The sequence below is a fragment of the Uloborus diversus genome, chromosome 4, assembly GCF_026930045.1.
Source record: "Uloborus diversus isolate 005 chromosome 4, Udiv.v.3.1, whole genome shotgun sequence".
NCBI lineage: Eukaryota > Metazoa > Arthropoda > Arachnida > Araneae > Uloboridae > Uloborus > Uloborus diversus.
In genome coordinates, this window is record NC_072734.1 from 48,582,577 (window position 1) to 48,654,665 (window position 72,089).

At 32.7% G+C, this 72,089-nt stretch overlaps 1 protein-coding gene across 1 annotated transcript; it reads right to left on the reverse strand.

Annotated features, from left to right (window-relative positions):
• Window positions 1–645: 645 nt before the first annotated feature.
• On the reverse strand, window positions 646–28,517 carry LOC129220386 (glycerol-3-phosphate phosphatase-like). Its single transcript, XM_054854799.1, has 8 exons — window positions 28,334–28,517; window positions 26,813–26,880; window positions 23,291–23,383; window positions 20,091–20,228; window positions 15,046–15,105; window positions 12,927–13,074; window positions 2,810–2,954; window positions 646–1,003 (listed from the first exon to the last, which is right to left on the reverse strand). Exons 1-8 carry the CDS (start codon window positions 28,431–28,433, stop codon window positions 820–822), a joined length of 936 nt encoding a protein of 311 aa, XP_054710774.1. The 5' UTR covers window positions 28,434–28,517; the 3' UTR covers window positions 646–819.
• Window positions 28,518–72,089: the final 43,572 nt, after the last annotated feature.

A 72,089-nucleotide genomic window follows, 5' to 3' on the forward strand; every position in this document is an offset into this window, starting at 1 on the left:
AGTTGCATCGGTTTAAGACAGAAAAGTCATAGATTGTCAAGGCTTGTAAAGCATCAGCGGGGCATCTAGTGGGGCCATGTTTTAACTTACTCGAATGCAGTTAAGAATGGGAGTGGCAAAAGAACATGTGTGCTAGTCCTCAATGAAAGATACAAAATGAGATTGAAAATAACCATCTACACAAAGTTGCTTAAGCGATAGAATTGCATAGTAGACAAATCAAGTACAGTGAAATCTGTAAGTTGGCCACTTATGGTGCAGTACTTTAATGCTCAACTTAGACAGCTGGTCAACTTATAGGGGCTTATGTACATGAAATGGGACAAGTTCTGAACCTCACAAAGTTGGTCAACATTACAAGTTTTACTGTATTATAAAAATGGATGCAATCCAATATTTGAACAGAAAAAAAAAACATGCCCTGGAGTGTAAAAGTGTAATAACGGCCAAAATGTTTGCTGTTGTGCCACCTTTAAACTAGAGAGTACTGATGTAAAAAGCAAAATTTTTGTTTTTGCTCAGAAAATATCGAAATAACACTTTTCTAGTAATTTGTAGCAGATTTCTCTGTTTGGTGCTTTTCGGCACACGAGTGAGACTCCTGAAATCCTAAAATAAACTCCAATAATGACTACCTAGAAAGATTGTTTATTAACTCACATTTTTGTATATTTATTTAAAAACAAACATATTACAGGCAATCAGTTAAACTATTCGTTACTGTAATGAAATAATTTTAAAATATTCTATATAATACTGTAAATAAATACATTTTATCACAAATCTAATTCCTTTTCTTTTTTTTAAAATTAAACTTTACTAAACTTTTATAAACTGCTGCAAATCACCCAGACATGTTAGGTAGTAATCTGGAATAAGCAATTGATCTGTCTCTTGACTACCTTTTTCATATTCATGTACATCTTCTAAACTGTTGATTCCAGTCAAGACCAGCAAAGTCTTAATACCATGTTTAGTTCCAAACATTATGTCTGTATTCAACCTGGAGGAGATAAACAATATCAAAATAATTAACATAAAAAAATTGTTTTTTAAAGCTGAATCAATAGTATGCATTATGTCTCAGATCCCCAATCCTATATATGCCCCTAAGCACCTTTGTGCCCACCAATTTATGTGTGACCGCTGCCTTTGACGGTAGTAAAAATCTTGCTTATTTTTTATTATAAAAATAGTTTTATTCTTTTGTTATGCTATAAAATGTAGAAATGTCCACGCTGGAAAAAATCCCAAAGCGAAATCTTATGAAAAACATTTTCAACTGTTTAATATTATTGAGGGTATGGACATCCTTTCTTTTTCAATTATTTTACTCACTATCTGAACTATCTACATGCATTTCAGAACTTGTTCAAGTGAGGACAGAAGAACTGGGAATAACTTTTGATCTTCAAAATATTATTATAATACAATTAATTGTATCAGGGGAGAAGCTTTGGAAAGCAATTGACAGAAATACACTTCCATTCTCGAAAAGTACAGCACATAAAAAATAGATGAACACAAGGTTAATTGCCTATGAACAAGAATATTATCATAATTTCTAATCACGTAGCAATGTCAAATGAAATTAAATGAAAATTTTTTTTACTGATTTTGAGATTTCTATTTTTATAAAGAATTTTTAATTTATAGATTTTCTAGGCATTGTTTAATAATTATTTATTTCCCACATGAGTATTAGCAAAAAGTTTTATATGTTGAATTACATTGTTCAACTCTTAATTCACCTTGAGAAAATAAATGGTGCTCACCTTCCGACCAGTATTCTCAAATGTTTTCTTGGGTACAAAAAGGTTGGGGAACCCAGCATTACAGTATGAATTATTGTGCAAAAAAAAACAACAACATTGGGACACATATTCTTGTCTATCTAAGCTAGCTATGAAATCCAACAAATGTTGGTTGCACAAATGCTGGAGCGTAACACACAACTTGATTTTGTTTATAAGATTTCAAAAGCAAAACAATGATCATTTGGTTGAGTACAATAGGCTTAAAGGCAGAAGCCCCAATAGAATATCCTGTGACAAACCATTATTTCAGGCCTTATGAGACCTAAAAACCATAAATTAAGTACAGAGACTATCCAAAGCATACCTAAAACTTTGAATAAAACTCCAGAATTATAAATAAATATGAAGATTAGAATTCTAAACAAGAGTGAACTATTGAAAAAAGAATGAATTGTAAAGTAATTTTTAAATACAAACAAGAAAAGAATAAGAAGAACCAACGATGCCCGTAAGTGCATTAACAGGATTTGTCAGTTTATTGGTCATGTATTTAAGAGTCCTAATAGGCAATATAGTATCAAACTATAATTGAAAGCCTAAAGAAAATGAAAATTAGCAAAAAAAAACCTCTGGAAAAGGCTGAGAACATTACACATAACTTTTTGAGTTTTGAACCTAACCTTCTGAAGTAAACATATATCGCACACCCAGTACTCCACTGCCACATCTGAAAAAACTACTTTTCAAGAAAAATCAATTTAAATGTAATGCACCTTAGCTTACATTTTTTTTAACACACTGACATCTCAAAAATAAGGTTAAAAATTTTTTTTTTCATTTGAGGCTGCCTTATTTTAATAGAACTAATAAAAATGCACCAAGACGTGTATACAACTCAAAAGCGACAATTTTTGACTTGTGGCCGTGTTGTATTAGGTGTAAAGTAGATTAAGGTTTGAATTGAGTCATTGAGTGCAGAATAATTTTGAGAGAAACACAAGTCAACATAAAAGTTATAATAAATTAATAACAGAAAGCCAAACAAATATTACCTGTCACCAATCATTACACATTTATTGACATCAATGTCAGGATGCATTTCTTTGATGCAATCAAACATATATTTGTGAGGTTTTCCCAATGAAACTGCAGTTCTTCCACTAACAGTTTCTACTGCAGCAACAAATGTCCCAGCACCTAGAATTTTAAAGCACCTATTTAAATAACTGTGGGATTATGAAATTAATTGTAAACATAAAATAAAACACATAAATCCACATGTAACTAATACCAAAATTTTGGTGCGAAATTAAAAAAAACAATTTTGGTCTACTTTCATGCCTGAACAGCGGAAAATAAAAATAATGTGGTGCAAAAGTTTAAGCCCAATGCAAGTATTTTTATAGAAAGAAAATTAGTCAATAGAACTCTATCAAATTTCTATTATAGATAGATAGTATGATGATAAATTAATCGATTATTTCAGAAAGGGCATAATTCCAACTAAAGCAACTTTTCAGGAATCAATAAAAAGTGATTATTTCATTCAGAAATTATCTAAATTCAAGGAAAATTTTTATGACTAATCTAGTCACAAGTAGGATCATTACCTCACCTTAAATTGCATTTCATTTAGTCACTGAAATTAATTTTTTTTTTTAAATTAGGACTTACAATTCTGTTGAACTTATAATATCTAGGGAATATATTCTGCAATAAATATCCTGAAAGACTAGTTTACAGTGATGAAAATAAAAATCAAGTGAAACAGATTTGTTTCAAACTGATTTATGATAGTAAAAAATAATATAACAAAGCGACAGAAATAATTAGTTATGTCCGTATTCATAAATTCATTATCTTAAGAAAATACATTGTGCATTTTCCACTTTCTCTCATCTTGATTTAGTGAAATAATAAAGGCTGGAAAATAAAATAAAAAAAAATTACAAAACTAACAAATTGAGATAAAAAGCAAAACTTTTACATGTGAGTAAAACTATATTCATATTCATCAAATACATCCTCCATGGAAATCTTTTTTTCTATCCTTCTCGTCTAGTTTTGTGTACTAAGTTCGATGTACATATTAGTATGACTATGTTGAAAATTGCAATGAATAATCATCTGGATATTTTTGCTATTTCTTCCAACAATATGAAAATTTTCCCTTTACATTCAATATTGGCAAAGGTAGTTCAGTGGACAAACGTTACTTTGCAATATTCTCTTGAAAATCATCTATGAAATAGCTAGTCTGAAACCGTTCCTTTGATGTTCTATCAAATATTTAAACATAAATGTCGATAATTGAAAACATTTGTCGCCCAGGTGAATCTTCATCTAAATTCTCAATTTGGGAGATAAGTCCTCTGAAAAAATTAAGGGCACCTGTTTTAGCAAATACAGATTTCATTGTTTTCAACAGATTTGATATAGTTTCTGGATTTCACTTATAAGAGACTAGCTTACACCTCGGCGTTGCCCGGGTGCTCTTCAATGCAACTTATCTTTTAGATTTTTAAATCACTAAATTCTATTTACACTGCCTTCTAAGCTCAAATGCTCAAAAGACATTAAATAGCACAGAAAACCAAGCATTTGCGGTAAAAGTTACATCAACTAAAAGCGGAAAAGTATGAGGCTTGTTTGGGCTCTGTCGTATCCACTGGCACGTTGTCGGCAGTTGAATTAGACAAGCGCTGCATGAACTGTCTTACCGCAATGACAAGTGATTGTCTTTTGTACATCTTGTGAAAGAACTTTTTACGTGATGCTTTGAATAAGAAAAGCGTTGTGCTGCCTTTGAAGGGTTTGCCTACCCTAAGACATCAAAAAATGCAATAGTACTCTACACATACATTTTATTCAGAAAAAAAAATCATGCAATATCTCCCTCGAAAGAGTCGTGAGCTTTCTAAAAAGTAAAAGTCAATGGTTTTCATCAGGCACAAATGCGTGCAAATTAGTCTTTAGGGACACAGTTACGATATTTTCAGATTAATTCAAAATTATCCTTAACGCCCCAAAAGCTAACAGATAATTCACCATGTTTTTATATCAAGGTATCAAGTGTTAGGTAGGCTCATTTCAATACATTTTGTAAGTGTTTCCATGCAAACACATTCCGTAGAAAAAGTTGGCTTAGTAAAAATACCTTTACAAAATGTGTCTGCTTACACTTTCCATGGCAATTTAATGGCATGTAATGGAGTAAAATTGGATAAGTGTGATTTGCATAAAAAAATGCAAGTCAGCTACCTTTAATTTTCTTATATATGTGTGTCAAATTAATATTTTTGTAGGTAAAAAAAGACAGTTGGACAGTAATGTCACTATCTTTCAATGATTTGGGAATTGTCTAGATTTAAACTCAATTTCAGATTTTTAAAACACAATACTTGCTGTAAATGTTATTCATGTTATCTCACACTGCTGCAGGTAGTTAGTGCACCTATGTGAATTTGTTGCTCCTTTGAGAGCATCGAAATTTTAATTTCTAGAGGCACAGTTGTCATGAAGGGAGGGAATGGGTTCACTGAATATTAGTTGCCATAAATATTTACAATTGTTATTTAAAAAAACGTAAAGCATTAAAAGTTGAAGTAAGTGGATGCATTTATGGAACGAAATACTTAAAAACCGTCAATTGAACTACGTTATAAAGAAAGCAGTAGGCGTGTACATTTTGGTTACTATCTGAGTTACTTAAAAAAATATATATATATTTGCTGGTCATAAAAAAAAAAACATTTGTTTGTACTTACAACTGTATAATAGACAATTTTTTTGTTTATATTTTCCAAAAGCTTGTTGCACATTTTTTTTTTCCTTTATCCACAGCTTAAAAGCAAAGGAAATGTATTTTCACGGATTGAAACATAGTCAAAAAATAGAAAAGTTAAATTTATACATTAGAAAATTTTGAATTATTTAACTAAAAACTTGCTCCTAAGCAATGTTTTTAGTCCCCTTCCCAGCAGCAAGAAGAAATCCATTTTTCAGTGTACCCAACCTTGAGCAAGTAATATAAAGCTGTCCATATAGATCTCAAGTACATTAAATACCTTATCGACTGCCCTTATGACTTTTTGATTGGGATAGAGAACGCAACTTTCACTGGAGATATGATACGTTAAAAATTTAAGAAGATCCATTGGGATTAGTGGTATCTAATCCCAATTAGTGGTATCTAATACCAGGGGTCTGTCCAGGATTTTTCACAGGGTCCGTTTTTTGTGAAAAAACAAATAATTTTGTGAAAAATGAATTAATTTTGTGAAAAATCAAAAAATTTCGCAAAAAAAAAAAAAAAAAAAAAAAATTTGTTAAAACGAAATTTTAGAATTTAGAGATGGCATAAAATGCATCAATTAAACTTAAAGTTGAGTGTTTACCTCTTCTATGTCGAAAAAATCATTCTGGAGTGTTTTTCTGATATTTGCCGGGGGGGGGGGGGGCATCGCTCTTTCAAGTATATATATTTATCTACCATTCTACATTATGTTAAATTATACTAGAAATATTTCTGTACAGTATTTAAAATAATTGTAACAAAAATATAAATAAATAAAATAAAATTCAGAATAGGGTTCAGCATTCAACTTTTTGACCCAAGACACTCTTAAAAAGCACAGAATTTCATTTAAAACTTATAAATTCCGTGATTTTAACAAAATTAAAAAGATATTTCAATTGTTTTTACCTCTTAACAAAGCGTAATAATCATCAAAAATTCGAAAAATTGGATTCCCATAGCGGATGCAAAGAGATCGCAATTCTCAAAGTGAAAGGCATCAAAAGCATAAAAACGGCTTGTAAAAGAAATATTTTTGATAAAATTATTTTAAAATTGCATTTTAGAGTCCTATGATAAACATATCATTAATATCTGTGGACACAGTTGACCCAAAAAATAAGTAAATAAATAAATAAATAAAATAAACCATCTATTCAGCATTTTAATTTTTGACTCATAACAGAAAATGGAATTTTGCTTTAAAAACTTGAAATGAGAGTTCTAACAGAAATAAAGAGACTTTTCAGTTATTTGAATCCTAATAAAGCGAAGTTAGCCTGAAAAAAGAACAAAATATGATTCTCATTATTGGATGTTAAAAAATTGCATTTTTCAAAATGTAGACATCTAAAGAAAAAAAAATGGTAATTAAAAGAGTTTATTTAAAGTTAATCATCCTTGTGTGTGTGTCAGCATCGAAAAATCAAAACCCATATAATTTTCTCCCAAAATAACAACTAAACATCGCACTGCACCGTAAAAACGCAAATATTAACAAGCTGGCAAAATGATGAGAATATTTTCTAATCAAGTCATTATAAAGGTTCAACGCCAGACGCTAAGTGGTGATAATTTTGAAGTTGGTAACCCTATCTGAAGCGATCATATTTTTTTCCTCACCCTTACTATCCCTTTGCAGTTCTAAGTTTATTTCGCAGATATATATTAATTTACTGAATATATATTATTATTGTTCATTAAATCATCAGCGGGGATAAAAGTGCTTACCAATGCCTTTTCAGAAAAGTTTACAACAACACCGCTGCTAATTAGCTGTGGTAAAACAAACAACCATTGTATTTATTTGGCAGTAGTAATTATTTATCGCTTGCAGGAGCATCGCAAGAGTGCCGATTTTTTTTTTTTTTCAAAATTAACCGATTTTGTATAAGCTGATCAATCTAATTTGACTTTTAAAAAGGTTTCAAAAATTATCTGTTTATACACAGAAATATGCGTTAGTTTGCTTTCAGATTTGCTCTTTCAATAAACAATTTGTGACATCCGATCTTGTTTATCAGAATTTTGTGAAGGGTCCGTTTTGTTTGATCGGGATTTTGTGAAAGGTCCGTTTTGTTTGATCGGGATTCTGTGAAAGGTCCGTTTTGGTTTATCGGGATTTTGTGAAAGGTCCGTTTTGGTTGATCGGATTTTTGTGAAGGGTCCGTTAACGGACTCAAATATCCTCTGGCCAGACCCCTGAATACATAACGTTTAACTTTTACCTTCTCTGTCAAGAGAGGTGCTTTGATTACATTGTTAATTACCTATTCTTTTCTCACAATTATTGTTCAGTGATGATAAAAATACTTCGTGGTAGTATAAACTACCAATATTTTTTATTGTTTACAATGTGTATTATTGCTCGAGCGTGAAGATATTATAAAATTTAATACGATTAAAAAATATGTTAATATAGGATATATAGCAATTTTATTCAGTTTCATACAGTTGAAATTCAAATTAATATTTCTTTGCATTTTTTCAAACTTGAAACTCCAACCCTCCCAAGAACTATGTAATTTCCGCTGTGTTAAATTTTCGTGTGGTTTTGCATTTCAAAAGGTTCACAGCCTTTTATTTTACCTCATATTGGCAATCCTAGTATAGTATTTTATATACATGTAAGAAAAGCCATGACCATCCCCCTTCCTCTTGAAAGATGAGTTCCAGCTGCGCTATTATGCATAACTGATTATTTTGCAATTTATTTGCTTTGTTAGTATTTTTCCCCCATGTTCTTTGATAACCTGGAACAACTTCTGCTAAACTTAGTTGAACCGGATTATGTAAAGACCCAACGTAAATCATAGAAAAGTATAATGATCATATGCATATTGGTTTGTAAAGGGTGTCCCAAAATTAACGCAAGATTTGAATTTGCCACCATTTTTCCATAAATTGTTGGCAGCCATGAAAAAAGAACAATTTGACAATTGAGAGTTTAGGGTTAGTAAAAATGAGGTGTTATTGTACCATACAGCTAGAGAGAGTGAAACATTTCAATTACTGCATAAGGCATTTCCTCGTTGCGTACTCTCTCATTTCGGTGATCAGAACTGGCACCCTAGATCATGTGATTTAACATTTTAAAATTTCTTCTTATGGGGTTATTTGAATTCAAAGGTCTATGTCAACAAGCCCACAACCACCCGTGCATTACCGTGTTGCGATACCGAGCGCCAATAACAGTAACTGCTTGACCAGCCTCAACTTTCATTATTTTTGAAACAATTGTTCAATAATGAAAGCGCATTATTGTATCGTATAACGCTCCATTTTTGATTACCCTAAACTCTCAGCAGTCAAATTGTTCTTTTTTCAGGGTTGCCAACCATTTATTGCAAAAATGGCGGCAAATTCAAATCTTGCGTTAATTTTGGGACACCCTTTATAAGAATTATATACTAATTTTCTGTTACAATGATGAACCTGATATCTTTTTAATAATAGTTAAGTACCCTCATTTTCATCCTTAAAGTTTTGAACTTGTTCAAGAGACGCTTTGTGTTGATTGTATTTAAAGTATTTCCTGGTGGTTAAAAGTTGCCAACCACTTTCATTTGTTTGAAAGCAAGGTTCACAAATTTGACGAACCTTGTTAATCTTTGAAGAAATGTCATTCAGGGCAGTTTTTTACAGGCTTTTCATTCAGACCAAATTCATAACCATACAAAAATTCGTTTGTGTAGAAAATAGCACCTTTTTGACTTAAAATACAAATTTAGACCTCTTTGGATCTTTTTAAAATTCCAAAAACCTCCCTATGTGAACTCCTGAGCATCACTTTACCCCTGCGCCAATTTTTGAAGAAATCTGATGCAAACTGTAGATTTGTGTAAGGAACACACACACAAACATACATCCGTTTTTATACACATAGATGTAAAGAAAGCCTTGACCACATCCTTCCCATTTGAAAGATAAGTTCTGAATCTGCTATTGTACATTACTATGATTATTTTCCAATTTATTTGCTTTATTAGTATTTTTACTCCTGTGCTTTGACAGCCTGGAGTGACCTCTATGAAACCGAATTAAGTTATCGGTTCTAGTTGAACTGAACTACTTAAAGATTCGACGTAAATCAAGGAACAGTATCAAGAAAATTTATATATTGCAAATTGGTTTCATAAGGATCATAGAATATTAAATTTCTGTTGAAAGGATGAAATAGATGTGATTTTAATAAAAGTGGTCTAATGCTGAAACGGTCGAAGACTTTACGTCAATCTTCAGTAAATTACCGCCCATTTGCCAGGGCTAAAGCAGAAATACATGAAATACACCGCCAGCTCAGTCATTTTCAGCCGAGGACTGCAGTTTCGTGTTTATTAGCACTCATCAGCCCGGCATAGGAAAGTGACTGAGCTGGAGATGGAAAACCTCTTAAGGAAGCCAAGAGTGCCAAACAAACATCAATATTGAATGCAATATTACTCATGCAACTTTACTCATGCTTGTATGTTCTCTGCTATTAACGGGAAAAACACTGATAAAAAATTACATGCAAACTGTTGTGGATTTTATAATTAAACAATATTTAAAAATTATAATTAAATGGTAACATTCAAATTAAGTAGAACCATGAGTAGCATCAATGGACCCTTGGGGCTTCGTAGGCTGCAGTTTTAAGAAACGATGTACAGCATCATTTCTTATAGCTACGGTTTTCTCGCCAAGCATGCTTTAGTCGCTAAACGGCATTAATGCCCATCGTTCAGGATACGTTTTGTGTTGATTGCAGATTGCATTTAAAATAGCTCCTGGTGGTTATATGTTGATAACCGTTTTCATTTGCTTTGAACCAAGGTTCACAAATGTAACGATTAAAGTTAATCTTTGAAGAAACTTCATCTAGGGCAGTTTTGTAAGGGATTTTCATTTAGACTAAATTCATAATTATGCAAAAATTTGTTTGGGCAGAAAAGAGTAATTTTATGACTCAAAATATAAAATTAACCAATTTGGGTCTTTTTAAAATTTCAAAAAATTGCCTGTATGAACTCCTGAGTAACAATTTACCTTTGCGCCAAATTTGGAAGAAATCCGACCAAAACTGGATTTGTGTAAGGAACATACACACACACATACCCACACACACACTCACAAGCATACATCCATTTTTATACATATAGGTTGGATTTCCCTTGGCTATAATCTGTCATATCTGTTTAACATTCCTTTACTGTCCCAAAATCTTGATTGCAAAAGACAAACAAATGTCCCCTCAGAGGAAAGTCATCAGCAATCTTGTTAAATTTCTTCAGTGATGTTTCTAGAAAAAGTCTCCTGCAGTGTTCTTCCTATCTTGATCAGCATTTATCTCACTGAAAGCATACAGTTTTTTTTTTAGTTCCTAGAGTGCTGTTAATAAAACCCCAGAGAAATTAGCGCACTTCAATCCGATTCTGTGATTTCAAATCCCTCACTAACCCCCCTAACTGACAAACCTACCATTACCGAAATTATGCTAGATCAAAGGAGTTATTTGTTTTTAATTTATTATGCCAAAAAATCTAGTTTTTCTATGATCTTGCCAATACGTCTTACTATTTCATCCTTCTCCTTTAGTGCAGAAAGGGCAGTTTGGGACTTATGCCTTTTCTGCACTAAACGAAAAATGTGACCCCTAAATAAAGTGCTTTGTTGTACAAGGATTGTCTTCCTTGCTATACTACTCGATGTCTCTACATACAAACGTAGGAAAACCACTGCTAACAATTTTGAAAAAAATTTCGACTTATGCCATTTCTGCAATAATCGATTCAAATATGTATCAGAGGTTTTGAAAAAATTAATCATAATGAAAATCAGAAATTACAAAAAACATTTTTTGATGTTGCAAAAGTTTCTGCACAAACCAGATCGTATGAAAATATCTTTTAAAACATGATTGGTGACAAAAAGAGAAGACTTTTTTCTTGGACTATAAAGTGTAAAGATTGCTCAACAAATAATTAAAATGACAAAATCTCTGTAATTCTGGTCTGAAGAACATAAGAAAGTTTAGAAGCTGAACGCTCAAAGTGAACTTTACCATTCTATTAGCATGTCTTGAGGAAATATTCGAAGAGCATATGCTGCAGGCAACAAGATGGTAGCTAGCTTATAACATGTTTAGCTTTTGGATTTATGAAGAACACCTCTTTTTGCTTCCTAAATTACACACAGAATGAAAAAAAAAATGCTAACAAACTCTGGATTGGGATTTGCTGTCATTTGGTGAACCAATAGGTGCTCCCAATTAGATCATTCATCAAGACAATGCCATTGATACACACTTCTTATTTTTCAAAAGAATGGCTTACATCTCAGAATATCCCTATGTTGAACTGGTCAGCACTCAACTGAGATCTCAGTTCGATAGAGAACATGTAGAAATCCTCTTATGTGACTTCTACAAGAATGGAAGGAAGCATTATTCAGTGTAAGAGCTCAACTCGGTGATTAAGAGAGCCTACCTACGCCACACTCCCTCCTAAAACCTTCCATAATTTTGCATTATCAATTGAAAACTCCATCAATTGCGCCACAAGAAACATTAACAGTTCCATTAAAATTCAAAATAACCCAAATAAAGTTGTAAAGAAAGTCATGGAAGTACAAAAAAATTAAGTGTATTAAAATGTTAGACATTCTATTAGGGTAACGGCACCAGTAATAGACATGCTTAAGACATTGCTCTCGGATTAACTCAATTTTCTAAGCCTTTCAATGTATTTAGACCTTTTAATCTATTTTTCTCTCATGCAACTACTCCTCATCTAACGTTTGACTGCTTCTGGATCCTCTGAAATAGTTAATTCTATTAGCTAATAGTTAATTTCGAAAAAATGTCCGACCCCTCAGTAACTGACATCGAAAATTCTTATTATACCCAGCAATAGATAGGATGAGGAAAAGATGAGTAATGAAAAAAAATTCCCCTTTTCTCTTCGAAATGTGCAACAGTTCTTTTAGATCTGAAACCTTATTAAATTCAAATGAGCATGAAACACCGCCAGACCTTGTGGTGACTGTTTATAACCTTCCACCACTGCCTTGTAAATGCCAATTGGCTCATAAAATTCACTCTGATAACACTAGATGGTTGTACCATATTCACAGGTTGCAGCAACATCAGTTTTACCCGCCTGAAATTCTTATTAATTAAATTAAAATTTACCGACTGTCTGTTACTGGTGCCGTTACCCTCGGTATTGATTTGTTAGCAGTAAAATTTCTAACAGAGATACAGAGCAAAATATTGAAAACCTGAGCTAAATAACCCTGTTTCACGATAATGAAAAGAGATATATAAGAAATCATTTACACAAGATTTATTTATGTCAGTATTTGATAATATACCAAAATCAAAATATATTTACCAGGTATTGTTAGATTTCTTTCAGTAGGAAACTGTTCATCTCTATTAGTCGCAATAAATAATGTTTCAGGATCTCTCAAATAACTGGCAGCTTTTGTTAGCTTTGGGTAGCTTATATAATGATCAAATCCAACAACTACTGCTCCAACCTATAGGAAATTCTAGAAGTATAATTTAATCATATTATTTACATTTGAAAACATATGTTTTACAGCTTATAAATTATAAAAACTAAATTTACAATTAAAATGTACTGATGAAATCAATAAATGAACTAAAATGACACCACTTTGAAAATACAACAAATACCCTCCTGGTAACCACTTCTTCAAGTTACAAAAGAAAAAAAAAAGAAGTGCAGAGAAGCATTTAGTGTTTAGTTGGCTAACTAAAACACTGAATGCTAACTTGAACTAAAGATCCTCATTTACAGTTCTTTATCAAAGTCATTAAATTTTCATAAGATTTAAGCAGGGGGTTGCAGAAAGTGGGAGGGAATAGTACTCATAACTCCCCATAAAGCACTAGGATTTTATATATCAGTGTCTGACAAACCGTAGGCACCAGGCTGTACGAGCAACTAAAAACAATACTTTGGATACTAGGTCTTTCATATGCCCTATGTTATGCATAATTTTTCTCCAAATTCAGAAAAAATTTGCCTGAAGCCTAAAAATTTTTCTTTACTCCTAAGGTTGTACAATTATTGATAGTCTTTGATATATATGTGTGTGTGTCTGAACATGAATGAGTATAAAGATCACTCCCCATGAAACATTTCTCGCTATACCATTGTCTTAAAGGTGTGATCAAGAGACTGCGTTACTATCAACTTGTGTTCTAAATTGCTTCAAAATGCACCCTAAAGTGCTTGAAAATACACCTCAAAAAATTATATGTAACATTAAAATGTTTCAGTATGAAATGTTTTCAGCAGATCAAATTATTGTTGTTTACATAATGTTTGGAGACAAAATGTGATGAATAATGTCATTGTAATTAGCAATGTTACAAGTTTACTGATAGATGAACTGCCTGTTAGGCTGTTGGTTAGTATTGAATCACTTCAAAAAAGGCAATATAATTTCAATTTTGAAACAATTTCTTTCCCTAGGTCACTTTTTTTTTGGGGGGGGGGGGTGGACTGAGTTCCACAAGAGGACCCCAACTTTGGCCTCAAAAGGGCGCAAAAAAAAAAAAAAAAAGCACAAAAAAAAGGTGCAAAAAAAGAAAATGCGCAAAAAAAAAAAGAGTAAAAAAGGTACAAAGAAAAAAAGAAAGAGAAAAAAAATGATATCACACAAGTTTATAGTTTTAAAGAATAGAAAAGAAAGTAAAGTGAAGTTGCACAGGCTTGTTAGCGAAAAAAAAGTAAAAAAAATAATAATTAAATAAAAAAAAGGTTTTTAGGCTTGAGGGTGCAAGAGCGCATAGGCGTGAGGTGCTAATGGGCCAGCTAGTCAGTGCGTCCCTGCGGGGGGGGGGGGGGGGGGGGGGAGAAGATTAAAAACAATCTGATAAAAATTTTCATGACAGTTGCTTTAATTACAATGATTATCATGCTAAAACACAATGCAATTTTTTTTTTCATATCCATAACCTTTTTTTATTTGTGAGCTGTCAATTATCATGAAAAAGGTTTCTTCAAAATACATTTGCACACACACACATTAATATGCATAATTATGTACCATGTAACTGAAAGGGGGTTTAAAAGATAAGCAATCTTGAAAAAGTATAAATACTCCAAAGGCAGAAAAGGATAAAAATGAAATGGATAAAATTGTTTACTGAAAAATAAAGTAATAACTATATTTAACAAAAAAACTAATTTAGAATTTTACTACATTACAATAGAAACATGTTAATCAACAATTTTTTTATAAAAAGCAAGAAAAAATATTAACTGAACTAGAAATGATTATTTTACTTAAATTCATATTCATAATGAATATCTAATTCTAATTTTACGAGAAAAATTCAAAGTTGAAAGTTTTTTATTTCAAATTTTGCAAAGTTTACAAAAACATAACTTAATAATTAAAAAGTATCTTCTTTAAATGCATAAAAAAATTTAAGGCAAAATATTTTTAGGAAAAAGTAAATAATAAAAGAATTACTTCAGGATCCAACTTAAGCTCTGGGATCCATTTTACCCAATCTTCAGGAACAGGATCAGGCTAAAAAAATGAAACGAACACTAAAACAACCACTTTTTGATCAAGCAATTTAAAACATCAAGTGAAACAAAATTAAACTATCAGTATCTTAAAAGAAAAACTGAATTTTTTGATGCAAAATATTTAAATATTATTTATTTCCTTAAGTCATAAAAACTTTTTTTTTTTTTTTTTTGCCATACTGTTGACAAATGTTTCATTGTGTCTTTACTTAATAGTTTAGAAATCCTTAGATCAAAAAACTTTTTAGAAATGCAAGTTATTTACAGTGACATTTAATACTCATACGTAATAATTATTCTCTTATCACATCTTTTTGTCGAGTGTTACTCATTCGTAAATTTCTTTTAGATCTAATAAAAAGCTTCCTTTTTTTTTTCAATTACGTATAATAATATTGTCAGGATGATTCAAATAGTTACAGAATACGCTTTACTGAACTAGATGCTTTATTAGCTTGTCGCAACTGGCAGCATGGAAGAACTGGACAACTGTCCACAACTTGTGAGGCTCACGCTTTTGTATGAACATAGAACCTTCTAGAACATCTTGTTAGAAAGTTAAAGAAACTTCTAGAACATTTTGAACACAGTGTAAATAAAATCGACATAAAAGTCCTAACTCTGGATTGTCACAGCCGAAACCAGATCCTGGCTCCTACGCACTCAAAGCTCTGCGCCCTGTCGACTGAGCCACTGTGATTATTGTCTGTACGGCAATATAACAAGAAAAAGTACGCCACAGAGAAGATAAAAGAAAAATCTAAATATTCTTCCTTCATTACTCTTCTTAAAATAAATACTTAATTGAACAATTTTAAGTTAAATTTAAAATGATTTTAAATTACTAATTTAAAAAATCAGGATACTAGGATACTGCAAAGTTTTATATTTGCATTTCTATCCCTAGCATAGTTTTAACAATTTCCTTTTTCTTAAAGAGTTTTACAGGGTCCGTACTCAATTTCCGAAATAACAAGAAGTTCCGTCTAGAACTAGACGAGCCTACTTTCCCGTATACCCATACTACTTTCTAGTACCTGATCAATATTCTCAAAAATAGCTAAAATCGCAAATTTTTTCAAACATATTTTTTTTAATATTTTAAGCTGATTTCTAGGAATAAAATATTCCTTACTTTTCTTCAAAAAAAACGAACAAATAAAATAGCAGCACCTTTTAAACAAAGCAGCTAATGCACTTCTTTCCATTAAAAATTTTTTTTAACAGCTTTCAAAACGAAAAAATAATAATAAGTTCATTAAAATAAATACATCATATAAAAAAAATCGTTTCTTTTTCCCCTGTTGCCGAAAATAATTTTTTAAATGAATTAATGCACTTACCAAAATAAAAAAAAAAAAAACAATAAAATGTCAACTTAAAGAAATAATTTTCATTGTCAAAAAAAAAAAAAAAAAATCGTCTGGGCATATTTTTCGAGTTTATTCACCGAAAACTAAATATCTAAATTAAAACTTTAGCGTGAAAATAAAAACAAATCATATCAACAATAATTATTTCACAGTTAAAACCATAGCAGCGGAGTCGGAGTCAATCTCATTTTGGGATAAAAGAGTCGGAGTCGAATATCCAAGAATCGGAGTCAGTCATTTGTCAGCCGTGTATAAATGTTTGCCAAAGCTACGAAGTCAGAGTCGAAGTCGGGGAGTCGGAGTCCGATTAATTGTCGGGAACAGGAGTCAGAGTCGGTGTCAGGTCCCCCCTAAATTCTCGGAGTCGGAGTCGGGAGTAGGTCGTCAAGAGCTATTTCCAACAAAGTTTGTTTGAAGCAAATTCGCCTCACAGTTCGGAATTGCTTTGAATTTCCCCGTAGGCGCTAATGTTAAGTTTTTTTGAACTGTTCAAAATTGAACAAAAAATAGTTCAAATCAAAAAGTGAAATATGGGAATGAGGTGTCCTCGCCGAGATCTTTCGAACAAAAAAAATTTTGTTCGAATCGGACTATTCATTCAAAAGTTATTAGGGGGGGGACAGACAGACAGACCGACAGACAGACATTTTTCCCCATCTCAATACCCTACTTTCCAATTTTTAATTTTTCAATATTTATTTAATTATTTTATTTATTTTTGACTTTTTTTTGTTTTTCACGATATTTTTAAGATGCATTAAGCCTTCTTTCATGCTTTTTTCTTCTTTTTCTGACTTTTACTGGGAAAGTAGGCTAAAAATGAAGGAGTTTTGGAGGAATTTTGAAGGAGTAAAATGAGATTTTGAAGGAGTACTAATGGGCTGTCATTAAATGATGTTGCAATTTTTGTCAACATATTTGACCTCCTTCCCCCCCTTGTCATTAAGTGTCACACTTCACTTAACTCCTCCTCTTGTCACATGTCATAATTTTTATAAACATATTGTTACAATAAGTTTGTGATGTCACCCTCTCTCTTCCCCTTATCACAATTTCATGAACCCCTCTCCCCCTCAAGGCATGACATCACTTGTGAATGACCCTTTTTACAATATCATATCTGTGATTTACTAAACAATTGTTTTTTTAACACACTCACTTAATATAGTACATCAACATTTGTATTTATAAATATTTAAATAATTAGACAACCTGACTTTTGCTGAAAGGCCGGATTTGGAAGTGTGGAGGCCCCAGATCCGATATTTTCGACCTGTGAAAGTTAGGATATTTTGTAAAAATTTTATTGTGAAGGTCCCGTTGCAGTAGCCCCGTCTGCCTCCCCTAAATCTGGCCTTGTTTTGCTGCTGAGAGTGTGGTGGAGAGAAAAACAATAATCATAAAACTTGAAAAAATAGCCTAGCACCATTTAAGCATGTTTTACTTCACTTGGGAAATGTCTTAGTTATCTAATAATATTTTCACCTTCAACTTTTATGACTTATGATCAATATGTAAATCACATCTTTATGAAATAAATATATGAATTTACATTAAAATTGCCCTTATATAATCACCCTTGTGACGAAGTTAAGTTGTCGATTGAAATATTTTAAGCTATTGTCATAGAAGATTATGTAGTTTTGAACTAAGAAAGAAGTAGTTTTGAAGGAGTTAAAACCAAAATGAAGGAGTTTGAAGAGCACTTCAAAAAATTTACTAAATGAAGGAGTATTGGAGGAGTTATGAAGGAGCGTACGAACCATTTTAACTTCACACACACCTTTTAATTTTTAAGCCTTAACTCAAGACATAGTTATCTTCCATTTTCTTTGATATTTCATGATAAAAAATTACACAGCAAAAAAAAAAAAAGCTTTTTGTGTAGAGGGTTGGAAACTGATATTAGCTTTACTTTGGGGTGCTGAAGTGAAATACAAAATTAGTTTTTCTCAATTAGCTCTACATTTTTTATATCAGTGCTGCTGTTATACCCAAAATGAGCAGTTTTGACTCCAATCCTAGATTTGTGCACTTCTAAATATGCTTCAGAAATAAGAATTGCTTCAGGTATAGTAGTCTTATTGTCAGTAAGTAGTTCAGTTATTAGTTACTTAAAAGAAAATTCACTACATGGAGCAAATATGTAGCAAGTTTCTATGAGTTACAGTTAACGTGGAAGTTCTTGCTTGCATATGTTTGCTTTGTTCAATGTTTGAGTGATGAGCTGGATCTTTGTATTTAGATTTTGCAGGGCTGGATTAAGCTATTAGGGGATCCTAGGCCAAATATTTTTCCTGGGTACTTTGTAGTCAAATCTTCTGAACAGAAGCATTCATAGATCAAGAGTGGGGAGGATTTGTTTTGTTGGGATGCAGGGCACCCCACATTTTAAGTACAGAAAAAAAGCAAATAAAAAAAGGAGAAAACCTTAACTTTGTTTTTTTTTTTCTAAAAAAAAATAAGACTAGTACAATTTTACGTCATTTGGAGTCCTCAAAAATCAGTGAACCCGAAGTCGCAGCTTAGTTAGTCTGTTCTGTGTAATTAGGTTATGAATATTTGTATAAAAAATAGTAGTAAGATTCCCTGTTTTGCATTCTATTTAGCGTATGGATTTAACTCAAAACAGTATCAAGTACATTTCACTAAAATGGTATACGTCTTATAATGTCTTATTTGAATTCAGGGCACAGAACTCATAAATAATAAGTTCTTAACACCCCTGTTTGTAACAACATGACTGAGTTATACTGTCAGCCCTGCTTAATCGGGTAATGGATAAATGAATACCCCGCTTATTTGAATAAAACCTTTCGGAGCCAAATATTTCCCCATTGGTCCAATGTTCAAGGTCCCCGTTTTATCGAATAATTTCCCCGGATAATAGAACAATGCTGATCAGCTTTTGAAAATATTTTTGCTGAGAAAAAACTAAAAGCAAATTAAGTAAGTAAACAATCATTGACTTTGGCAACAACGTTCGAAAGAAACAACTTTCGCGTTCCATCAAAGTGTTTCCACTATCACTATTCTATCTAATTTCTTTCGTTACCAAAAAAAAAAGATAGCCCAGTCAATATTTAAATTAAGTATTTCACAGAAATACAAACACTGCAGATGATAATAATTGATAAATATTCAATGTAAAACACGGCAGATGAGTAGAGAGGAAAAGAGTTAGAAAAGTGTTCTTAAAAGACCTTTAGAAAGCCATCTATTATTATGCACTTATTCAAAAAAAAAAAAAAGCACTGAAAAAGAGTGAAAAAACAAAGATTTGATATTGCAAGTTGTAAATTACATATCTATAATTTTCATACTTTCTTTTTTCATGCTTAATTATTGTGCTAATCTGTAGTTTACTTAGCTTATTTAAACATTTTTAACAATAATATTATTTACTTCCATATTGATTTATTATTATTACGTTTTAAGACAAATGTTGTCAATTTGGGAAGATAAAAAAACATTTCCCTGCCTAATCGACTAATATTTCTTGGAACCAGCGGTATTTGTTTAAGTGGAGCCAACAGTAATACAATTTTACATGTTGTTTATAAAATAATAATACTAAGTGCTAATCAAAATCTGTAAACCTACTACTTACTCCTACAGGTAAATGATCTATACCGGCTTTCTGCAATTCAAAAGTAATTCCAGTGCTTCCTAAAACATATACTTTGCGTTGGAAATGCTTGGATTTTAAATAAGCAGCAACACAGTAGGATGTAGACATAATGTCCTCCTATGAAAGAAACATGCTAAAATAAGCAGATTCACAGAAAATAATATTAGCATTTCTGAACTAAATGTCTTCTATACAAATATTACAGGCTGCCCAATAGGCTCGCGTGCTACTAGTACAATTAATTTTTCTGCTAAACAAATTGAGAAATTGCTGCTGAATTCCAGAGAAGAGCTCATCCCTTTCTTTCTATAGATCAAGGTTCATATTTTAAAATGCATACCAATTGCACCAGAATTACTGTGTAATCTCTCCATGTGCACTATAAACTAATACTAGAAGTTCCATGACGAATTAAACGAGTCATTTTTCCAGTGAGCCAAACAGGATTTTCTAGCACCATATCAATCCGCACACCTAGCTAAGGTTGAAAATTATGCCAAACATACACCTTTGTACAAATGAATTGAAACAAAGTATTTTTTCCACTAATTTTAAAATCATTCCAAGTATTCTTCACCAATCAAACTAAAATTTGTAAAAATATTTATGGGATGCATAAATCCTTTAACTGTCATCAATTTCCACAGATTAAATGGGTTCTGAAAGAGCATGTGCAAGGATTTCCGAAGATGAAAGCTGCAACTATAATCAAGTCGGTTGAGATTTTACTGTCGTCAGTGATGGATGTGACATTGCGAAAGCGAACAAAGATCGAAACTCCTCCCGAACGTCTATAGAGAGATTTCAAAGGTAGTTGGCATTAGTATTGCATCCGTGAGTCGTATTATAAAATAGAATAGAGAAACAGGATCCATATTTCCAAAGCGGGGAGAGAAATGTGTCCAAAAATTGAAATTAACACCAAGAGATGTCTATTTTCTACTTATGCAGAGTAAAAAAGACCCTCAAAAGACTAGTGCAACATTTAAGAGATTCAAAAGAAAATGAATAAATATTAGCTCATCTACTTTTTGAGGGCGCCTTTTTCAGCTTGTTGGCTATCCTATCGGCCGATGTAGCGGCCGTAAGAATATGAACCAATTTATAGAACACCCTCAAAAGATTATGTTTTGAGGTTGTTTCAGTTACAATTGGGTTGGTGCTTTGCAGACTATTTAGGGTAAGATGTGTTCTGAGCATTATTTCAAGCAATTTAATAATTATATAATTCTGCCCCAAAGCACAGTGCTTGACGTTGTTCTGCAATGTAAAATTATTTGACCAAAATTGTTCTGCAAGTACTTTCAAGCATTGTTTGCACAAGCAACCAAAGTGACCTTTACTACTAATCGAGAGCCCTAAATCAAAATCCTTTCATACAGGAGGTTTTCTTTTTTCAGTTTTTAAAACTTCACTGTTGCTATGCATTTCTGTGGAACCTAAACCAGTTGAGACTCTCAAAAGATATTTTATATGCTTCCTAAAATGCATAGAAAGACAAAGATACAAATTTTATAAAAATCCAAACCTAGGTGTCAAACCACATTAATTTTGACCACATTTGTTTCTAACCATGAAAGACCAATTAAGATACTGTTCATAAATAAATAAATTTATTATTTATTTATTAACATTATTTTAATTAGTCTTTCATGCCATGAACCAGAAAAGCTAGAAAAATTAGAATCTTTTCAGCTTTAGAATGTATAAAATTTTCGCAGAGAATTCGCAGAAACTGCCGATTTTCTACAAATATCTTCAACTCAAAATCGAATTTTGCTCAAATTCTACAGATTTCTTTACTTTCAAAGTAAGTCTAAAGTTCTGGCAGCTGACGTATCTAACTCAACATTTTTCGCGAGCTTTCCGCCGAATTATTGTAATTTACGAGAACTTTAGATTTTCTTCTAATTAAAAGAAATCTGCAGAATTTGCAAAACTGTCTGCCTTGAGTTCGAAGATAGCTGCAGAAAATCTGCAGATTTTCTACTGAGCTCTTTTAGCTCAGATTCCGGGACCATGTCGCTAGTAAAAGTTCTAATTTTTCACTTTGATTTTCTTTCTGGCAGAGGATCAAAAAAGATCAATCAATTTGGTTTAAAATGTTGCCAGACATAAAAAAAAACTTTTTTAAACCTGGCTCTTCAAAAAATTTTTTTTTCAACAACAAAAAAAGTAATTGTTTTCAGCACACACCCTGAGAGTTTTTTGCAACAAAGTATTTTAAAATTTCTCCAATAAATATTTGATACTGCAGCTATAGAAATTCTACCTCACACAGTATATCACACTAACCTGGTAGCTGTTATACATAAATATGAGATGTTTAAGGACAAATCCTAATAATTTACTAATAACTGGACCGTGCAAAGAATTCATGCTCAAAATTTTTAGTCTTGCTAAAAAATACTACAATGTCAAATTAAGCAAGATAGAAAACTTAGCACACCACCTAAACAGGGATTTCATCTCTGGATCGTTTGGTTGAAAGCTGAACACTTTATCAATAGAGATATCCAGCTGTTTTTTTTTTTTTTTTTAATAATGAAAGCAAAAGCTTGCAATTTATACAAAGGGATCCATCCCAGTGCCTTTTTTTACTGTATACCTTCAAAATAGGCAAAATGTGAACTGTTAGGTAGAGAAATTAATGAAAAAAGTTCACCTTCTGCTTTCATGGATACATGATTGAAAGCAAAAGACACTGTTCCTCAAAAAATGTTATCTGCTCATCGTGTATTGTGTTTTGTACCTGCTGATAGTTTCGAATTTTGTGTGCAGATATTTTGCATTTTTAGCTTATTGTGAGCGGGGAAAAAAAATCTTTAAAATGATTCACTATATATGTTTGATGATGTATTGTGGTAGTTATGGCACTCCCACCAGAAATACTTATGAGAAATAACATATGATTCTGCGTAAGTACTAAGCATTCATAAAATAAATATAAAAGAAAGTTCTATAATAACCATAACACACTAGATCAGTATGTTAAACTTCAAAATGACATGCATATTCTTTTCCTCCAGATAGTGGCATTCTTATTAGAAAGGTTGGCCACTCTTGTTTTGCAAGAACATTCCAATATTTTAAGCTGATATTTAAGCAAAAAGCTAAAAGTAAAGAATTAATAAACAATTTATTTTCAATGCAAACAAATGATCTTATACATAACTTACAACTTTTCCAGGAAGACCAAACTTAGCACACTTTTCTAAATATTCTTCTCTAGCTTTTGTGCTGTTATTAGTTATGTAGATTATATGTTTTCCCTAAGCATAAAAATGAAAATTATTGGCATTTAAATTAACTTTCAAAAAATAGCAAATTATCAAGAATGCAATAATATAAAAGCACTTTTCCGCAAGGCATTAATTTTCCCAACTTTCACAGACCCATCATAATGGTGAAAATTTAAGCCTTGTTATTTCTTTTTCTTTTAACATTCATGGAAACATTTAACATTCATGGAAAATTTGTGAAATCACCAATATCTTCCTTTTTACAAAAATTAAGGCTAGCAAAAATGAGTGATTTTACGATATACAGCACAATATAAAATACCTATTACCTACTCTTTTCGGTTTTGGGTACCATACATTTTTACCATTACTAAACAATGTTAAGGAAAAGTTTTTAAAAAACACTCAATTAGCTATTAACAAAAACTTTCAAAATATATGAATATATGTATTGGATGTTTATGAGATGATTAGAAAAAGTAAAAAATCAGTTAGGCTGGTTTCATTCTTCAGGGAAATGAAAGAGTGAAGCACCATTTCCAAAAAAATAAAAATACAGCAGAAAGCCACAAATTTTGACATCAGAAATTCGGAAAATTACAAAATTTTGAAGTTTTGTAATCATTATTTTATTTTCACAGAAAAGAAAAAAAAATCTTTTTTTTTTGGTCCCTATTTAAAGATGAAATTGTATTTCTTCCAACAAAAGATTATTAAAATTGGAAGAATCTATATCAAAATCTATACTTCTGTTATAATTCTGAATATGAACCATCTTAAAAATTTCAAAACCACCACACATCACTGAGACCTCATTCATTTCAAGTGAGGTTCAGTTGAGCTTGCCTACTACCAGCCTAAACTATCTGCCCTAGGCAGCACTTTGCTAGGGGCGGCAAATTCTGTAACACTAAACTAACGTTATCACCAAAATCCTAAATCAACATCAAAAAGTTTTTTTATTTACTCTTCAGTCTTGTCTCACACCAGGAAATTTTTCTCGTTGAGACATGCATGTGGATCATTATTACTAGAGCGCTGATGTAGGAAGACAAGAAAGGAGAGGACAACCTCGTTGGAGAGGATTATAGATCACAAAGATCGACAAGAGTCAGGGGCAGTCCCCCAAGAGGGCGCCAACCTTAATTACCAAAGGGCACAAAAAAAAAAAAAAAAAACGAAGGCGGTTAGTTTGATAAATAAATACCTTTGTGACAGTAAAGTTAACATAAATGTCAAAAAAGCACAAATTTGCAGAATTACTGCATACACGTGTTTAGGCGTTTCAGGGAACACCTTTTTCAATGCAAAAAGTAAAGAGTTTATGGATGAAAAGACATCCGACAAAAGCCATTGGATATACAGTTTTAGATCATGTTGTTCAAAATATTTTTATTGAGGGAAAATATTATTTCTCATAATGCAATAATTTTTGAAAAATATTTATTAGAATTTTTCGATCGACAATATTGCCTGTTGATGTAAAATTATACTAAAACTTGAACATTTTCTAGATAGTAAAATTTTGTTTTCGTTCTATAAAATATAAAAAAATGTCGCTTTAGTTTTTCATTTTCTTGTGTGGGTGTGGGGCATGTACGAGGAGTAGCAAGGAAATGTAAGAGGAGCGGCAAATTTGGTTTTTGCCCCGGGCGGCAGATACCTACTTACGCCGCTGCCTAAACTGCACACCTGACTGGCAGAAGACAACAAAAACAGGTGGCGTCAGGGCCAGATTTAGGGGAGGGCAGGTGGGGCTACTGCACTGGGGCCTCCACAACAAAGGGGCGCCCACAATAAAATTTTTACAAAATATCCTAACTTTTACGGGCCGAAAATATCGGGTATACAGTCGGACCTCGATATGAGGTCACCCCTCGGGACTTCACGAAACTTACCTTATAAGCGGGTTGACCTTCTAACCAATTCATATTTATTCATTGATAAATAAACATTTAATTCATTAAATCACTTCAAAATTTAATACGTTCAAAACTATCAGTTTTTAAGGTTATTATAGTTGAGCTGATTTGAACCAATTTAAATTTTTGGAATCAATAAGAAATTTTGAAATTATTTTTTAAAACTTTCATTTAGAGTAAAGTTGCATTCAAATATCCCCAAGCAAATAACTGATGTGCAACTCATCTTACTTAAAATTGTCATTAATACAGGACTAATGTGTTTTTTCTTTAATTTAAACAAAATGGTTTCTAATTATTTTCTGAAAATTTCTTCAGCTTCTAATGACTGGTAAAAGAGTACAATGTGTACATTCTGAGTGCCCGCATTACTGCTTCATATTTTAGTATCACTGTCGTAATGCACTACCAGCTACATTGATAGGAAAAACGACTTTTCACTTTTTAAGGATCGTATATCGCGGTGAACTCTTGGAAGTGAATCTGTTAGGCACTGAAATCATTCAAAGAAATCTGACAAAAGTGATCTTATAAGCGATTTATGTATTATGACCTGATCATATATCCGATAATATATGATAGAATTCTTATTCAGAGAGCCGGGACTTTAGAAAAGTGACCTTATATGCGGGTGACCCTATATTGAGGTCCGACTGTATACATATAAGTCAAAATATTCAGATATATATCAAAGTATTGGATATTTTCGAAAATATGATGATCTTTTCGAACCCTGATTAGGGGCTTCCACTTCTTCGTTGCCCCGAGGCCTCCACACTTCCAAATCCCCCTGGGTGGCGTAAAGAAAGGGGATGATACCCAAGTCCAAACCCCAAGCTTGAAACTCTAAATGAATCAATTACAGTATAACCCTGATTTAAGGATTGTCAAAGGACAAGAAAAGATTATTGTTAAATCAAGGATATTGTTAAATCAAGGAGCATAGACATTCAGTGCAGTCAAATCCGAACCAGTGAAATGTATCATTAAATTGAGGAAATCATTAAATTAACAAAGTTATACTGTAGTTTCAACAAAATATTAGTTCCTATAAAATTAACTCCTGTAGGGGCATTCCAAGGTATTTTTGACATTTATGTAGAGTCCGTAACGTTACCTTTTTTGCCATAACTTTTTAATTTACTGTTTGATTAGCATATTATTTTATTTAGATCTTTTCCTACCAACACACCAGCTAATATTAAAATAATTTGCAAATCAAATGGTAAATTAAAAAGTTATGGCAAAAAAAGGTCATGTTATGGACTCTACATATTGTCAAAAATACCGTGGAATGCCCCTGTAGCGAAAGTTAAAGTCTTTCCCTCTGTTTAAAATATATTCTTCATCATCTAACCTATTTAACCTTATATGTATGTCTACGTAAAATTTGAGTCAAATTATGAGTGCATCTATTTACATTAACTATTATACTATTTATTATTTATACAATATCCGTACAGTTGAGAAAAATGTAGACATACAGCAACCGCAAAATAAAGTTTTAAAGATGTTATAAAACAAAAAATATTCTCACCATTTTGTGTAAAGCTTGAACAGTTTCAATTGAGCCAGGTATAGGGTTAGGACCATGCCATAAAACACCTAAATGTATAGCATTTCAGTATTTTGAATCATATATAACACTAATCACAGATAACAGAAAGTCTTTTCTTAAAAATAGCTATTACTGCACTCATTAACTTCACTTAAAAACTAAGAAATACTAAAAAGCAAAAAATCTGGAGAAATTGTGGGAGAAAATAAGAAAAGTAATAAAAATCAGAAAAAAAGAGGAAAATAAGAAAAATGCCGAAAATCAAGAATGCAACAGGAAAAAGCTCATGCCCGAAAAATGAGCTAAATTGGAAAAAAATATGTTTACCTGAAATAAAATTGCAATCAAACTTTAAACTAAAAGTAAAACAGTCTGATATTGATCAATAATATAAATTTGATTTAAGAAATTAATGCATTAAAAAAGCAAACCATTTCTTAGTTCACACCTGCAATAAGCATTTTAACTTAAAAAAGGTGTCGAGCTAGATGCAAAAAAAAAAAAAAAATAAATAAATAAATAAATAAATAAAAAATCATTAAATCAATATTTTGTTTTTTATATTAAATGCATTTATGTCCACGCAAAATAGTGATTAAAATCAATAAGTCTTTAATGGCACGCAGCATCTCTGCTTTTTCAGCAAGTTTTTTTTTTTTTCAACATCAAATGACAAACCTGTGCAATTGATAGTTCTTTCAGTGTTGACAGTCTTACATTCAGTTTTGGAAAGGGCCTAAAGTCTAATAAGTAAGGGCTGGGTTGAGATAAGTTCTTTGAAATTATGAAAAACTTAATTCATTGGATTGTGCATTAACTTGATGTCAACCAACTAAGTAACCCAAGGTGATGGTGACCCAAAAAAGTGAACACTGAATAAATTATTTTATGTTAATTAACTAATTCCTTCGTTACAGATACATTTACATTATCAGCAATGTGTAGTTAAGAGCTTAATTCCAAATAATAAAGATCAAAAGTTTCACCTCTGAAGCAGTTTGCAATTTTTTCCTATAAATAAATTGGCGATTTACTTACAGTTATAGCATATTTTAGAAAAATAGACAGATACAAAACAAAAATGAGCATGCTACCTTTCCATAACTTAAAGTACATCACAAAATATCCCTCCTTTCACCATAAAAATCAGATAACTTTCTGACTGCATTTTTAGGACTGCATTTTTAGGTTCTTAGAATTAAGACCAAAGCATTTATCATTGCAAATTATTTGACTTTTCATACTTTTTTAACATGCATCATCAATGAATAGACACTTGTGCCAATAACAATAAACAGCAAAAAGAATATACAAAATGAAGTTAAGAATTTGAATGAAAACCACGAGGGAAAACCAATAATATGTTTTTCTGACTGAACAATTTATCGTAATTTTCAAAATTAAAATCAAACAATATCAAACAAAATGTGGCAGCTACTTTATTTTTCATTAAAAAAAATAAGATAAATAGTTTTCGAGACATATTCTAAAATAAAATACCATCGCAATCACACAAAACATAATCAAAAGAATCCAGGAATCCAGATGCCATTATGGAATCATCCAATTTCTTACAAGTTCTTCTCATTTTCAAATCCATTACTGTTAAAAAGCAAACGATTTATCAATTAATACGGGGAGTGAATTTGTTTAAAAGGACGACTTTCGAAAAAACAAAAAGAGCTTAAATGACAGTAAGTGCCATTGCCAGATTTTCTAAAGAAATAGTTGGCATACCATATCAACTTTGATTATATTGGCTTCGCTCAATTCCGTTATGCTTTTGATTAGTTTGAACCTCGTGTCCTCAAAAGTAGTTTTATTGCTTCATATAAAAATAGTTTTATTACTTCATTTTTCTTTATGGAGGTAAGAGTACAGGAGGGAACATGCCTTATTCACTCCCATCGTCGCGTTTGAAGTAACTGTGAGAGAGCGGCGGCCATGTTATGCCCAACACAGTTACATTTTAAGCTTTAAATTCCCGATCATAAACAGAAATGTTTCTGTTTAAAGGTATGGGGTGTATCTTTGCAACACATAAGCAGTTCCGTTATACAGTTTACAAAAAATTACCTAGAAAAATATTGGTTCGTATAAAATCTTAAGGTAGTAAGAAACTCAGTCAAAAAAAAAAAAAAAATTAATTCGAATTTTGAAATTTTGAATTCAAATTATGTGTTTCGCAATCACAAACTGCGACAGGACCCTACTCATTGGAGTTATTGTTTCTAGAAACGGCTCCTGTCCCCCCTAGCCTGCCCTTCCTTGTGTGTGTGTCTGTGTGTGTAAATTTGTGTGTGTGCGTAGGCTTGTATGTGTGCGTAGACCTGTGTGTATGCACGTAGGCGTGTGTGTGAGTGTATGTGTGTGAAGTCGTGTGTTTGTATGTGTGTGAGCGTGCGTGTGTGCAGGACATGGACGCCTCCGACCAAATAGCCAGGACCGGGGGACAGCCGCGCCTGCACAGGACGGCGGTCGGATTTGCTGGTGTGCCTGGTCCAAGCTGAAAAAGGAACCACAACATCAAGGACGGTCAAATGAAAGCAATAAGCAATCGTGATTGCTCAAAAAAACTCATTATAACAGCGCTTGATTTTAATTCGAATCATATCGAAGAAATTATGAAGCTAGGTCCTTATACAAGTCAAAAAAATATTGACAAAATATTTTTCAAAGACTTAATATGAAAGTCTGCACCTTAAAAAAAAAAAAAAAAAAAAAAAAAAAAAACCATTTTGAAAATATTATTCTTCAATGTATATTTGAATGACATTTTTTTCTTACCCAGACCCATTCCAAATTTCAGCACAAAGTAACTATTTGGTTTTGTTTTAAGGTTATTATTTCAAAGTTTTAAAACTTCACTAAAGTAAAGAGTTCATATTTATAGATAAACAACGAGAAACAGTACACATCAATGGTCAACTAATTGTATAATTAATGTCTTTAGTTAATTAAAATTAATTTAGTTACTTTTTGGGGGGGGGCATAGTAGGAAAAAAATTCATTAATTTGATTGATTTCATTCGCTCATTATCAAATCTCTCAACTTTGAAACTTGTAGTTTTAAAAACGCAATTTTAGATGGTCTTTGGCGATGTATGTGGAAAGAACGGTACAGGGGACTCCGCGGAAATTTGTAAAAGTTGAAGCCTTAAAACACGGTTATAGGCCATAATTGACGTTGGGATAAGGGATACTCTCATCTTTCCTTTTTTTTTTTTACTTTTTTTGAAAAATAAAGAGAATTCATTTACTCCTCCCTTCTCCAATTCTCTGAAATTGCAGTTCCAAAAACTTAGTTGTAGACAAACTTTGAAGATTTTTACGGCAAGGGGTTCTGCAGCTCTCCCCTGGATTTTTTTTTTTTTTTTCAAAATTGAAGTCCTAAAAGTTTAAGCACAATATTCTATGATATTATGAGGAGGGGTTCAGAGACTATTTACTCCACTTCAATTTTTCATAAGTGGCTGTTTAAAAAACCTATTTTTTGATGATACTAAAGGAAGGCGGTTCAGGGGCCTTTGTTAGAGCATTTTTTGGTAATGAAGTCTTAAAAACGTGATTGTAGGACAGTATTTGGTAACATAAAGGACAGCAATCTTTCGAAATTGAAGCTTCAAAAACGCAATTTTAAGCGATTTGTAATGTTTCGGAGATTTTCTCTGGAAATTTTGCGAAATTGAAGATCTTCAAATGAAAGTCGAAATGTTCCATAATGTTTTTGTTGTAACTATTGAACGTTTTTAATTCAAAGATTTCTTTTTAAAAGACATTGAGATTTACTCTAACATCATTATATTTTTTCGAATTAAAATCTCTTCTGCCCTATTGCGTTTCTCAGATAAGTTTTGATTTAACATACAATTTTAGCAATTAAATTAAAAACGTGAAGAAGTAATAACGTTTAAGGTATATTCAAAACTAAAAAAAATGATTTAAAAAATTTATGATTTTTTCTCTAAATTGTCATTATAGTACTCTAATTATTTGAAGACAGGAGTCAAGAAAGGAACAAACTGTCAAATCTTGTGCAAATGAAGGCTTCTTTTTACTGTATATTGTTTATTTTACATAGCCTGAATCGCGTAAGAAGAACATTCAAGTATGTAAAATAAACAACATGCAAGCAGGATAACTGTCTCTGCGAAACCTACTGCAAATATCGCATCTCATTATTTTTTTAAACGTTTTTAGCAGATAATCCGCAGTTTATACGCAGGACGTTATGGTACGATCCATTTTTTTTTTAAATTTCAAGCAGGTACACACACAAAAAATAGAGGGGGGGGGGGAACTATAAATTTTTTTCTCAAAAAAGTGAGGGTCCCGGGTCAACTTTGGCCCCTTCCACGAGCCGCCACTGCCTCCATGCATAAAATGCGGAGCTAAAGTTTTTCTTTTTAAAGGAAAGCATTTGTATTTTAAATTTTGTTGCATTGTAATTTCTAAATTTCACAACAGATTAAATGAAATATTTAATATTAATTAGAAAACAACCTTTTTAAAATATTAATCATTGTAATCAAAGTTTTTTGCACTAAGTAGCAGAAAATGAAATTATTTGGCAAAGTTTCAAATTCCTTTTAAAATTTTATTTGTAAGTTACCGAAGAGTAGCAGCAAATCACTTCAATAAATTTTAATTTGTAACGATATTTTAAGCAACTTGGGTTTGTATGTAAGATAGATGCAAGATTATTTATGACATAACATGATACCATGATTATCCGTTATTAAATCATATATTATGAAAGAAATTAACTATCCATTTATGCAGAATTAGATAGATACAAAGCAAATCATCCATTTAATGCATTCATTTTCTCTTTCTTTCTTTTTTTTTTTTGTTTGTTTGTTTTTGGAATGATTTCCTTTAAAATAATAATCATATTTAACACGGATAAATTCAATATGTAAATGGAAATGCATGAAAGTTTCCCAAAATGATTGAATTCTTAGGTGCTTTTTGCATTACGGTTAATTTTGAAGTTTTCAATTTATTTTGCACAATGTGCTGACGAAACGCAATCTCACATCTTAACAAATCTCAAAAACATTCGATGAATAGACGAGATTCGCTTTCAACTTATAGGAGTAGCATATCTTACAACATCGCAGACACACTTTCTCGATACACCCAAGATGGCGGCCGGTTACGGTTATCGCATCGCGAAATTCCCTCAGTGCTCCATCCTGTTATTCCTATATCCATGTTTTTCTTACACTGCTTTGGTTTGGTATGTCACTGTCTAATGGCGGATAAAAAAGGTAAAACAAACAAATGCCGTAACTTATAACTTGCTTTGACGCTTAGTGAATGTAATTTTTCATCGTATTTGTGGGAAACTTTGTTTTCTATTCTTCTGAAAATACATTACACCACAAATTGTCTGAAGCCTGCAATTTACCCCAAAGAAAACACGTGGAATGGAATGTTTTACCTTTTTTCTTTAGTATTGTTAATCACCGCAAGGTAGCGTATTCGAGCTCTGGAGTTGTGAATAAGAAATTTCTCAAAAGGTGAAAGAAAAAATTTTGTTTCATTGACATATTTCGTAATTTTGAGCACAAATTGTATTACAGTAGACCCTCGTTTTACGCCGGTTTATTTTACGCGGTTTCGATTATACGTGGTTTAAGATTTTACATCTTTATTTTATTTTACGCGGATGAGTTTCGGTTTTACACGGATGCGGCAATGCAAACAGATAAAATTCTCTTTCAAAATCTAAACTCCTAAAGATTGCAGATTACGCGTAATAGATTGCATTTTGGCGTGCTAATAATAGATCTTGGGCCACTGGAGACATTTTATGCGATCGGTTCCGGAGTTCTTCCCAGATGTAAAATGAATAAGCTCACACAGTTCAGAGCTCACTGGAAGAATAGCTTTTAGGAGTGACAAAGGAGGCCAAAACCAACGAGGACACTAACATCCATGACACACAACCAAAAACGTTCATATTGAAAATTTTGAGCCATTCCTACACAATAGAAATGATCTTTCTGATTTGTTAGTGAAGGAAGATTCTATCATGGAAATGACGCAAGTGATCATGGATGCGTTAATGTTCTGCAAAGAATTACTAAGAAAAATTATTAATGACTGCCGAAAGACTATCATTGCCAGTTCCTCTTTATAAACAGAACACAAAAATAATTTATGTTTTCTTTATGCATGCTGTGCATAAAACTCGATATGAGTACACATTAAACTTATTATACAATTAATCATTAGTAGAATGAAGTATATTTTGTTATCTACGGAACCAAACCCCTATTTTAACACCAGTATTAGGTCTCAATTTACTCGGTTTCGATTTACGCGGCATTTCCGTGGAACGCAACCCCCGCGTAAAACGAGGGTCTACTGTATTTCTGAAAAGACATTATGAACAAGTATAAAAATGAAGGAACTCGTAATTAAACATCAATACCGGCAAGAAACATAATGCATCTATTGAATTGTTTCTAAGCCCCATAATATTGTGCTCTAAACTCAGACCTAAATTTGTGCCCAAAGCTTATTTTGGTGAACAAATTTCCTGTAGTTGAAAAATTATAATCAAAAGAGGGAATTTTTACCTCAAGACAAAAACAAAATTTTTATAGAATGAGTCGGGAGAAAAAAAAATGACAACCTTCTGAATGTTTTTTTTTTTTCCACGCTAATTTAAAATGAGACTGCGCAAACGACAATTTTCCGATGGGAAAACGCTGTTCCATCAGGCTTAAAAAGGCTTGTAACTGCTCTTCTGGTGATTTTACGGCATTTTTTTTTGGAAATTCGAAGGAAGTCAAAGAAGTCACTCCAGGGGTATTTTTCGCAGGCTTTCGAATGGCACTAAAATTGAACTAGTTTATATCGGCTATAATTATTTTGGTTAGAAAAAGTCATTTAATGTTATTTTCGGGTCCTAAGATTAAAATTCGAACTGTTCTGTTCTTTTTTGGCGTTCGAAAACCTCCCTACGTTCCTCTTGGGCTCTCAAGTAGCTCCCTGCCAAGTTTGGTCGTGATCCGACGTACACTGTGAATTTGTATAAGGAACTCTTAAGCAGATAAGGTCTCTTAGGCAGAGCTTGAAAGAGGTTTTTTCGACACTATTGGAAAATAGCGATGTACATCAGCAGTGGACGGAATTCAAGGAAAAACTGGCAAAAACGGTTGGAGATTCTGCTTTATTTAGGAGAAAAAGTGTTCAAATTTGGCCCATGTGGTTCTCCAGGGAGATTGAAGAAGCTCTAAATTATAAGCAATCGGCTTTTCGTCAGTTTAAGGAAACTGGTCAGAGTGCAGTTAGCTCCAGTATTGTAAGGCAAGACGAAATTTTAAGTATTTGGTATGGATTCAGAAAAGGGAATTGGAGCAAAGGCTAGCAGATAACATTGATGGGAATCCTAAAAGATTTTTTTGCTTACGCTAATTCTGGAAAAGCTCGAAATAGTCAAATTGGGCCATTGGTTGATGAGCATGGAAATTTAATCCAAAACGATAGGGATATTGCAAATGTTCTAAATAACTTTTTTTTCCAGTGTGTTTAACGAAAACTGTATCTCAACGGTGGACACTAGCAAGACACAAGCTATTATGTAGCTTGAGGATTTTGTGTTTTCCAGGGAGGAGGTTCTATTTCATTTGAAAAAAAAATAAAGCAACTAAAGCTCCGAGACCAGATAATATTTATCAAAAAATATTAGTTGAATGTGCAGAGAAATTAGTGAATGTTATTTTAAAAAAACAATGCTTCTTATAACTCAGGGACAGTGCCATAGGACAGGAAACTGGCTAACATAACGCCGCTGTTCAAGAAAGGGTCTAAAGGTAATACCGGGAATTATAGACCTGTAAGTCTGACTTCAGTGGTTTGTAAGATTTTCGAAACTTTGATCAAAATTAATATTATGAATTTCTTAGACACTAATAGTCTGTTGACTAGTTTGCAGTATGGGTTCAGGAAAGGTAAATTGTGTATTATTAATTTATTGCATTTCTACAAAAGTGTGTGGATGTTGTTTATATTGATTTTCAAAAAGCTTTTGATAAGGTTCCGCATGTTGCTCTTCTCAGCAAATTAGCTGATATAGGAATAGGGGGAAAAACTTTACTTTGGATTAGAAATTGGCTGACTGGAAGGAAACAAAGAGTAGTTGTGAGGGGAAATCATCTAAATGAGTGATGTTTTAAGCGGGGTTCGTCAGGGTTCAGTTTTGTAACCTCTCTTGTTTATTATTTTTATGAATGACATCAATGAGAATATTTCTGGAAGCATGAATTGTTTTGCTGATGATGTAAAAGTTATGGGGATTGTAGAAAATGAAGAACAGGTAAAACAGCTTCAAGAGGATTTAGATTATATTACTAAGTGGTCGAATAAGTGGGGTATGGCAGTTAATTAGGGAAATGTCAAGTGCTACACTTAGGTCATGGAAATAAGCGTACGAGTAATCGTTTACAGGGTTCAATCATTAGTCAAGCAGAAAATGTTATTGATCTGGGTATCTTAATAAATCAGGACTTCAAGTTTAGTCAACAGTGCAGCATTGCAAGTAACAGAAATGCCAACAGAATGCTTGGGTTTATCAATAGATCTATTTCAAACAAATCTAAGAAGGTTCTTCTGCCTTTATATAGGAGTTTAGTAGACTTCCCTGTTTGTAGTATGCTGTGCAGTTTTGGTCGCCTTATCTGAGGAAAAATATTTGTGTGTTAAAAGGGTTCAAAGAAAGGCAACTAGACTAGCAAGGGGACTCTCAGATTTAGATTACGATACCAGACTTAATAGGCTTAATATATATAGTCTGGAGCAAAGGAGAATCAGAGGGGACATGATTCAGTTATTTAAATTTATCAAAATGAATGATGTTAATGGATTAAATTTTTGTACCGAAAGCAGAACGAGGGTCATTGTTTTAAGCTATTCAAATCTCAGACTAACCTGGAAATAAGGAAAATCTACTACTTTAGTAGGGTTGTGGGCACTCGGAACAGCTTACCGGAAGAGGTGGTAATGAGCAAGGGAGGGGGGGGGGGGATCAGGGGCGGATCCAGAAATTTTTGTTAGGGGGTTCAAGTTTTAATGGTCAGCGTTACACCTCTAATGTAAAATGGTATCAGTTAAGCAGGGGTGCCCATCCCCCCAAGCACCCCCTCCCAAAATGCTATCGAAACCCGGTCAGTCCTTCCCCCCTACATTTTTCAATGCCGCACCCTGCGACATAGATTATATTCCCTCAAATTTTCATCAAAGCTCCTATTTCTTTAGGTGGACAGGCTAATCACATCACCCTAAGTTCTGAATACGTAAGATTACAGCTATTAAATAGTTGAAAAATACTCAGACAACGCACACACGATATGTGGTTTGAGTTTGAAGAGTGCTCTGAAAAAACTCTAAGCTCATTAGAAATGATTATTCTTTTGAAAATTAGCAAAAAATTAAAAATAGCAAAGGCCCAGTAAACGAACCCAGTCAATCCTTTAATTATGACGCGCTGAGAAGAAATACCGAACAGAACCAAGCAAAAAAAAAAAAAAAAAAAAAAAAAAAAAATTCCGCCCTTGGGGGGGATAGCTTTAAGATGGCCATTGATCTTCATTGAGGACTAATAAATTGACTAAAACCAGCCTAGCTGGGCCAAGAGTCTGTTGCTGGTCGCCATATTTGTATTTGTATTTGTATTCGAAATTACATTTGAAATTAACTTTCACAAAAGAGCAAGTGAGTGATCACGGAAACGGAACAAATAAAAAAAAAAGTTGCACATAAGTGTGATTCATCTCGCCATCTAATAATGGAAATATCATTTTGCCCATCATAACGACAATAAATTTCTGAGACCTGACGTCCCGGGCAAAGTGCAATACGCAATCTCGATTTTTCAATAATAAATGTTTCGTCTATGTTTGGGTAAAAGACTGACTGAAATTTACGGTTATATATATATGAGGGATCTAGCTGAAACTAACGAAAATAGAAATGAAGATCAGAGAAATTGGAAGGAAAGTCAATAAGGTACTAAACGCGGGCTACTTTGACCCTAAAGTCCTTCTTTAGTCGAAAATGAGAAAAAGAAATAACATTCTCTGCTAACCTTCAGTAAGAAATTTTTAAATTAATTTCGACAGTATCCGTTAGAGAGCAACACCATGCTTTCAGTAATGTATATCAAGCGGTTCCATAGCTCTTCACAGGGAGCAGCAGTAGTGGTTATTTTGTGTCTCTGATTCGATCATAGTCACTCGAAGATCTACCGTTCTCATTAATGGTGACTGGGGGACGTTAAAGATGCTCGTGATCACAAAGTACTCAAAGTGAATCGATACTTTTGAGGGTGTTAAACCAGCATTGCACGTTTTCCGGTCTGGATCAAAAAACAGAGCTGTCTTCAGGGTCCCATCCAACTGGCCAAACCACAAATAGTGGTACTTTTACGCGTAGAAGCAGTTCTACATTTGCGAAGAGTTGGTTAAGTACCTATTTATAACCATTATTTAATACTTTTGTGAAGTAGTATAGCTGTTCTCTTTTCCGTCAAGGTTTGTGCTTCAAAATTTCACGATAACACATCTAATATCACAATTCTGATCTACTTTGGCCCAACATAAAAACTGGGGGAAAAAAAAAAAAAAAAATCCGACAGAAGAATTCAGAAAAGAAAAGAAAAGCTAAAAGTTAAACTCTGAACAGGAAAAACACAAGAAAAAACTGAGAACTATCATCATTGTTTAAAGACTGATTACAGTCTCAATTCACACTGACATGGTTTTTAGCCTACTTTCCCAGTAAAAGTCAGAAAAAGAAGAAAAAAGCATGAAACAAGGCTTAATGCATCTTAAAAATATCGCGAAAAACAAAAAAAAAAAGTCAAAAATAAATAAAATAATTATATAAATATCGAAAAATTAAAAATTGGAAAGTAGGGTATTGAGGTGGGGAAAAATGTCTGTCGGTCTGTCTGTCGGTCTGTCGGTCCGTCGGTCTGTCTGTCTGTCCCCCCTAATAACTTTTGAATGAATAGTCCGATTCGAACAAACTTTTTTTTGTTCGAAAGATCTCGGCGAGGACACCTCATTCCTATATTTCATTTTTTGCTTTGAGCTAATTTTTGCTCAATTTTGAACTGTTCAAAAAAACTTAACATTAGCGCCTACGGAGAAATTCAAGGCAATTCCGAACTGTGAGGCGAATTTGCTTCAAACAAACTTTGTAAGAAAAAGCTTTTGATGAAAAACCTGTATATAAAATATCTTTTTGATTTGAACAATTTTCCGTTAAATTTTGAACAGTTCAAATCCCTTAACATTAGCGCCTACGGGGAAATTGAAAGTCAATGTAGATTCCGTACTTGAAGGCGGATTTACTTCAAACAAACTTTGTTGGAAATAGCTCTTGACGCCAAATTCCAGATTCCGACAATTTAGTGGCACCTGACTAAGACTCCGACTCCTGTGCCCGACAATTAATCGGACTCCCACTCCCCGACTTCGACTCTGACTTCGTAGCTTTGGCAAACATTTCTACCGATTCTCTCCGAGTCCGATTCTCTGATATCCGACTCCGACTCCTTTATCTCAAAATGAGATTGACTCCGACTTCGCAGCTATGATTTTAACTGCGAAATAATTATTGTTCATATGACTTTTTTTTTAATTCTCACGCTAAAGGTTGAATTTAGGTATTTAGTTTTCGGCGAATTCGGAACTCCAGCGCTCGAATACGCTACCTTGCGGTGATTTACAAAACTGCAAATGAAACTAAAACATTGCCACGTTGCGTTCCACGTGTGTCTGTTGACGTAAACACAGGTAGTTTGTTCTGAGTATTTATTAACGCAATCGATGTGTCTTAGTTTGCTTTCAGCTACAGAAATTAATTCGTCTATTAGTAGTATTCTCGAGCTTCTCAAAATAATGTTAGTTTTCATTATTTCCTTAATAATTGGTGAAAGCGAAAATTCTGGATTAACAAACTTGGATAACGTTATACAAGGTAAAAAATTTTATTGTTTTGTATGAATTTGTAAGAATATGGGGTTTTTTTTAAATCTTAAATTAATTAAACTTACCATATTTTACAGCAGTATTTAGTTGGAATGGACGGTATGCAAAATATTTTCTTGAATATATTATCGTAGAACAAAATGAATAACCGAGAAAGAATTTACTTTATTCCGTTTATTTTCAGCTGAAAGGTTTCGCCAAATTTGTTTAGGGTTATAGTTTTAGTATTGTGCGAGCAAAGTAGCCTTGGCGAGATTTCGCGTTTTTACTTAAACCACTTTTAATTTTTATCATGAGTGGAATAAAATGGTAGTAAGATTACAGAATTCGATAAGTGAAAAGAAATAATGGTCATTCAACTGAAAAGAAAACTACCACCATATATCCGTGAGAATTTCGTTGATGATTTGCATAACATGACACAATTAAATCGTAACTCTGAAATTAGAAAAATCGAAACAGAAAATTTTTAAATTAACCGATTCGGGAATTCGAGAGAAATAACTCGGCTACAAATGGAAAACAATAAGCGCTAGCCAAGCAAGGCAAAAAAGTATCATCTTCTTTCGATAACAATTTGTAATGTCATATTGAATTTTCTATCATTAATTGTTATTCTTGTCAGGCCACAATTATTATTTAGTTTTATCAAGAATTGATAAATATCGAATTCAACATCGTGGAAATAGCTGCTTAGAACTACGAACTACGTAGTTTGCATTAATCTTTGACGTTTAGTAATGCTTCTTGAATTCTTATTTCTTTCTACGTGGGCCAGAATATCCACAAGACTTTGAAAATTAATTTAAAAAGAATAAAGCGAAAAAATCATACGTACGAACAAAAATCACAACACTTTTAGCATTTTCTGCGTTACCATGTGCGTTTGTTTTAGTTTTTAAGTCCGCCATTAGACAGTGACTTCAGTGCCCCCTATAGTTCGTTGGAGTTGCGAATAAACTCGAAGTCTACATAAAGATATGCGGAGACGATTATTATCATTATTTATTTTTTTGACAACGAAAAGTATTTCTTTAAGTTGACATTTTATTGTTTTCATTCATTTTGGTAAGTGCATTAAATTATTTAAAAAATTATTTTTGGCAACAGGGAAAAAGAAACGATTTTTTCTTTTTGATATGATGTATTTATTTTAATGAGCTTATTTATTTTAATTATTATTTTTTTCGTTTTCAAAGCTGTTAAAGTTTTTTTTAATGGAAAAAAGTGTATTAGCTGCTTTGTTTAAAAGGTGCTGCGGTTTTATTTGTTCGTTTATTTTTATTTATTATTTTTTTTATTTTTTACGCATCTAAGTTTTTTACATGAGTGAGGAATATTTTATTCCTAGAATGTTTGAAACAATTTGCGATTAGAAAGTAGTATGAGTATACGGGAAAGTAGGCTCGTATAGTTCTAGACAGAACTTCTTGTTACTACGGAAGATAAAGCGGAAATGAAAGTTGTAGGAGATCCAGAAGAAATCGACTGAGTTGCATCTACTTCCTATAAATTTTGGGAAATTCGTTGGAGAGTTTAGGGGATTTCGTTGTTGTAGAATGGAATGACCACATTTTTCCTGGGATAGCTCTTGATGTGAGAGAAGAAAGAGCTATTATCAAGTGCATAAAACGCACCAGAAAGTCTTGTAAATGACCGGCAATAAAGAGTCGTTTGTTTTGCAAATCGTGTTTTATTACCAAAATTATGCATACTTCAAACTAATAAAAAAGATCACTGTTCTCCGAATTTGCTAGAGACTAAGAAGATCTTCACGTCCACACATATTTTTTAATTTTTCTAAACGTTTCATAAAACAAATATGTGTGACTCAAAATTCATACAAAATGCATTTTTCTTTCGAATAAATAGATTTTCATATGAGCACAAGTCTTTCTTTGGCTGTAGTTAGTTATACATTGATTTTAAATAGGGATAACTACATTGGGCCAAAGTAACCTAAAGGCAAGGGTAACATTGGCCCAAATAAAAAGCAATTGAAAAGAATAACAACATTTTGAAAAAATGATAGCTATTCAAAAATTAAATTAAGAGTACTCTAGATGTGTAGAAAAGTTCCCACATCTTTAAAATAGGAATGGTAACAGAATTATTGCGAAAAGATGAAAAAAGCTTCAAAATGAGGGCCAAAGTAGATCGTGTTCACGATACTGTTAAATTTTTATTAAAATTGATCCCTCAAATAGATAGCAATCAATAGCTTCTACTTTCCCTTTTTGGCAAAACAAAATGCTTTTCTTCATTAGTAACCATAATACACGAATTGAAATAAGGGAAGCTCAATGAATGCTTGAACAAAAGTTATGAGCTTTCTTAAACATTGCTCATTATGCGCTTGAATTTAGCTGTTGTTTCACGTCCTTGCAAAATATCAGTTTAAATTAATTATATTACAATATACATTTTTTAATCTTCAAGTACTGCAGCGACCTAATTTCCGGCAGAAATGTGGAATAACAAAAGAATGCTTTGGAGCAAGGAATTCTTCGACCTTAAAAGCCTCTCCATTGTATGCATCGTTGTTCTACCATAGTTTCAATCATATTTCTTCCGATATTCCACCATCGTTTTCGCATCGAAAAGATTTCGAAACGGAAAAGCACGGTTTCAATAATTGAATCAAAACAATGGGTATTCCATTGCTTGGAACATTGAGGAAAGAATGTTTGCACGTGTTATATTTGTAACAACTCCAGAACAATGGATGCGTTATGTTTAAACATGTGCTTCTTTCTTTGACAGGAAATGCTAAGTGGAAGTTTTGGTGCTTAAACTTTCGCAAAAACATGTTTTTGTAGTTTCTTCAATGGATCAATGCGTAAACATTTGAAAAGATCTTGAAGTTTTTTTAAATATTTTTTTCCATTTTTGTTATTTGCATATTCTTCAGTTCTTTGAAGCTATTCAGAAATCATCTAATAATCCACCTGCTAGTTGCTGACACTAATTAGTTTTTTTTTTTTTGGAAGAGTGGGGGCATTGAAGGAGATGGTAATACAGTTACAATACTAATTTTGAAATCTAAAAAACTCAGCATTTTTAACCTCAATAGTGTATAATGTCTGCAGAGTATGTAATTTCCTCAGATTCACTCGAAGATGACGTTGTTAAAACACACCTCTTGAAGAAGTTCTTGCCTCAAAATTAATTTTATTAACACCTTGAGAAGTGATTTTCAGAAACTAACTTCTGGCAGTAAAAGTAGCGTATAAAGATGTCAGCAAATCAATATTATTATTATAAGTTTAAAAAAAAAAACGTGTGTCGTAAAGATACTCGACAAAAGATAAACGTTTATATCACAGGGAACTATTCATAAATCACCTTTAAATAGCATATATATTTACATAAAATTATATACACTAAGGGGGCCCCACCCCCTGCTCGTCTTGTTCACCAACCACCGTTAAATTACTTTTAAAAAAAATCAATTTTCAGCGATTAAATCTCATTTTCTGTTCATAAAATCCCTTTCCGGCAGCAATCACATATGTGAAAACCTGTTCTCCAAAATGAGGAATGTATAGTTAAAACTGAAAAATCGTGTTTTTAACACTCATCTCGATAATTCGCTTCGAAGTGCTTCATCACAAATAAAAATAAATCTTGATGATTAGTCAAAGAAAAAAAATGTTAGATTTCCCAAAATAAATAAATAAGTAAATAAATAAATAAAAATAAATTAATAAATAAATAAAAATAAAAATAAAAATAAAAATTGAAAAAATAAATAAATAGAATTCAAAAAAAAAAAAAAAAATGAATGAAAGAATCACCGTTTTGATCATTTTAATTTAGTTTTGTGTTTGTGTAACAAGTTTCAGTATATTTTTTAAAAATCTTGTTTTGCTATTTCAATTACGCTATGTGCTGACTGTCGATTTTCACTGTAACTTTCAAACTAAATGAAAACTTAGTTTAAACCTTAACATTGTCTCCCTCTAAACTGAAGTATAATGGGGTCGTTTCCAAAATTTTAAAAGTATTTTCTTCTGAAGGATAATGCTTAAAAACATAGGATGTGACCATTTTTTATATAATTTATTTAAGTTCAATATTAAAAAAAAAAAAAAAAACCTAAATAGGTGCGTTTTCATTGTTTAAACTTCTGTCGTGTGACATCACAAATGATGAAATGCCATTCAGTGTTGCCATTCACAGAACAAAATATTTAATTCGCATCTTTACTCACGTGTATTGGCAACGATTGGTTGATAGCAAGCGTAGAGCTCAGTATCTGATTCACTTCTTGATTATCATAACATGAAAACGCGACAGAAAGATGCGTCAAAGTGCATCATTTGTGACGTCATCAAGACCACGCCTTGCGTAAAAAAAATCGGACAGCTTAAAAAATTAATCAAAAAAAAAAAAAAAACTGCTGGGAAAATGAAAGTACTTTCTGGGTCCATGTTATTTTTATTTTTGCTCATTCTGTCCATTTCAATGACTAAAAGTAGTACTTTTGACTGAAGGAAACCACTCTATTATTAACATCAATCCATAATAAAAATTTGGTATTTGTTAAAATAACGTTGAAGATCACATATGAGGCAGTGAGAAGCAAAGAGCAAAATTAAAAATTTGGAAATAACCAGTGCAAGTAGTAGGGGAACCTCTTCTCTGTCTTGGGGCAAGATATAGTAGAGGAATATGGGGCAAACTGAAATAGCGGGACAAAGTGAAATGGTGAAATATTTACTCCGCTTTTAGTGCCACTTACCTAGTAATATTTTAACTATGTAGTAACATGTGTAGTCTATTCCAATCAAGAAAAAAATTAACTCTGAAAATTAAAGAATATAATAATACAAGCAATTTTCAAAAATTGGTACTCAAATTGTAATATTTTGTTGTAAGTCAAAAATTATTCTGATATGATCAAATGATAAAGTTCTTGTTATTAACATTTTAAATATTACTTTAATTGGGACCTACTAATATTCGGTACAATATTCATTTATTTATTTATTTGCTTATTTGAATTTTTAATATTTTTCACCATTAGTCAAGTATATGAGGAGCAAAGTGGATGGGGCAAAGTGAAATTAATTTATTTTGGTTACTCATTCAATCATTTGCTAAATTACTTACGTGTTCATTTATTAACTAATTCATTTACATTCCTTCATTAATTAATTCTCTTATTACTTCACTCATTCACTCACTTTCTTATTAATTCACTAGTTTATTCACTCATTTATTTTTCCTCACGTATTAATTAATTAATTTATTTATTTATTGGTTTAACGTTTCATTATCTTTTCATTTTTTTCAATAATTCTTTTATTTGCTCATTCATTTGTTCAAAAATATTTTTCGTAATCTAGAAAAAATTATTTCATGCGAAAAATATTTCATTTTTCACTTTGCCCCATGGAAAAAAAGGGGAGAAATTTTCAATTTTCTTTTAAAAGAACAATTTTACTGCCAAAAATAAAAAATAATGTTTCAATGCAAATTTTATTACAAAATACAATGTTCTTTCTTTATGTACTGTAATTTTTAAAACAAATTTCCAATTTCTTTATTTTGACAAAGGTCAGTCATCTTAACCATTTCACTTTACTCCACATTCCCTTACTAGTAGATCCGGTATGTGATGCTGTACAGCACGACTTTGAAAAAAAAAATCTCAACTAAAAACCAAAACCTACCTCGGACGTTATCTTTAAACGCGTGTTACTCAAAACTTGAAAATGTCCACTTACACCCCTTTGCTTCTCACTGCCTCATACAGGATAAGTTGTTTTCATTCGAATTCAAACGTTCACCAGGTATCGACATATTATGCTCCTATTTAAAGGGATGCAAAACCTAAGCATTGGTAACTAAGTTTCATATCTTTTTACTTATTCGCGAAAGTGTGTTAGTAACGAACTTGACAAATTGATCAAGAATTTGATAAAAATGTTCACAAAATGTATGAAAAGTGAAACAGCGGAGCAAAGTGAATTGGTGAAATACTTACTCTTTTAACGCCACCTAGCTAGCAATATTTTAACTATGTAGTAACACATGTAGTCTATTCCAGTCAGGAAAAAAATAATGCAGAAGATAAAAGTATTTGGTATTACAGGCAAATTTCAAAAATTGATACTCATATTGTAATATTTGTTGTAAGCCAAAAAAATATTTTTGGCATAATAAAATGATAAAGTTCCTGTTATTAACATTTTAAATGTTAATTGAGACCTCCAATATTGGGTGCTGCGTTTATTTAGTTAATACTAAGCTTATTTCAATTTTAAACATTTTGTTGTCAAAATTATTTTCGTTTAAATAAAATGATAAAGTTATTATTTTTAACATTTAAAACATTAATGAGTCCTACTAATATTTAGTGCAGTATTTATTTGTTTTATATCAAGCTTATTTGTATTTTAAACTCTTTGTACAGTTAGTCAAGTGCATGGGGGTCAAAGTGGATGAGGTAAAGTGAATTAGTTCATTTCATTTACTTATTCAATCTTTTATCAATTTACTCGCATATTAGTTTATTAATCATCTTATTGACTTTCCTTCATTAATAATTCTCTAATTTTTTCATTCATTTAGTTATTTCCGTAATCACTCACTATTATATAATTGGTTATTTTTTTTCATTTACTAATTTATTTATTCGTTTATTGCTTCATTTCCTTTTCATTTATTCATTCATTCTTTTATTTACTTATTTATTTGATCAAAAATACCTTTAATAATCAAATAGAAAATATTTCACAAAAAATATTTTATTTTTCACTTTGCCCCATGAAAAAAAGAAATGAATATTTTCCATCTTTTTTTTTTTTTTTTGAAAGTACAAATTTACTGCCAAAAGAAAAAAAAATAATATTTCACATAAAATAAATTGTTCTCTCTTTATGTACCGTAATTTACAGAACGAAGTTATCTTAACTATTTCACTTTGCCCCACTTTCCCCTACTTAATTAATTATGTTTTTAGATGCATCTATCTGACATATAAATAAGAATTTTTAAAAACTTTAGATGCGAAAAAAAAAAAAAAAAACACATACACGCACAAATGGCGTTTCCTATTTGCATGAATTTATATTATTTATATTATTTACAAGCCATCTGCTTATCTGTTGGTAGGAAATTGACCATCCGTACGAAAGAGCTTATATGACATGAAGCACAAAAGAAATTTAGCTATCTTCTTTTGAATCACTACGATCTAGAATTTCCAATCATTGTAACAGCTGTGTCCTGTAATACTGGCATCGGAGCTGTTATGTATCGAATTCCCAAATGTTTCAGGAACGGCAATTTTTCTTGCTTCAACAAACTTTGTCAGTTACATAGCAAAGGTAGTCAAATGGAAAACAAGGACTTTGCTTAATTTTCACAGTAACAAAACTTCACAAACAGATCTACGGACGTTTATTATTGTCCAAACCTCATTATCAATATCTGTTATACAATTTTTGGATCATTGAAAGGAATTCCAGTCCGTACTGCAAGCAGGTTAAAAATGGCCTTGCATATTATTGGCTATTATTTTCAAATTAGATACATTTCCACTGCTTTATTTGGTGATCTTCTCCACGCCACAGAAGTTAATGGTCATTACGCAACCCGCTTTCAATCGAAAAAGTTATAGGTGGAGGTGGCACAACAATTTTCGATAGTATGCTTACCTGTTCTAAAATAAATGAAAATTAGAAGATTAATCTATTTTAGTTCTTGAAATATTTATTCTTAAAATCATTAATGATTTCGCTACACGTTTATCTCACATATTTGTCACTTCATACATAAGTTTCAATATTGTTTCTTTGTATTACGCATTTAATCATCCCTAAGACAAGCAATAGAGGAGACGTGTATTAGACTACCTTTAAATGATTTGACTCTTAGTTTTTTAATCAGGGACTTTAGAAGGCGAGTACAACCAGCGCAGGATCTACAATTTTTCCGAGCCGGGGCAAACTTTGAAACTGCCACCCTTACCCCTCTTTCTTCAAGAGTTTACATTGAGTTTCAATGAAAAAAGTAACAGAATCCACCCGGGAAGAAGGACATAGATTGCCCCTTCCTAGATCCGGCACATGTTCCTTTCCAGAAAACAATATACGATAGTGTAATAACAATTATTATTTTTTAAAAAAGAAATTAAAAATTAAAAACATATAGATTTTTTTTCCATATTACTCTCTCTTTCAAATTTCCTTTCTTCTACCCTTTTCTTTTTCCTCTTTTATTTATTTTTGTTTTACTTCTTGCAGATCTTATTTATATAGCTCTTTCAGTTTTAAGTTAATATTTTAATCCTCAAATGCATGATTGTTTTTAAAAACAATTTGAATTGTGTTCTTTGGCTTTAAACTTCTGCTCAAGTCATGTGGAAAATACTTTTGAAATTATAGTTTAATTTTGCTATGGTTTATAGTTAACAGCCACTTTTCAATACTGGTCTTGAACTGAAAAAACAACATATAATTTACCATCAAATGTCCCAAAACATTCATAAAAATAAATAATTGTAAAAATGCGTAACTATTTAAGTAGTATATTCGTCGTAGTAGTTTGTCCGTCATAGAATTAAGAAATGTAGGCATTTCAAACGCACTAATTAAAAAAAAAAAAAAACAAAAAAAAAAAAAAAACGTGATTCTTCTGTTATGGTTAAATTTATTGTTAAGAGTGCAGTTTTTGCTTGATAGAATATAGTGATACATCCCCACAGATATTCGACACGTCCCATTTTTTAAGAGTGTCTTGTTATTTCAATGAATACAAAAACAGAGGATATATTGTATTAATTTTGAGCTCCTAAAGACCTGAAACCACACTAAGTAGTCATACAATTTCTTTTTCTTTTTTTAGGTTGTTTATTGCTTGTGAGTTTCAAAATATTTCCGTATTTTCCATAAAAACATCGATAAAGATAATTTGAGTTTTAAATGAAATGCAAAAATAAACTTTATATTCTTCATGCTTTTAAGCATTCCAAGGTCAAAAAACGAACAGTCTGCGGTTGATCATAAGTTGAGTAAACAAGTAAAACATAAATGCTTCAGTAACTTCGCTCATTGACATTCAATTGCAAAGCACAACGGTATCGCGAGCTGATCAATATGGAAAGGACACAGGTTTTGCGCAAACTGTCACTGAATCCCTGGGATTTGCATTTCAATCGATTCGCCGATGCAGTTTAGAATAATTATTTTCAGATTAGCCTGTTAAACATTCTAAGTTACATGATGCCGTGCAGAATAGGCAGAACTCAACACTTTGATGCCCATAGGCTCACCTAAAATCTGCACCCCTTTTCCCTAAAAAAAAAAAAGAAGTAAATCTCTCGCCAGTTTGAAAACTCAACTCGGTGCCTTCAGGCGGTTTGTTTTTTCATGACAGTCTTCAACTAAGTTATTGCTATTTAATGCTCTGAAAATACATTATTTTCACCAAGATGGATGCAAACTAATTTTATAAAGCTAAGAAATAATGTCAACAGAGAAAAGAAAATTTACTCACATTTTGTTTTCAAGAACAGTGAGAAAACTTCATTAAAAGTAAAATTTGCCACTCCTAAAGATTAGTCAACAGAGTCAACGTAAGCTTCTTCTAACTATAGCGTGTTAAAAACTCAAAAAGATGTTAAAATTTATGAGTAGTAGTAAAAAAGAAGTCAAGTTTTTACACTTATTCGACAAAGAAACACAAATCTCAAAACGAACACTGTAACTAATCACGTAATGCCGGTTGTAGGAGAAGGGCAATGCATTCGAAACTCAAACTATTAGTTCTGAACCTAACTGACTTTTTACCACTCTTATGACTTTGATTAGTTAAAAATTTTAATGGAAAATATTTCTTCCACGACGTCGTGTGATGAAAAATTTTGTTCATCGAAAGAAAGAAAAGCACTGTAAAGTTGAAACTCGTTTTTAAGCTCAAAAATAACACATTTTCATGGAAGCAAAGAAATTTCGTTGCCGAGATAAAGGAATGATCAGGGCCTGATTTACCATTAGGTCGATGAGGCACAACTTAGGGCCCCCGAAATTTATAGATCAATACTTTAAAGAGAGGGAAATAACATTTTTTAATGAATTCAGCGACATTATCAAACATTAATAACATTTACAACACTAATCTTCGTCAACATTTAGGTTGTAACTCGCGTGAAAAAATTGTCCTCTACGTGATTAACTGCGTGATTTAAGTGAACTAGAGGCTGAACATCATTTTTTCTGTCGTGTGCAGTGTAAAAGGCAGTAACTGCAAATTTTTTATTTTTCATTTTTTTTTTTTGCTTTTTTTGTCATCTGTTGTCCGTTAGCTTTATTGTACAGGCTTGCTTATTTGGTTTCTGTTGGAAAAAAAAAACCCCGTCTAATTCCAACGTTTCTCTATTTTTAGTATTGAATCTAACAATGCTCTGAAATTTCTAAATCAGACCCTGGTCCTGGAGATGATAAGCAATGTTGCACCATTAATGGCGTCTATAACTCTTCAAATTTGAAATGAAACTATCTAAGATGAATTCACTCACATAAGCATACTATCCGAAAAGTAAAACAGCAGTATTTTATGCAACTTCATTTACAGATCGATTTTGCATCGTCATATGCATTGAAAAGTTATTTCAATGTTCAAGTTATATTCAAGTTCATTTTGTTACTTTCATGCCAAAATATTTCATGAAAAAAATAACTCCACACACACACACACACACACACACACACACACACACACACACAAAAAAAAAAAACTATTTTTTTCTCCTTTTTACCAGGCCTTGTAGACATCCAACATTTACATCTATCAAAACAGCCTACGTATTCTATCTGATGGAATGATTTGCAAAATTAAGAGTTTGCAATCACTGAAATAAAGCGAAGCAATTGCTACAGAACACATCACATTTTCATCTCTTGCATACGATGATGAGTCGAACAATAACTAGAGAAAGCATAGGTCAAGGTAAACAAAAATCATAAATAAAGAGTAATGGGCTTGGTTTATGGGTTTCGCTGTGGGTAGACTGGTCGACGTTTCAACAATGAGGGTGGCTGATTTGAATTCCGTGAGTAGGATTTGGAAGATGATTGTAAACAGTATGAACTTTGCAAACTCAACCTACATATTGGGCGATGATTCATGCAAACTAAAAACGAAAGTGAGAAAAGTTGGGGATGAGATTTCAAGCCCCGACTACGCGAAAATAATAAATTTTTCATAAATTTTTTTTATAAAAGTGAAAAGGACATACAAAGGAAGGATGCCCGACTCGAGGTTGTTTGTCCACGTGTTGGAGACAGAAGGTCATGAGTTCAAGTTCCAGCTTTGCAGTCGCTGCATGGGAAATGAGGAGGCTGCAGTGGTTGTTTTGACACGTTGTCTAACGCGAATCGAGTTACCTGGTGAGAAAATTGTCGATTTCTGTGATTCAGTTCTCACTGAGCCCTTGGAGCTCTCCAAATCTTGCAAGGCCTGCAGGAAGGCAGCTTTCTGCTTAAAAAGGTGATCTTCACTGAAAGTATCATGGAATACGAAGAAATAAAAACAAAATACACAGATTGTGTGATTGCTTATCATAGATTCAGTTGTAACTAATTTATGCTAAATCAATACACTACTTTTGAATTTACAGAATGAAAAAAAAAAAAAACTTATTGAAGTCTTAAAATGTAAGGGAAGCGTTGTATAAAAGGGTGGACTGAAGAAGCAATGTGTCACAATGGTTATGTTTCGGTAGCTTCCGATGAACACATAAACTTCTTCAGCTGCTTACAGGGTGACTCTGATAACTTGGTGCTAAATCTTCGGCAAGCTCATTTACGTTTGGATTGAAAGAGGAGTAATTCTTAGATTGGCACACCACCAATAATCGTTATCGAAACTGAAACAGGGTTTCCTCACCACTATTTTAACAAATAGAATTTTTTAAGTATCTGCTGATTTCAAGTCTATTTATCAGAGCCAGAGTAGGCCACTACTTAAAAAGTAATTGCACTTGGATTTGAGCATGTGGATCGAAAAAAAAAATGTTTTCGGGTGTGTTATGCTGCAATTTGTGCCTCTGAAGATTTTACAATAAGTGTCAGAAACTAAGCTCTGCCTAATGATGCCTGTTTCAGTTTAAAAACAACCGTACTTAAATGAATGCAGTGACATTATCAAAGAAAGCACAACATTTTTCATTAACTTCTGAGTTTGTGACGTGTACAAGGGCATCTACAAACTTTATACTGCTAGACAAATACTAAAGTTGTGTAATTTACGGATTTTCCTTGAGGAAAATCAATAATAATGATAGTAATTCTAGTCATTGAGGAAAGATAACTTCACTATTAAAATTACGCATTTGACTAAAATTTTTCAATTATTGGTTATTTTCAATTAAGGACTTTAAAATCAATTTATTCATAATGTAAAACGCAAGTAAACCCAAAAATGCATCGTGTTGCCATTTGTCAACACGTACATGAACCGCGAAAATACTCACTGAAGATGCTATTAAAGCAATTTGAAACTTGTAAACACACAAATCTGATGGCAAACAAAAAATATATAATCTTTTTCGGCATTCGTAAATGAAAGAATTTTTTTTTCTTTAGTGCGCTTGAAATGCCTACATTTCTCAATTCTACACTGGTGTAAGAAATTAAGAGAATTTTCAGATTTGGTCAATTATCTTCGAAACTACAGAACCGATTCTAATGAAATTTGGGGTATGTACATACTTTTAAACCATACAAAACAATTAACACCCCAAAATTTAAAATATACACGCATGATCATAAATAACACTCGTTAGAGTCGGATGGCATGAAACAGCGGTTACAAAATTTAACAAAAAAAAAAAAAAAAAAATGGATCAGTAATGCGTATGGTCCCCTCTAACAGACGTATAGGCCCCTCAGTGTGACTCCATACTTGAAATGAAGCAGTTCATGGGATCCTTAAGCAATTATTTCCACTAGTTCCAAAACGCCGTTCTCAGGGTATGGATGGTCCCAGGAGGAGTGTTGAAAGTTGCTATTGCCCTCCCGAGAGCGTCCCAGACATGTTCTACAGGGTTGGAGTCTAGAGATCTACTTGGCCAATCCATCGAGTGAATATCCTCCCCTTCCAGAAATTCGTCGATCAGAACAGCTGTCTGCGGCCTTGCGTTAACATCCATTAAAATTAGCTCGGGATTAACAGCGCCCCTCAAGAAGTGAACATGAACTCCACATCCCTATACCTCGCATTTGTCACAGACCCTCTCTCAAAGATATGGAGGAGTGTGCGGCTATGCAACATGATGCCTGCCCGTGCCCAGACCGTCAAACCACCACTGCCAAAATGGTCGATTTCACTGACATTTGAGGGTAGGTAGTAGGTTCCTACTTCTATCCATGTAAACGTAGGACAAGAATAGTCGTTTAAGCTAAAACCGGACTCGCTATTTGCCTTCCAATATCTGCGAAATCGACCATTATGGATTAGGAGATTTGAAGGTCTGGGCAGGCGTCATGTTGGATGGTCGCACACCCCTCCATGTCTTTGAGAGAGGCTTTGTGACAGTTGCGAGATTTAGGGATTTGGTCTTGGAGCCCTATGATCCCCTCTTGAGGGGCGCTGTTAGCCCCGAGTTAGTTTTAATGGATGTTAACACAAGTCCACATACAGCTCTTATAGTCGACGAATTTCTGGAAAAGGAGGATATTCACTCGATGGATTGGCCAAGCAGGTCTCTAAACTCGAATCCTGTAGAACATGTCTGGGACGCTCTTGGGAGGGAAATAGCAACTCGCGACACCCCTCCGGGGACCATCCATAGCCTGAAAACGGCGTTGTTGAACGAGTGGAAATATTGCTTAAAGATCCCATGACCTGCTTTATTTCAAGTATGGAATCACACTGCAACGCCTATATGTCTGTTAGAGGCGACCGACCTATTAACCCATTTTTTTGTTCAATTTTTCAAACGCTGTTTCATGCCTTCCGACTCGAACGTGTGTTATTTATGATCATGCTTGTGTATTTTAAATTTTAGATGGTTATTTAATTTGTATTGTTTCAATGTATGTACATACCAAATTTCATTAAAATATGTCCAGTAGTTCTGAAAATAATTGACCAAATCTGAAAATCCTCTTAATTTCTTACACCAGTGTATGACGGACAAACTACTACGACGAATATACTACTTAAAACTGTTCAATTTTTGGTGATGCCAAATTTCTCTTAAAGTTTTGATTTACAACAACTGCAGATTACAGTTTTTCATTTTGTTCCACAGTTGAGAACAAAAAAACTTTATAGTAATACAAACATAAAAAATGTGAACGAATTTGTCAACTGCAAGTTCTTTCATCACAACGTAATGCAATTAAGATATACATCACTAAAGATTCAAACTTTTCTTAAAATTTCAAGATGAGACTCGAGTGTCGAGTTTTCGGTTTTCGCTAACTATTCGCAATTCAAATAAACTATTAGAGGTGATGCCGTCTCTGCCCAATGGTGGTTGAAAGAGATAAACCCCAAGACCAGTTCACTCGCGTATGATATGACCTGTTCAGTGAGTCCGCTCAAAATTGAAATGTCTTACCACTTCGGCGAATTCCTTAAACTACCGCAAGATGGTGTATTAATCTCAATTGCTGCAAATTAGTAAACACTAGTGGTTGGTTTTCCTTGTTTGTTTTTGCACGACAATTTTGAAATTAAATTAGACTCTAAATTCAAAAAGCAATAAAAATTTCCATAGCTTTTCAAACATCATTATCAAAATTATATTTACATTTTAAATAAGTAAAACGATTTCATATTATTTCCTAACATCATTTTTTAATTTATCCTTCTGAAGAAAGTTAATAACAGCTGGTTTATTTGTTTCCCATCAAATTATCACTACACCGAACTTTCTCTCACGTAGGCTGATGCAAATTCATGTTTTGAATTATTCATGAAGATGAGCAGCGACAATATAGCATCTCAACCCAACTCTATCAACAAGTGAGCTGTGTTCATTATAATTACTCTTCGAAAAATTTGACGCTTGTGGAAAGGAGAAAAAGAATTGTTATGAGAAGAGGCGGGCTTGGGGAAGGATAAAATGGGAAAGTTAATACAGCCTACATTCGTCGGGTCAAACACCTCTGTGTATCACGTAACACATTAATTAAACTTTTTTTTAAAGGAATGAATTAAACTCAACGTCAGGTTTTATACAGTAAGAAATATCAAAAAATTTTACTGTCAAATATGTAACAATAATAATGCGATGACCTCATCTCATTTTATGACTTATCTAATCCATTGCCAATTTCCATTTTTGTAACTTCTTCCTTAACATATATGTTACCGTAAAGGACCGAAATTGGTAAATATCGACTTTCACTGGTGATTTAACGGAAATTTTAGTTTTCTCGCCGGTACATTTGGTATGTGAATGTTGAAGCTGAAGACTAGGAATTCTGATTAGCAGTCACTAGCTACCAAAGTCACAAAAAATGGTAGCCACTTTGGCACTTTTGAAAGCCATTTTTTACAAAAAGTATGCACGCAGCGCAAAAATTCGCTATTGTATCATTAACAAGAAATTTAAAAATTATGATGAGCTACAAAAACAACAAACAAAATTTCAGTGAACGTAATTTTTAATATAAAGATCTAAGCATGCAACAAATGAAGTATTTTTTAAATGTTTAAACATGACACAAATCGATAAGACACACACACACAATCGATCGATGATAGGTACTTATAAGTAATTTAAAGTAAATGTAATAGTTCATTCAAGTATTTGGTTCATTTATTAGTCAAAAGATTTCTGTCGCCGAACACGATTATTTTTCCAGGAATTTGAAATTGCAAAAAGTTGTGCACACACATACACACACACACAAACTATTTACCAAAAATATTCCTCAAAATATACATGCAAACGTGCAATAAAAATTCCTAAATTATACATTATAAATTCAAAAAATAATCTGTAAAAATATTTTGTTCACTTAAATGAAAGTTCTCACGCCTGAGCAAAAACCAGAATGACGTTTTTATTCATGCATTTTTTGACTTTTTGGCGATACATTTATATTTTGGGCGATAATATGCACAAAAATAGCTTGCGTATTTTCCGTAGTATGCACAAAACATTGGACGACTTGAGAAAAACCTACAGGTAGTACAATGTTTTACAGTATAATAATTTTTGTAATCTTTCTTTTATGGGAAAAAATCTAAAAATGAGAAATAAAAACAGTAATGGGCAGTTATTTTGAAAGTTTGCCGTCAAAAGAAGCAAACATGTGCAATTGCATGTGCACATTATGCCTTTGCATATAATCCTTGCTGTACTGATCGATAAGGCACTTGGGGTGCAAGGCATAGTTCTTCTTGCCTTCGCCAAACGAAAGACATTTGACATGTCACTTGCAAGCAGGGCTGCGGAGCTGGAGTCCAAGTTGGGAGTCTAACGTTTAAAGTTACAAGAGAAGGAGTCGGAGTCGATCATTTTCCCCCAAAGTTCGCAATTCTACCGGTGCTTGCAGAGTCGGAATCGAACTGATTTTGGGAAAAGGAGTTGGAGTCAGAGTTGAAAGTTCTAAAATTTCTGGAATCGCAGTCGGAGTCCGAGCCGGATATCTTCCCCGAGACTACGCTGTCAGCCTGCTTGCAAGGCGAGAGAGGATATTAATTAAGTCATACAAATATCTAACGAAATTATGTAGAGTTGCTTTTGCGCGTGGTTCTTTACGTTTTGAGGTTTTATAACAAACATAAACGTGAGAGATTAAAAAGTTTTTGGAAACTTCTGGTAAACTTCTGTTTTTCCTTTGTGTTGATCCGTGCTTCCGTTAGGAGCTGCCCCTCCTCCGCTGTCGAAGTGAAAGTGTCAGATTACGATTATGCACGCGTCTAACAATTAGAACCAAAACAAAAGAAAACTACGAGAAGTGCAAAACTGTATATAATCAACAGACTGATTTCTTTCTTGATGTAAATGATCTTAATTTACATAATTAACGCTTTTCGCTCCATGTTTAGCCTGTTTCTGCTGATAATTAGTTCAATAACTTTTTGGTTTACTGCTCGGCAAGTAACAGGAACGGTTGTGCAAAATGAAAAAATAAACAACCATCATAACTGCAGAGGAAAATAAATTGATGGTTAAGCGAAAGGATATCTATCCCCACCATTCGCATGAAGGAACTAATTAATTTCCTCTGAACGTCATCAAAAGTTCAGAAAATAACAATACATTTTGCCTCCTCGTTTTGTCACTTCCTCTATTGTGTTTTCTTCCTTTTCCTGACCATCACTGCAGGCGATGCTATTTACAATAGGAAGTGAAAGGGAGAAATTTTGCTTTCTTTAACCTAATGGATGATTAATGCGCAACCGACGCTGAAGATAGATCTGGAAATTTTGGTAGATACACAAAACTTGTATTTTTGAAGGCGTTGTGATTGCAATTAGTTGCTACACAGAACTCCTCAGACCTCCCTCCCCCTCACAATATTTTATTCAATCATTTTTTTGGCATCATAATGTCAATTGCTGGTATATTAGAATCCATAATGGTAGCTACTGCGTTGTAGTTTAGGGAAAATGCTATTTTTAACTCAAAAGAAACCTGTCCACTTTTAAAAAGTAAGTTATTGATGTGGGGATTGATATTTATGAAAGGTTGAATTACTACATACACACACGCTCACGCACACACACACACTCATGCACACACACACCAATATATATATATATATATATATATATATATATATATATATATATATATATATATATATATATATATATATATATATATATATATATATATATATATATATATATATATATATATATATATATATATATATATATATATATATATATATATATATATATATATATCACACAATGTACAACAGTGTGATCTAAAATAACCGAACTTTTTAGTTATAGAAGAAACTAAACGTATTCATATGTTTTTGAGCAATTTTTCATTCAAAATAGGATCCATTTAAACTTCATACAACAGTTCGAATGGTCAACCAATTTTTCCATAGACTTTTTAAGTTTGGTTTTAGGAATCTTCTCTAGTAACTATTTTATTTGCAGTTTTCAGTTTCAGAAACGGAAAATAGACACACGGTTATACATCAGGCGAATACGGATGTTGATCGAAGGCCCTAATCTATTTTTTGTTTCCAAAACTAAAAACTGAAATGAAAGAAGCTTTTTGCGATGATATTCCAGCCATTCAAACAGCTGTGGCACAGGTGCTAAAGAACATTCCCAAAACCGATTTTAAAAAGTTTATGGATAAATTGATTGACCTTTCAAGACGTTGTATTGAGTTAAATAGATCTTATTTTGAGTAAGTATTAGCATTAAAACATCTTACCTGGGTTGCTTTATTCTATCACTAAAATGTGCGGTTATTTTTTGATCACACTATATGTATCACAAAATATACAGGCAAAAACCTTGACACATTTTAAAAATTCATAGAAAAGCAACAAAGTATCGTATGAATATATCGTTGCGTCATTATCCCTCCCAGATTCAAGATTTTTTTTTATGACATCGTAAAAAAAAAGGAAAAAAAAAAGCGCAATTATAAGCAATTTACATTGACGGCTGTATCGTCATATTAAGAAAAAAAAAAAATTCTGACTGAAAATATAGCCGTCAATGCAAATGACTCATAATAACTCCCCCCCCCCCCTTTTTACAATTCAATAATACGTAATACGTAATAATACGTAAAAACTTTCTGAACCTGTGAAGTATTATGCAGCAAACCGCATATTCATAGACAATTTGTTGCTTATCTATGAATTTTTAAAATACGTCAAGAACTTTTCGGACACACTGCATATACATTTTTTATATATATGGCTTAATGGATAAATAGATGTAACGATGGAAAGGAAAGAAGAAGAATATTATGTTCGTCAATATATTTTTTTTTATCGATCCAGACGAAAAATGACTGAAACATCGTGGGAATTAAGCTCAAGAGACTGTTCCAACAATGGAAATTGTCAAAAGAAGCAAATGATGTGATCCGACAAAAGAGGACTGAATTCATTTTTTTACCACTCTGTAAGTTTTTGCTTACCAAATAGACCTATAAACAATGCAAACATTTACACAAAATCCTGAATTAATTTTAATGCCGTACGATTCCAGCACGTATTAAATTTATGACTTCACTTTTTATTATTTTTTTTCATTGACTAATACCGCAAGTTACGTGAAATTACTTGTGATTGACTTGTTTCACTTGTACCCTCAGTTTTTCAATTGTCTATCTTTGTCTTCCTCTCGATCAAACTCGGAGAACAAACGACACGATCTCCTATAAAGTAAATACGTTTCGCAATATCGCAATTTCTGTCATAAATTATAAGCAAAATCCTTATTCGTGTCAAAATATGAGACCCCCCACTGCCTGACACAGCCCTGCGCCACTTTTTAGGTCCTTTCAGTCACGAGGCTTTTCAAAATCAAGGAAATCCTGCAAAAATTTATTAAGTTGGAAGGGCGAATCGGTCAGGGAAAAAAATATTGATGCTGATTACTTTTAACAACCCATTTCTTTTGTCAATGAAACTGTCTTTTTCCTTCTAAAAAAATTCCTGCAGTTCGTGGAATTAGAACTTGTAGGTCAATTCAATTCAGCCTCGGCACACACATAAAAAAAGAGTAACTGATAAACTATAAACTCTGATCTGTGTCAAAAAGTCAATAAAATATTTTGGGTGATAAATTGTAAAAAGGATAAAGTTAGATGACATTTTATAACTTCATTTCAAAACGATGTTAACGGCTGATAATCATAGATAAGAAGCTCTTGGAACGGTGCCTGGGTGGAATTATTATTTTTAAGTGGAATAGCGAACAAATTTGAGGAAAAAGAATTAATATCGTTAATATTTTTTATTCGAAGTCGTAGCTTTAATCTACAAGTAAAAATTAGAATTTTTTTTCTGGAAAGATGCTAGATTTTCGTAATTGAAGGTAATTTTTTTAAACGAAAAATAAAATATGTTTTATGTTTAACAATGAAAAATACTTTCTTTAAACGAGAGGCTGGCTTGATCTTCAAAGGCCAGTTTTCTCCGTAAATTTTTCTATAACATCCGAACAATAATCTGCAATTCATCAGAGCAAGCGATGAATTTACCCGGATTTTTTTTACAGTATATGTTGCTTGAGTATGTGTCTGGTTTACAACACATTTGTATTTTGAAAGATCATGCTAGAATCTGTACCACTAGCAATAGAGGTGCGACATCGATGGCAAAACATCGATGTTTCAAAACATCGATGTTAAAAATTAAAACATCGATGGTATTGATACAACGACCAAAAAACATCGATCTTTTTACCAATGTATAACATACACTTTTGAATATACTACACTAATTTAAGCAATACGAAAGAATACGTATCGAACGAATATATTGAAAATCCTGAACCTCAAATCATGAATATAATTTAAAAAGAATAATTTCACAACATCTTGGTATTATAGTAGGGCAAAAATTGATAATATATAAGACAAACACCGATTAGTACAACTAGTTATGATAATAAGAAAATATTTTCAAACTGAATGAAACTAAAAGTAAATTTACATCAAAAAAGAATCAAAGAAAAATGTATCATAGCACTTACCGTCAGTTTAATGATGAGAAAAAGTTGTGCTAATTATTTTAAAAATACAAAATTAATTCTAACAATTATTTTTAAGAGCAAGAAATATGTGTTGTACTGTTAGTTAATAATTAAACACAACTTGTAAGTAATAGAGGGACGACTTGTTGGGGGAAATCGATAAGTAACATCGAATATTGGTGTTGACAGTTTGGAGAAAAAGAAGTTTGTTTACTTTGTCCCCCAGAAGCGCATTTCTCTTTTCGCAGACTATCCCACCAGTCAGAGAAACATCTCTTTCTGATGGAACAGAAATTGCCATCACTATAAAATACATTACAGCAACTTTTACCAGCTCTCTCTTACCAGTTATAATTTTCACCTTAGTAACGTATAGGATATTCCTTTAGTTTAAGAACTGGGGCCTTGAAATAGACTGCAAGTTCTGGCACCAGACTACCAGCGTTAGGTTGTTCCAAACTCTTTGACCTCTTCCTCACTCTCTAGTTAATCTTTTACTATATTGTAGTGATCTTCCCAAAAATCATCCTCTACATAGAAAAATTGATCTTATAAAATGGGTGCAAAGAATGATTTTTTTTTGCAACTCCATAAGTAAACTTAATTACATAGCGAGAAAATTTTAGCAAATTTTATGCAAAAATTAAAATGCAAAAAACTGAACATCGAAAAAACAACGAAACCAAAACATCGATAGTCTAAAAACATCGAAAGAAAAACATCGATGTTAAAAACATCGATGTTTTAACAAAAACATCAATGTTTCAAAAACATAGACATCGATGTTGCATCCCTAACTAGCAATAAAGAACCTCTTACTAACACTTAGTGATGTTCAGGCTAATTTTAGAGAAATTCTAATTTATGTCTCTTAATATAGTAGACTTTAGCTGACCCGTGCTAAGCATTCACGCTTGACAGCGAGAATACAAAAATGCATTTTTTTGCATTTGTAAAGTTTGTTTTGCATTTTGCAAGTGTAATATTTTGGAAAAAAAAAATAAAAAAACAGCCAAAATGTGATCAAAACATTAAAAAAATTGCGTTTGAATCTGAAGTAGTTTTTTTAAATGAATTTTCTTCATTAGTGCAAGACTTCTATTTCAACTACACATTGAAGTGTGTAACTGGTGTAAAATGCTGCGTGGACAGGTAAAGGGCAGTAAATGCAAATCCTTCTTTTCTTTTTTTTTTTTTTGCATTTTTGATTACCGACAGACATTCCCCCCCCCATCTCAATACCCTACATTCCAATTTTTAATTTTTCGATATTTATTTAATTATTTTGTTTTTTTTTGACTTTTTTTTTGTTTTTTGCGATATTTTTAAGATGCATTAAGCCTTTTTTCATGCTTTTGGTTGGGACGGCCGGGAAAACAAAAATAATGAATAAACATTTAATTTGTTCATAACGGAGTAAAATCTAAAATGTTTCGTAAGTTTGAGTGTTTTGTCTGATAAACGAAATATTTAGAAATGACGCGTCATTTAATCTATTGTTTTTGCGTCTCTAAACGCATTAATTACTATTGATCAAAGTATCGTTGAGTTCATTTCAAATAAAAGAGGAATGTCACTTTTTTCAATTAATTGTCAAAGCTTTAATGCTCATAATCTCGATCTTATTGATTCGGTCTCTAAACGCTGTAATATTCTTTTATTATGTGAAACATGGCTTAAAAATGATGATACTAAAATTATTCAACGTATTTTACATTTTAAACGTATTGTGCTATTAAAGCGTCAAAATATAAGAGCAGGAGGCATAGCAGTATATCATAATGATCTTGATTGCATAAATATCGTCACTCCAAATATAGGATTACATGTAAATAATGCTACAAGCTTTAATACGGCTACACAAAACGATATTGGTGAACTGTGTACAGTGGAATGTCACAAGGAAGCAAAGCAACAAATTATTTTTGCCAAAATACATATATCTCCATACAAAAGTATTTCAAGTATTATTCAATTTATTCATAAACAACTTTTAAATTATACACAAGAAGGTTCTGCTTTAGTTAATGAAGATTATTATACAATTCCGTTAATTTTAACCGGAGATTTTAATGTTAATTTTGCTTCTGATCGAGCTAAAAATTTAGTATGGTTTCTACACTCCAAATTACAATTACAAATGATTAATAAGCCAGAAAAAGCCACTGCAAGTCACGGGACGGTACTTGATGCAGTCTTTGCCAGATTTTAAGGTAACTTGCAATGCAAAAATTTCGCTGCTTATTATAGCTACCATAAGCCAATTGTTACTTTCATGGGATTAAATAATGATAATAATTATTTAATCCTATGAAAGTTATCACTTCTGCCGAGCGTCCCGTGACGCACATTTTTTTTAAACGAATGCCAATGCAACGAAGTATCCGTTTCAACGAAATACATTTTTAGTCATGATTTTATTGTAATTACATTACTTGAACTCTACTACAACGTAATTCCTCTTACAACGAACAAAATTTGCTGTTCTTTAAGCTTCGTTGTAACGGAAGTTCACTCCATCTCAGTTACTTTTTCAAGTTCGCATCTAATACATATTGTGAGACCTGCAACGGCAGTTAATTTGCTAAAATCAAAAGCCAATACAACCTTTTAAACTTTTAATAGACTTCCTTCAGAAAAAGTCACTTGCTAACTTTTTCTATTCACTTTAACACAACGAGCAATGCATTCATCCTTTGTTCCACATCGGTGATCTACTGGTTAATTGATCTCAGGGTAGAAAATCGTGATTTTAAACATTTTTCCTGAGCTCTTTTAGAAATCATTTAGCAGAAGATAAAAAAGGAAAGCGATGAAAAGAAAAATGAACTTCAGTGACATGCTCGTGCGTGCGGAGTCAATTCAATAACGCCGTGTCACGATATAGAACACTAAAGAGGGTTATTGGTTCACCCAATGCATTACAAATATAATACTGGTAGCACAAATAATAATTTTGAAAACTCTTGCCACAATTTTAATTTATAGGGTTTGAGCTTTCAATTTTTTGTACACTGTTAAAGCACCAGCGACACCACCTCTTTTTTGGCTCTTTATGGGTATAAGTTTTGCCATGAAGTGTATAGAGATTCCATAGGGTGCCACGGGGAGCCAAAACGGCATCCTTAAGAGGGTATCGCTGGTGCTGCAAGCGTTTCGTCCTTAAAGGTGCTTTTTGCAACCCGCAGTTTTAATAGTGTACTCTCGTCCAAAAGTTTAACTCCTCAGAGACAAAACCAGTTCTGAATGATAAATTTTAAATTTTCAATGAACAAGTAACTTACGAAATTTTGTTTGAATGTGATTGAGTAATCGTCGCTCAATTTAAAACTTCTTTTCAGGAGCACTTTTTCTTTATTTATTCTCAATGTATTTTAACGTCAGGGATAACCTTTGCCCTGATGTTAGCATAGTAATGTTTGCATAGTTTCCTATAGGGAAAAGTATGGTAATCACGCTCAGTGGGCAATCCCACTAAATCTCGAAATATAACTACATTAAAAACCTGCGATATCGGTATCCCCATAGGAAAAACGTGTCTAGTAAGAATAAAATCACTTTAGGAAGTTTACTGTTTTTATGACCTTACGTTATTAGTTTGCCGTTTCTTTATTATCTATATATATAAAAATGGAGTTTGGTAAATTTGTTCCCTAAGATCTCAGAAACTACCCGGTAGATTTGGCTGAAACTTTCACCGTTTGTTCAGTTTGGTGCTGGGAAGGTTTATAAATCAGTTCGAAAAAAATCCGATTGATAGTTTCCTTTTTACTCCAATTTTAGTCCCAATTTTCGCATAAATGCCCCAATATGGGGGTGGAAAAAAACGTGCACATATTAACATTATATGTCCATCGAAAGCGCCAATTTTTCTGCTGAAGATAGCATTTGTTCGAAGTTTCTAAGTTGTATAAAAAACGAGTTATGAGCTTTTTTGTTCCCTGTTCGAAGGCTTTCATCAACCCAAGTCATTATTTAGTGTGTCATCTCAACTCCCAAGAATTGTTGTATTGTTGAATATTTTTGCGTTTCGTCTGACTTTTTGAGACATTTCTCAAGTCAAATCTTAAAGTAACGTTTTTCCACAAGATTGGCTAAAAATTAATGAATTTGGCTGATCGTTTTACTTTTAAACGGAACTTATGTAATTAATGGTTGATTATTATTATTTATGCTGATTGGATAATTGCTCACTATATCCAACCAACCAGCAGAAATATCGCCAGAATTTTTTCAGAAAGATTTCAGTAGCTGATGCATTTGGCAGTTTTTTCCACTGTCGCTGTTTTTGAGCCCAAAGACTACGTAATTATGTTTCTCAGCTTTCACCATATAAACAAAATATCGCCAATCAAAGATACTTAAAAAAAAAAAATACTGTGTAAAATAATTCAACAACTAAATTAGGCAAATCCATAAACCGCACAAAAACTTCCATTAATTTTTCTTTTTGCACGATTTCAAACAATCGCCAAATTTTACTACTTATTTTGGAAACATTTCGGATGAAACCGTTTAGCGCCATTTTATTTTGACCAAAAGTATTTCAGCATCTGGCAACAATATTTCTATAATAAAAATTAGTAAGGAGGGGGAATATTATCGAAAGTGTCCCAAAATGATTCTCGCAAATTTGGTAAGATTTTAAACCACACCAATTGCCCACAAAAATTGAAATTTCCCAAAATAACTAAAGCAAGTGTAAGGGGAACACGGGCGGCTACATTTTTTAAAACAGTTCGTATATCAATAGCCATACAGAGAAGGTTTTAAATTAAAAAAAAACAGTACTAACAGATAAATCGTTTTAAACATGTAAAGTTTAATTTCATACTTCGGAAATTCTTCAAATTTGTATACGCTTAAATGTCGTGCTTTCGTTTCTAATTGAATACTATTTTGTTCTTTATACTTATTGCTATTTTAGTTTAATGAGTAAGGAAGAAGCTCGATTTTTAATCATGTCAAAAAGGTTTGTTTGAAATTCTTTCGCTTAAAACAGAAAACAAGGGCAAGTAACGATTGTTTCTCATAACTATTACTGACCCAGGCAACGCTGGGTATTTTTGCTAGTAAAATTCTAAAACATTTTACTTTAATGTAAAGTTACAGCATTATTGTCATAAATAAATTTACCCATGACGTTTACAAAAAAAAAAAAAAAAAAACGTATGTTTAGCTGTACAATTGAGCTTTTATTTTAAAGTGCTTTTGGTACGCCAACTATATTGCATTAAAATCCTGTATGGCGATGAAGGGTAATAGCGATCACATGAGCAGATGAGTGTATGACATCAATAAAAAGGAAAACATTGATGAGACGTAACTGTGTAATGAAGATGATGATGATCACCCAGACAATTTTTAAAGATCAGACATGATATAGAAACCGCAAGACCTCCTGATGTTTTTTTCAAAATTCGGGACAAGGCCGTCGAGAGTCAAAGATGGCCCATTGTCAGTTTGGTCACCAGATCCCTTTCTCCCCCATAACACTTATAAAACTTATGCTACTCCGATTTCGAGCCCCTCCTCCCCGTAAGGGTCAAACCGCTAGTTTCCATTTTGAGACTGACATGGCATTATTTGGTTACATTCTTTTCTGTCACGTGTTCCGTTTTATCTTACTTTGGTTGCGTCTATTTCTAATTACTTTGCACAATTTACAGAATGGTCCCAAAGTCTTTCCCTTTTTATAAGAAATATTAATAGAATTAAGCTAATAAGATAGATATGTTTTTATTACTTTGTAAAAACTTTTTAAGTTTTAAATTACTCATACAAAAATTCATTTATATAAAGTGTTTTGTTAATGACTTTATAAATCCCCTTACAATATTTCGAAAAAAGTATTTCCTTAATCATATCAGTTTCAGTAGAATTAATTAGAAGTTAGAAAATATTTTACGGTCATCCATGTACATTGTAACTCATAAAAACTAAACTGCAGTAGGCCGGTAAACGGCAATATGGTGACTAATGGTAATAATGACTAATAGTCTGTTGACTAGTTTGCAGTATGGGTTCAGGAAAGATAAATCGTGTGCTACTAATTTATTGCTTTTGTACGAGAAGGTTACCTTGGCTTTAGATAACAAAAAGTGTGTGGATGTTGTTTATATTGATTTTCAAAAAGCTTTTGATAAGATATCACATGTTGCTCTTCTCAGCAAATTAGCTGACATAGGAATAGGAGGAATAACTTTACTTTGGGTTAGAAATTGGCTGACTGGAAGAAAACAAAGAGTAGTTGTGAGGGGAAATCCTTCTAAATGAGTGATGTTTTAAGTGGTGTTCTTCAGGGTTCAGCTTTAGGGCCTCTCTTGTTTATTATTTTTATGAATGACATCAATGAAAATATTTTTGGAAGCATGCATTGTTTTGCTGATGATGTAAAAGTTATGGGCATTGTAGGAAATGAAGAGCAGGTAAAACAGCTTCAAGAGGATTTAAATTATATTACTAAGTGGGCGGATAGGTGGGGTATGGCAGTTAATGTAGGGAAATGTCAAGTGCTACACATAGGTCGTGGAAATAAGCGTACGAGTTATCGTTTGCAGGGTTCAATCATTAGTCAGGCAGAAAATGTTATTGATCTGGGTACCTTAATAAATCAGGACTTCAAGTTTAGTCAACAGTGCAGCATTGCAAGTAACAAAGCCAACAGAATGCTTGGGTTTATCAATAGATCTATTTCAAACAAATCTAAGAAGGTTCTTCTGCCTTTATATAGGAGTTTAGTAAGACCTCATTTTTGGAGTATGCTGTGCAGTTTTGGTCGCCTTATCTGAGGACAGATTTTGTGTATTGGAAAGGGTTCGAAGAAGGGTAACTAGATTAATAAGGGGACTTTCAAATTTAGATTATGATACCAGACTCAATAGGCTTAATAAGTATAGATTGGAGCAAAGGAGGATCAGAGGGGACATGATTCAGTTGTTTAAATTTATCAAAATGAATGATATTAATGGATTAAATTTTTGCACCGAAAGCAGGACGAGGGGTCATTGTTTTAAGCTATTCAAATCTCAGACTAACCTGGAAATAAGGAAAAACTACTACTTTAGTAGGGTTGTGGGCACTTGGAACAGCTTACCGGAAGAGGTGGTAATGAGCAAGGTGGTTGATAGCTTTAAGAGGGCCACTGATCTTTATTGGGGACTAATAAATTGACTAGGATCAGCCTAGCTAGGCCAAGAGCCTGTTGCTGGTCGTCACATTTGTAATTGTATTTATATTTGTAATATCTGCAGGAATGAGTTTTCAGGATGATTGAAGAAACGCGTCTTGGATTCAACACTAACAACGGGGAAATGTTCAGGATTTTGACGTTTTTTTTCGCACATTTTTTTTCAGCGGAAACCTAACAAGCAATATTATCAATAAAACTAGAGTACAATAAATGACCAAAATGTTTAAAAAAATAAATAAATAAAATAAAAAAATTGCAATTACTGCATTTAACCTGCCGACGGCAGAAAACATTTTTAACGAAATGTTGTAAGACGGATGATAATTTTTTTTATTTAACTCGGATTTAATTTTAGTAAAATATTATGGTATCATTATTTCGTTGGATCAACTTTCTGCAAAGTTCAGCGACTACTTGCAGCATACAAAAAATAGTCCCAAAGGAATTGAAGAATTTTTTAAAATAAACATCTCACTACAGATGGAATATCCCACACATCTTACTTAAATGTAAACATATTGGTTCTTAAAGCGTTTGAAGATTTCGTTCAGTTTTGAGAATAAAATATTTAATGTTAATACGAATGTTAAGCTCAGATTGAGAGTACGGGTTCCCATGGGAAGTTTTGAGTTCCGTTTTCCTCGCCAGATTTAGATTAATGGGTGATTAAACGAACTGGATTGCTTTTCTAGAGGGTAAAAGTTAAATTGCATCTGGGAAAAGTGAGATAAAAGAAATTAAGGAATTGAATGAATGTTCGTGTTAAAATACTACCATTTATTAGAAAGCTTGTACAGTCGAGTATACTACATGAATAGTGGTGTAGGAGGACTTGGATATTTCTAATAGTGTTGCGAGGATAACCATTAACTCTTTTTAAAGACCATATAAGAAAGTGTGGGGATTTTTTTACATATAAAAACTACTAAATCATGACATAAATAATATCGTGAAAATGGATGCAGTAAATTTTGGGTTATTGAACAAGACATTCTCCCATGCAGCTTTTCTTAAATTGTGTCCCAGGGTTCCATGGAGATTACTAAAAGGTTCCACGAAACTTGCACACTTTTAACTCACATTTGTCACTAAAAATTTGAAAAAATAACGATAGCTGCAGAGAAAGAATATCAAAATCAAGAGTGAATTTGCAAAACTTTTAATGGCAATGTAAGAATTTTACGACACTTTTATTGAAACCACCGACATTTGATTCATTCTTGTAACATAAATTTAAACTTATGCCGTTATTGGAAACCTGTTGCAGTTTAAACGATGAATAATTTATATTATTACAAAAAGCGGTGTTGGAGTATGGCAAGTGGTTCCACGTGCAAAAAAGCTTTATACGTAGTGTTCTGTCATTGGTGCTTCTATTCAGTAATACCCTGTAAATTCTGCTAAATGAGTCCAGGCTCCTCTTCAACTATCAACTATCAAAGGGACCTCTAGCCCTCTAACTATGGAGGACTGCGTGCCAGGCGCCTTGCCTTCAGAAGACAACACAATAGATGGTGGTGCCATCTATGGACAGTTCGAGAATTTAGAACCAGGCCAGGAGCCGAATAACTTTCTGGTCTGGCACCCCCAGAGGTATCGTTTCAAATGGAGGACATTGTGACCACGAGCATATTTAACGTCGCCCAGTCACCATTAATGACGACGGTGGATCTTCGACCAGCGAGAATCGAACCCGAGTCCGGCCCCTCCTCGGGTCTGTACTCTGACCCCAAGTCCAATGCCTTACCGATCAGGACATCACGGCCCAGACTCCTCTTCCATTGAGTTTTATTAGTCTTTTATATTTCTCTTCTTTGCAAATGCGGTACTGTTTAGCATGTCATTCAACCTGCGCATTTTTAATTATTTGAAAACGTAACATTTTTTCAACTATCGAAACTTTTGGATTCGCCAGGTAACAACCACAGGATTCCGGGGCATCCTCAGAAAAGTTTCATGTCATACGAGGAGGTTATTGTAGATGAAAATAATCGGGTTAGCAGTTCACTGAGTGCGGATAGCTGTCGTTACCCCTGCTTCCCTCTAGGTTCGCTTCTGACTAATGATGTATTGTGTGGATTAAGAAGTGGAAGATGATTTATGGAGGAGTTAAACATAAGTCAAGTATGAAAGCTACGAATCTGAGATTCCTTCAAGATTTCGATATTGAAGAAAACAATTTCACTCTTAACTGCAGTTTATTCTCTTATAAATAAATGCAAACAGATTAATAAACAAAATAAATAAGCAAATACTATTACGTACTGAAAAAAAATGATTATTATTCTGCCATGATCGGGTAAAAATCAGTAACTGCAATTTTTAAAATTTTGTTTTGCATTTTGTCATCTGTTGTACTTCAGCTTTATTGAACAAGAGGGGAATAAACGTCAAATTCCAACATTTCCTCATTGTTGGCATTGAATCTAAAAAGCGTTTCTTGAAATAATCTTGAAACTACTTTCTGCAGATACTGGCGTTTACCTGCCCACGGCAGTATTGTTACCGGTATTAAAGAAAGTGTGTATCAATCACTCGGTCTGTCACCCCGTTTTTAGAATATTCTTCTTCTAGGCTTGGAAGTTTATTTGTTTCTGTCTAAAATTCTAATTGGTGTTATAGGTTTGCTAGGGCTTCATGCATATTGCACTCGGAGCGAAAACCATATTTTGTTATTGTCAACTTTTTCGTGCCATATTGATGCAAAAATTATATCTTTGATGCATTAACAATGAATATATCAAACAATTCGTAATATTTAGTAAGGTTTGGCATGGAATCTAAGTTCATAGTTCGCCCTTACAGAGTTGGACTCCCATCCTTTATCATGGCTTTGTCTATAACTTTTAAAAAAATTTTGGATCCTTGGAAAAAAATTAAATTTCTGAAAATCAAATGTGGTGCAGTACATGGTTCATTTGTAATTCGGACCCCTAGGTTGTGACTGTTAAAAGGGACTATAACAACTATGATCCGTCAAATCTACCGTCAGCAAAAAAATTGTCATATCGTCAACGAGATTTGGTATGAAATGCATTTCTGCATTTACCTTGATGTACTTATTTAGAGTGACTGTGCTTAAATTCACATTATCTAACAAACGATGGGACCATCAGTACTTCAAGTGCAAAAATCAGCTGAAGCTATTTCTAGAAAGTTCTATAATATAAAGTTACGAAAGCTTTCAGAAAACAATAGCCCTCACCTAAAAAAAAAGAATAATCTACAATGCTTTAAATAGATACTAACACAATACATAATATTAACACAGCTGAAAATGTTATCGTTACTAAATGAGAGTTAACGGCAAAGTTTATCAAAAAGAAAAATAATGATTGGTCAAGGCCTATTCCTAGTTTCTCCTTACTTTTATCCAAATAAAGCAAAAATCCTTTTGTATGGAACTTTTTTCCCCTAATAGAGGGAAAATCATTTAATGAATGAAAGTGAGATTATCAGGAAACAAGTTTTTTTCTTACCTGTTGTAGAGATATGATATCTTGAGTTTCATCCACCTTGCACATTTTAATAAGAATGTATGCTTTTTTTGTATCCTCCGTTCAAAACGTCTCATAAAAGAGAAGCTTTTTTTGTCATTAATTGTGTGTAATATTGAGGTCGAGCGTTGGTTTGAGGTCAATGAATGCGAGAATTGAGTCAAGTGAAATTCTTTTCACTAACAGCTTTCGCGATATTTATAGTAGGATCTTAAATCGTTCATTTGTAGTGTGTTTACTGATATTTTTACTCATAGGTGTTTACCTTTTGTGCTTGAAAGTAAAAGTAGAAAAAGAGGACGGAAAAAGAGTATCAGAGTAAACATTGAAAGAAAAAAGCGAAACAGATGTTGCTTTGCTATTCATCTAGGCAAAATACTTAATTATATAGGTGAAAAAAAAACTGTTGTGTATATAGCTTACTCGAAAGTTAATAATGTTGGTGTTTTATTGAAATAAAAATGTATAATGTCCAACTATGAGTTGCGAAACCAAAATAGGGGATTTTAGATAGACACTTTTTTTTTCCAAATTGAATTTGAAACTTTTTTCTACTGTAGCAATGGGAAAAGTAAAACATTACACACACACGCAAAAAAAAAAAAAAAAAAAAAAAAAAAAAAAAAAAAAAAAAAAGCTTCATTTTTGTACTTTTGTAAGTGTAACGTGTTTTTTTCAAATCAAAAGCTATTTGATGGTATTTTTCCGGTGGAGAAGGGGAGGGGCTAAGTTTGAAGACTGAGTTGGATAGACAAATAACACCTTAAGTGTTTTTTTTTTTCAATATATTTCAATTTTTTGAACTGAGTTATGAAACTTTGATGACATTTGGGACTATTGACGTATTGATTTGGGGGGAAAAGGTAAATTTTGACAATTCTCTTACGCTACTATCTTTCTTCCCCCTTCCTTTCGTAGGCACATTTTTCACTTTGATGGAGCATTAAGGGATAATATATCACACACCAGGGATCCCCCGTACCCACCATTATTTGTCGCTTAAGCGGATGGATGGGGCCCTGAAGACAGTTTTGTTTTTTTGATCCAGACCAGAAGCCGAGCAATCCCTGGTCCAAGAGATAAGATAAGCGATAGTATTATGCATAACATTTTTCGCTCCGTTTCATTTTGTGGAAGGACTTCACCAGACGCAGAGCGTAGTATATGAACGTATCTACCAAGTATTTTGTACTTATTACTAAGACAACTAGATGAAACTTGCAAAAAAAAAAAAAGCAGTTGCGGGACTGGCTGAGAGAAAACTATGCATTTACTGAGGATTAATGAATAACATAAGCTTATAATGTTGACGGTATATTGAAACAAAAAAAATCTAATGTCTGCTTGGCTAAAAAATAGAAGTTATATTATTTTGAACCTCCCGCTCCTAAATAAACACATGTTTTAACAAAGATCCTTGCAATAAGGGGAGGGGAGTACAGAAATTCCGTAACTGGAAACTTTTTAACGATCAGAATTTTTTTTTTTAAATCAAATTCAAAAGAAAAAAAATGAAAAAAGTCGACTAAAGCATCTTTGAAATATTTGCGTGCAGGTTACAGCAGCAATATACAGCGTGTCCCCGTTTAACCTGCAAGACATCTATTTTCGCAACCGTTAGACCTAGATGCATACTTCCAATTGCAAAAATGATCAAAATAAGATGCAGGCTTAAGATAGTAAAAACGTTTGAAGTTAAAAAATAAAATAGTGAACAAGTACAAAATCTAACTTTTCCCATGGTCCCCTGCAATGCGCCTAGGGAAATGGTCTCCATTGAAAAACAATGCCAATTCAAAACATTTGGAATACCTGCGACCAAAATTCAAGGAGATATTTGAGTTCAAAACTGGAAAGGACCTTTCAAAAATTGATATTGGAACATATTCGTCCTT

What these genes read in the sequence shown, in the direction of transcription:
- LOC129220386 (XM_054854799.1), bottom strand. Translation starts at nt 28,433, where the DNA reads ATGGATTTGAAAATGAGAAGAACTTGTAAGAAATTGGATGATTCCATA. An exon ending in TGTTTTGTGTGATTGCGATG is followed by an intron (nt 26,881 to 28,333) that starts GTATTTTATTTT and finishes CTATACATTTAG; the next exon opens with GTGTTTTATGGCATGGTCCT. An exon ending in TGTGTAATGATTGGTGACAG is followed by an intron (nt 1,004 to 2,809) that starts GTAATATTTGTT and finishes TATCTCCTCCAG; the next exon opens with GTTGAATACAGACATAATGT.